The sequence below is a fragment of the Lytechinus pictus genome, chromosome 13, assembly GCF_037042905.1.
Source record: "Lytechinus pictus isolate F3 Inbred chromosome 13, Lp3.0, whole genome shotgun sequence".
Lineage (NCBI taxonomy): Eukaryota > Metazoa > Echinodermata > Echinoidea > Temnopleuroida > Toxopneustidae > Lytechinus > Lytechinus pictus.
This window is the reverse complement of record NC_087257.1, coordinates 7,532,376-7,592,886: the sequence shown is the minus strand read 5'-3', so window position 1 is coordinate 7,592,886 and position 60,511 is coordinate 7,532,376. Positions and strand designations below refer to the sequence as shown.

Sequence of the window (60,511 nt, the reverse complement as noted above, 5' to 3'; positions counted from 1 at the left end):
GTTAGTGCAGCTCGCCCAAAGTTTCCCGTGGCATGCAGTAGAGAGTACCGTTGGGCTGAGCAGCGCTCTGCTCGCATCGCGCCGCACAGCTCGCGAATCGAGTAAGGGGCGGGGTCAAAAAACGTATAGTTCACTTTTTCCCTAGGGAAAAAATGGACTATGCGTGACGTCAGCAAGGAAAATGAACTATTTCATGGCAAACGTTTTTCGTAGTAAAACTATTCTTTTTCTCCTTGTGTACACTCTCAATACAACAATCTTAAGTAAGGGATATAAAATTATATAATTATGATGGGATCAAATTCATCAACTGAAACAGTAAATTAGCCCTAATTATTCCGCTAGTCAAAAAATAGCTCCTAAGTCATTGATATATCTTCCCAATTCGATCTTTTTCAGTTTGATATTGCTGATTGACAAAAGTGTATGAGGAAGTTCAGTGAGTTACCATTTCTAGAATCAGTGTTAGATTTTTAATCATATTCATACACTTTTGTCAATCAGCAATATCAAACTGAAAAAAAAAATCGAATGGGTTGGGTCTAACCAATATCTTTAGCCTTCCTGTTGTAATTCGGCTCATGGCACCCGTAGTAGAAAGTAAAAAGTTTATATTGTCCAGTGTCTCTGTTCATGTGCCTGATTCTTCCCAATGTGAATGGCATCTCTAATCCTGTATTTATTGTCATCTCTAGCTAGGATCTGGCTCTTACCGCCCTTTTCACACGGTAACAACAAAAAATCGTAATTTGAAATATGATTCCAGTAAAAAAAATAGCCTAAGGCTATATGACGATTTTTAGCACGTATAATTATGAAACCAAACTTAAAATCAAGAACGCTAATCGCAATCACGAATTCAAATTCTACTCCGCATAGGTGAGTTCCATGCATGCAGTTCTTTTCACACGTGAATCTTGAATCATCATTGTATTGATGATTGCAATTCGTCTTTAGAATCATCGGACCTTTCACACGCTCACTCAAAAACTATGATTTGAATTTGAATTCACGAGCGAAAGTGGTGTGTCCTTGGTGGCTTGCCAATCAAAGCACTGCATCGATACGATGAGTGCATGACAATTGTATTATCTACGGAAGTACTTGAAAGGACACCTAAGCTCCGCCATCTCCCCTATAAAAGATGTATTAGAGGTCAAGCCTTTCACACGCACAATTCGGACCGTATAATTTGAGTGAAACTTAACTGGAATTCACCTCTGGAGTAGAATTTGAATTCGTTATTCTAGTTTGGTTTCACACGTTCTAAAAATTCGTCATTAGCCTTATTTTTCACTGGAATCATCATTCAAATTACGATATTTTTTTACTGTGTGAAAGGGCAGCCATTTAAGTTTCACTAAAATTACGGTTAGAATTTTCCGTGTGAAAGGTCCCATGATTCTAAAGCCGAATTGCAATCATCATTACAATGATGATTCAAGATTCACATGTGAAAAGGCCCATATTCAAATTTATCGACTGGTTCCTTTGGACTACATAACTAATAGCTGACTTAAAAAGGGTTGACCTAGCCTCCTTCTTTCTTGATCTTGCATAATTATGAAGACAATTGCAATAGGGTTAGTTCCATTTTTCATTAAATTTGATTTTCTTTTTCAATATACTATTAGACTTTTATAGCTCTATAAGATGATACCAAAGGAAAATTGAAATTCTCATTAAAAAGTGGACAAAAATGGCAAAAAAAAAAATCACTTTGTTTCCAAAAGGGGTTAGATTCAATTTTTGGAAAAGAATATTTAAAAAGATATGAAGCAGGCAGAATTCTCTTCTCACCAATTTTATGTTCACAAGGTAAGCTATCGTGACAAATCCGTTTCTTTCGCCTAAGAATATTGCAATAAAATGGGAGAATAAAAGAAAAAATGATTTTCTTGGAATAGTCTAAAGTGGAGCTGACTCTTCTGAAGAGCTCATTCGCAATAGGGGTTAGATCAATTTTTTCATATTTTTTTTGGTCTCAATGTATAGATTTTTAGTCGCTCTGATGATACCAACAAAAAGTTGAAAATCCCATTAAAATGTGAATAAAAATGGCAAAGAAGAATCACTGTTTTAATTTAAAAGGGGTTGGATCCATTTCAGTTTGTTTGCAAAAAGGGCTAGATCCACAAAGATTTTTTTTTTTCAAAGTGATATTTAAAAGATATGAAGACAGGTAGATTTCTTTTTTTACCCAATTTTACGTTCACAAGGTAGGGTAGTTTATATAAAAAGAATAAAAAAACATGATTTTCTCTGAATGGTCTAGAGTGGATCTAACCCCTGTTGCAAACAAAGTCTCTATATATTTTTTTGTTTTGAATATATATATATATTTTTTATTTTTTTTTCAAACAAGTGCACACCTATTTACCAATAATGCATATAGCATTTCCATTTATTTGAAAGCAGGATAAAAGAGCATTGTAGATTATATATATATATTTTTTTGTTCTGAATAATATATATCGCACTACCGCTACCAATACTACACCATCTACGTTGAGTCAGCGTCAGTCTGAAGAAGCAAGCAAAAAGCTCACAACAAATTTGATTGTGAAAAGAGGAAATATTAATATCAATATTGAAACTGGAAATTGATGATGTCATATTCCACTTTTGTATTCCATTACATGAAATTATGTTTAATATTATTTTTTTTCCTCCAAGAACAAAAAAAAATGGATTAACAACTTACTGAATCGATGCCTTAGATGTTCGTTGCATCCGTTGCTGCAACTTATTTTATTATAAGGGAGTCATTATCATTTACGCTTATACAGTGTACGAAAAATACGAAATGAATATTTATCAAGATGTATATCTGTTTTTACAAATATTGCTAAACTTTAAAATTCATTAACTTCGTTCAGCATTTCGCTAGGTGAATGAGGTCATTGATTAAAAACAGTTTTATGCTGATATTTTGTACTCGAATAAATATGTTCTACATAGGCGGATCCAGGGGGGGCGAGGGGCCCGGCCCCCCCCCCCCCCTATAGGCGGAGCAAAAAAAGAAAAAAAGGGGAAAAGAAAGGAAAAAAGAAAAAAAAATGGAAAAGAGAGGAGAAAAGAAGAAAGGCAAACATCAGAGGAGGAAGATGAGTGAATAAAGTAAGATGAGGGGAAGACTTGGAAAATATTTTTTTTTTAATCTTTCATGTCGGGATATAAAATTTTCGCTCGCGATCGGCGCGCTCGCATTGCCTTTTAGGTGATATACATATCTTGCTCATTATGCAGCTTAAAATATTTTAAATTTTGAAGTCAATATACAAAACATATTTCAGCTGGGAAAGTGAATTTTTTATTATTTTGTTTGATTTACAAATTGATTTTTAAACAGTGCTCTGTAAAAATTTCTGTTTTATGGTATGAATATTAACATTTTCTGCTTGCACTGCGCGCTCGCAAAATTTGATTTGTCAGGTACCTATTATTTTCCTGTATTCCATAAAGTTCTCAGAATATCCCTATTCAGGTCAGATTGTCAAAACGTATCAGCTAGCGCTGCACGCTCGCATTTTGATTAGTGAGTTATGTATATCTCAATATTAATTCTAAAACAAACTACTTAAAATCACCATTTGATGACAATTTATCAAAAATTTGATAGATATTAACTCATGCATCTTATGCATAATTACAAAAGTGCTTTAAATGTCCAGTTTTCAGGCCATAATATTAACAGATTTCGCGCTCTCATGCTTACGAAGAGAAATAGGAAGATAGTCATCATTTTCATGTGATGACATAATGTCCTTATAGAATTTCCCGGTCCTATGTCAAAACTCAAAGTTATAATAATGAAAAATATCAGATCTTTTTTAACTGTGATCCATATCCACTTCACAATTTTCCCACAAACTGCTTGCAATACAGAGCTTAAATTGACCCTTTTTCAGATCGGAATATCATATATTTTTAGCTCGCGCTTTGCGTTCACTTTATTGATTTTCATAATAAGAAAGGTATTTAGAATACCCAAATTCTAGGTCGAAATATGAAACACACATTTATTCAGACACGTAGCTTGTTCTCTATTTAAATCATTATCCAGTTTCAGATCACAATATCAAAAATTGTCTGCTCGCGTTTTGCGCTCGCATTATTAATGTATATATGAACATTTCCAATAACTTATCCTTTTCATGATTTACAAAACATGAATAGAGTGTCCAGAATTTTTCCACTCGCGCTTCGCGCTCGCATCAATAATGTTTAGTTTATATACTTATCCTTTCCACGATTACAAAAAGTGCTTAGAATTTCCATTATTCATTATCGCGCTCGCAATATTTGAATGTTGTAATATGTAACGTCTTCATGGCTAAGTGCAAGCAGTCCATAACAGGTACGTTTTCGATCTGTTCAACACGTATATAAAAATTTTCTGCTCGCGCTCTGCGCTCGCATTATTAATGTAAGGAAGATCCTCACCTACTCATCCTTTTCATGATTTACAAAACTTGAATAGAGTCTCGTTCATTAGGTCTAAATCTTGATTTTATTTGCTCACGCCTCGCGCTCCCATCAATTGTTTAGTTATATACCTATTATATATATATTATATATACCTATATTAAGTTACAAAGTGCTTAGAATTTCCATTCCTTAGGTGAAAATGTCAACAAATTTCAGCTCGCGCTTCGCGTTCGCACTTTTAAAAAATATGTAACGTCTTCATGGCTAACTGCAAGCAAGTCTTACAGTACCTTTTCCATCACTTCATCTCTGCTCGCACTTCACGTTCGTAGTAATTATTCACTTGCATATACACATGTTTTTTTCAGGATAACAAACATTGCCCAGAATGTTCAAAATCTTAGGAAAAAGTACATAACATTTCCAAAAAAATTTAGCACGCGCTTCACGCTCGCATTATATAGATACAGATTATGGTATCATATATTTATGTTTATTCATAAGAATAAAGCTAAGAAATGACTATATATTAGGACTACCCCTTCAAAGAAACCAAAAATCATATTCGAGCGGCCGATCGGGGAAAAAAATTCCGGCCCCCCCCCTATTGGCGAAGGCTGGATCCGCCCCTGTTCTAATAAATAAATAAAATTTTACACTATGGACCAAAATGGCTGTTAGACAAAATGTTGATGGAGGAAATGGCCCCAAATGGAACGTAGACCATGTGGCGACTGGCGAGTGTACGAGTTGGCAATAGACAGTTGGCAATTAAGTAGGCCTATACATCGGGCCTTCACAAGTGTTTTTCTCTTATTTTGTTCTCCCTGCTTTTGTCGTGACTGCCATGACTGTAGAGCCAACTTGTCGTCAGGCGGGTTAACTTCCCCTTTAAGTCAAACCATACCGAAATGTGAAGAGTGTTCGATATAAATAGGGCGTGGTTGCTAGTTTATGTGTGGTAGGCCCCTATGTTTTGTTTTGTTTGCGTGGTTGGATAGGGGATGGGGTAGCGGTAGCGGGAGCGGTATGTATTATCATTATTGCCATTTTTTATGTATTCATTTATTTTGTATTTATTCATTTATTTATTTCTTATTCATTTATCTATTTATTCATAAATGTATCATTCAACTCTGTTTAGTTTTATTCCATTCTATTGTCGTTCCCTGTCGATTACTTTATTTTCTTCTTTTAATGCTTTCCCCCTTTTCTTTGTCCCTTTTAAATTTCTGCTCTGCGTATGGGGGGGGGGGGGGGACATTTTACCCCGAGTTTTTGTTCACTTCTTGATGGTACTGGTGTCGTCCACTTCTTTCACTGCGATCCCAGGCATCAGCAATCAGCTGTTCAATGAATTCGGAGGGCATAAAAAATTAGTCTGGCTTTTAATTCAAAGAAACTTTCCTATCGTTAGCTAGTTTGATAGTTTCTCATCTGAATATGTATTATTCATATAAAAAGTGATTTATTGGATTTAGTAGTTCTACTTAGATTCGATCTTTAATTTTTCGACAATTTTCGACGGGATTAAGGCATAAAGTTTCCGAAAATTATCGATATCAATATTGCACATTGACAATAAGGGTCTTTTAATATGAGACTACATAAAACAGTACCTGGTGACTCCTAGGCTCAAACCAAGATGTAATAATAAAATTGGTATTGAAAATATGTAAATTAAAAGTTCAGTGAAAGCAAAAGTTCATTTTATTATAATTAAATTGATTTTGGTTAATTTTTTATATCATTTTGTATTCTGTTAATTTCGAATCGATTATACAAGCACGTATTAAAAGGCGCTTGTGATTTGTAATTAGACTAGGCGAAATAGCACATGTGGAAAACTACCGGCTCATTTCGATCACGTTTATTGTCAATGCTAGCGTTTTACGTCCGGTCCACACGTCAAAGTTACTCGGCAATTGTTTCTATCTTGCCCGATATTGCTACTCAACAAAGATGGCTTTTACCTTACAGAGAGTTTTAATAAGTGACAGTGTGTCACCAAAATGTACGGAAATCCTGAGGGAAAACGGAATCCAGGTTGACAACAAGACGAAATTGAGCAAAGAGGAGTTATTGGCGGAAATCCCGGTGAGTTTTCTGACGAGTGTTGGTCAGGGAGTGTCCCCGCAGAGACGGCGTGATCAGCTGGGCTGAGCTGCAGCTGTCTCAGTGTACACGTAAACGTATGCTCTCGCTGATCTGAGCTGTGCATGTGTTGATTCCGGACCCTTCCGAGACCAAGGCTATCTAACTCTAAGCATAAAACTGAAAAAGGCATCAGTGCATGCACATCCATGACATCCTGAGTGCATGCATGCAATTGCAAATGAGTCAGACCTTTATTTCTTTTCCATCGAGAAGTTAATTGTTTCTTGGTCGATGGTCCTTGGCTTGAGCATGTTGAGCATAAATGAAAAGCGCCAACCAACAACAGTCACGTTCATGTTGCCATTTTCACTAAAATTTCAGTTCATCATGGTAACACTAACAGGAATGTGAATGGCTGGCGCATTAGTAATAGTATGCTCAAGCTGCATAGAAACATGAACATGACGAAGAATGATCAATGAGGCTTGAGCGACATCAGCTCCTTGGAATGATTTAGGCCAAGTAAAAAAAGAAAGTAGTTGATCGTCCTCGCGCGCATCTATTTTGGCCGCCGCATGAAATTTTTTACTATTTACTATTTTCAAAAATTGGCTAAAAAAAAAAATTGTGATGTTTCTCGTCCGTGCCTGCTTCCCTTTTTGATTGCAGCATCAATTTTCTTGATATTATTAACTATTTTTATGGCTGCTGAATAGCGAAAAAATTCACAAGATTGGCGAGCGATTTGCTCTCATGTGCTCTGGGATCTCTCTCGCAACTTCAAAAACAATTGCAAAGTCCGATATCGCCGTAACTGCAAGAAAGAAAAAAATTCTGATTTGTTTTTTTATTGGAATTTTGAAGATACCATCAAAAATTAGCGAGAAAATAAAGTTTGCAAACTCGGAAAAGATCACGGATTTCTTCATTTTTAGTGCATTTTCGGGGCCCCGCTTCCTGAATCTGAACTAATCCGTCGGGTGCTTTGGAAATATGGCGCAGATAAATCAATTTTAATGACGTAATTTGTATTTCAGCGGGGGTTTTTGGTGAGTGATAGCGCCTGAACTTCGATGTGTGTTACGGTGATTGACTGTGCTTGTGACTGTGTTGGGTGAATGCATGTGTGCTGCATGGGATGATGTGATTGACTGCTGGCGCGACATGTTAATTTGTGAAATAAATTGAATTTTCTGGCGAGTTTTCTAACGTCAGCAGGCAATGCATTGAATATTCAAAAAATAATTTCAAGTGGGTTATTCACATAGAGATGTATACTAATAATTAGTGGAGATCCTCCCATTGGCAATGCGACCAAGATCTATGATGTCACAGATGAACAACTCTCCCCTTTTGGACACTGAATATATACCCCAAAACATCTCTTTTTGCTCATTCTAATCATATGACAAACGATTCATCAATGATATAATGTTGTGAAACTTATGTACTTGTCCTCTCATAAAGAGAACACCTCACCTTGTGATAGACTATAATAGTGAGAATATAAGTGAAATAAGTACTAAAGTAATGAGGGAGTTGTACGTGTGTGACATCACAGATCTTGGTCGCATTGCCAATGGGAGGATCTACATGGCATTAGTGATCTCAATATTCAAATGCTCATAACTTTCTTATTATTCATTCAATCTTCCTCAAACTTTCAACAATATGTTTCTTTGATGTTTTCTCTTTGATATGGATTCAGCTGGTTTCAAGGGTTTCATTCTCCTTTAATATAAAGCTAAATATATACTCTATCATGTCTGAAAAAATGAGTGCAATAGCAAGTAAATTTGTGACAACGCGACTGAATGAAAATGGCAAGCCGTGGTGGGGGGAGAGGTACAATCAAAATCCATGGGAGAGTCATGTTTTATATTCTAAACATGAATAACTTTGGTATACAGAGGGTTAGGGATTTAATTTTGGCCTCATTTTAAAGCTTGAAGTGAGTAGTATTATAATCCAACACTCTTTGCAAGAATTTTGATTAGTGATAATTATTTTCTTTTTAAGAAAAATTCCTCACATGATCCCAAAATACCAAAATTCTTGCATACATGTAATAACAATTTAAGATGTGATTTTTCAGCTGAATGAAGACGTATTATTATTAAATTCAAATAGGTGTCATTTGGAAGCTGCATTGGGTATATATCAAGGGTGTGAGAGTTCAGATTTTTATCTGATTTCAGATTTTTTTGTTTTGATTTTCAGCTTAATTTCAGCTTATTTTTGGCCTTCCTCTGTACAAAAAGTATGGGAGCTCTTTCTATTTCAAACTTTTTCAACACTCTTCAGCTTTTTTCAGATCTTTTTATTTGTGACCACTCACACCCCTGGTATATATGCATATCTATTTGAGTCATTTTGCTCAATAAAATGAATAAAACAAGGGGTGGTGGAAGTGGTACTCATTATATGCAACTCTATTGTTGGGTAACTTTGGTTTCTAAGGGGCAGGACGTTGATTTTGGTCTCATTTTACAGCTAAATATAACGGGAATAATAATCCACCTCTATACACATATTAATTGATTATGATTTATTAGAAATTTAAGGTATAAATGTTTGAAAATGTTGGTTTTCAATTTGAAATTAACATCAGAAAGTCCTTGAGGAAATTATTGAATTCCCTATAAAATATGCTCATTCCTACCAACAGTAAATCTTGTTATGGGCGACTTTTCACTGTATGCCTATAACAATGTGTAACTTAGAATGTATATCCTTTATTTTTAATTTCCTTTAGAATTATGACGGCCTCATTGTTCGATCAGCGACCAAGGTTACGGCTGATGTTATCCAAGCTGGCACCAACTTAAAGATCATTGGGAGGGCTGGTACAGGTGTTGATAACATTGATATCAAGGCTGCAACACGTCATGGTGTTGTCGTTATGAAGTAAGATGAGTCAGTGATATCAATTTCCTATAATTTTTTTTTTTCAATGTTACGTTAGTTGGTCAACCCAAAGAAAAAAAGGTTTCTAAATCCTGTATCCAGCAATGCAGATACTGCAATGTTGATACCATTTCCATTTTTCAACGCGTACAAAGTCTGTCATTCCAAAATAAAAGTAATTTAACAGCTTATCAAATGTGATGTAATGACATTATGTAATCATTGCCCTTAAAATCGCACGCTCAGGTCTTGTGACAATAGGTTAAAAGATGATTGTCACCTTTCAAGAATGAAAACTGATCGAATTTGTCAGATGATAAACCCTCTCCTGAAATTACCCACATTTCGGAAAGTCTTTTCTTTCATCATTTAGTGGATTAATCCAAATTTCTGTACAAGATTTCTATTTTTTCTGTAGCCAGCAATGGGGTCTGAAACAGAAAATAATGTCCTAAAACTTTCTAAAACTACTTCAAATGCAGTATTGTATATTGATTCAGAATAAAAGCCATTTAACTTTCCTCCCTTTCACACGGTAAAAGTATTGTGATTTAAGTGATGATTCCAGTGAAAAATATGGATAATGATGAATTTTCAGCACTTGTGAAACCAACCAGAAAATTATTAGAATCATGAACGCTAATCGCAATCACGAATTCAAATTCTACTCTGGAGGTGAATTCCAGTTAAGTTTCACTCAAATTACGGTACAAATTTTATGAAAGGCTTGACCTCCTAATCATCTTTTTGGGGGCAGATGCTTACGTGACCTTTTTCGCACTTCCGTACAATTGCCATGCACTCATTGTAGTTTGTATTTGCGATGCAGTGCCTTGATTGACAAGTCACCAAGGACACATACCGCCTTCGCTCAGGAATTCAAATTCAAATCAGTTTTCAAGTGAGTGTGTGAGGATTCTAAAGATGAATTGCAATCGTCATTATAATGATGATTCAAGATTCACATGTGAAAAGGTCCTTGGTCAAAGCTAATCATTTTCATTCAATAACATTTGTTTCTCGACCGTTCTTTTCTATGTTTAGTACACCCGGTGGGAACACCCTCAGTGCTGCTGAACACACTTGTGCCATGGTATGCTGCTTAGCAAGGTGAGATGAACTTAGCATTTAACCGGTGTGTTGGCTCAGTTGGTAGAGCGTCCGTCTCACAACCGGGAGGTCGGGGGTTCAAACCCCGGCCGAGTCAGACCAAAAGACATTAAAAGATGGGAGTTGCTGCTACCCTGTTTGGCGTTCAACAATTAAAGGGATAGAGCCTCGTTGATCTGGCGCTGCCCAGCGGCTGCCGGGCCCACGATCAATTGGGCAAAGCAAATTATTAAAGTATTTGATTTCATGTCTATTTCGAACAATAAAATATGGATTTTCATCATTTATATAGGGCATTGCAAGAAACTTGCGATCAATTGCAAATTTTTTTTGGTCCCTCAATCAATATGTCTCGCAACTATTGTAAATGTGCACGCAAATGTTTAAATCTGCTTGAACTTGAAAGTTGAAACTTGAAGTTCAAATGGAAAAACTGATCCATGAATTTGAATGGGAATTGAAATGCTATTGATTGCAAGATCTTCTTGCAACGCCCCTTTAGACATCAGCTTTCTTTAAAAGGATCATAATTTTGTTGTTTGGTTGTTAAATAACTCTTTCTGAGGAAAATAAGGTTGCTGAGCACTGAAAGTCATACAAACTAGATCCAACTCTAAAATCAAGCTTTTTCTGAGCTGACCTCAAAATTTCAAAATGTTTAAATACAAGATTTTAAAACCCAGCGATGATTTGCTAATTCAGGAAGAGATCACTAATGAGCATGATCGGTTAAGGGTTAGCATTGAGGTGAAATTTTTTTTTTTTGATATTTCTATCAAAATTGCTTTTAAGATAATCTTTGATATCTCAGGTTTCAAAGAACTCAGTTTCATGAAGATTGATAAATCAGAAATTCCTGGAATAGTCCATTTTATTCGTGGGGGTGCTATTACCTCTCATCACGGACGGACATTTTTACTCAAATTAAATTCTCTCTAGTTTTATTGTTTTTAAAGTTATTCCAATTTGGTTTAGTTGTTCTTGCACTCTGAACATTAATCTATTATCAAACATAAATTAGTAGGAATAAAATATTGGGAAGTAATTTTTTTTGGTAGGTGTGAACATTTCCATTTTGAAATTTCCGTCCGTGATGAAAAAAAATGTAAAAAGTTTTTTTATTTTTTATCAGAATAGAAATAAAAAATAAAAAGGTGTAGAGGTATCTCACTAAACACTGTACATCATTTTATTTGAACATAGCTGAAATCCATACATTTTATCCATATCATAAACTCAATCAAAAATGATCACGGACGGACATTAATTTCATCACGGACGGACAATGTAAATTCACTCAAATTCAATTCACTCTAGTTTATTGTTTTCAAAGTTACTCCAATTTGGTTTGGATTTTCTTATACTCTGAACATTTATCTATCATCAAACATAAATTAGTAGAAAAAATATGGGAAGTAAATTTTTCTGTTAGATGTTAACATTCCATTTTGAAATTTCCGTCCGTGATGAAATTAATGTCCATCCGTGATCATTTTTATTGAGTTTATGATAATATGTATGGATTCAGCTTTTTATTCTTTATCAGAATAGAAGCAAAAATATAAGTGTGTAGAAGCATCTCACTAGACACTGTAAATGTACATCATTTCATTTGAATATAGCTAAAATCTATACATTTTATCCATATCATAAATCAAAATAATCGCAGACGGACATTAATTTCATCACGGACAGACAATGAGCAAATACTGAGCAGATTATGAATTTAATTTTAGTTCCAATTTGCAGTGAAAAATGGTACTGAGAATTATTCAAAACTCAAATGGATGGAAACCTACAACTCTTCACAATTTTTTGTGAAATCTTTCTTTGGCTGTTATTGGGGCTTAATTGTTGTCAGGAATTTTTTTTAAACATAATTGGAATGCAGATAGAGTTGGAAGCTACATGTATGCCAAAAAGCAGGAAATGAAATAGAGCAAGAATAAGTCAAAAGCTGTATATTTCATCAATTGAAGCTTGCAGAAAGTGATGGAAAGGAAGAAAGTAGAATGCATATTCTGATAAGCAGAAAAAAAAAAATCCATGTACAAACCCATGGATTCACAATGCTTCTACTAAACAGAACGTCCTTGAGGCTTGTGAAAAGTACAAGAATTCTTTTTTTTTAAGTCCATTTTGGAGCTAATTTCGAGCAAATTGCTGATCTGGTAATCTGAAAATGCATACAATTCATATAAAGCTTGCACTGCAGTGTTTACAAGTTTAATTGGTATTTGATTTCAATTTTGGATTCGGTCAGGGCCTAAATACATGAGGGCTGTTGATGTGAAGGGGGTGTCTCCACTTTAATATGGACAAAAGATGAATTTGAAGAGAGCCTGGACAAGTGTTGTGGTCATACTTGATCCACCAAACAAGCATAATGATCAGCAACCTGTGAATCTTTTGGATTTACTTAATGGACATAAAAAAGATATGTGCTCTTTTAAAATTTATGCCTAAAAATGTATGAACATGTACATGTATCATGATGATATATCATATTAAGTATCAACATGATCATTGATCCACTGGATGTTGATTTGGTACCAACTATAGTATTCTCTAATACAGTGTTTACACTTAATCGGCATTTGAATGGGCTCGCGGTTCAGAACCGCGAGCCGATGCAGCATCGGCTTTTTCATAGCGTGTAAACGCGAGTAACTTGCATCGGCTCGCGGTTCAGAACCGGCAATTGCACCACCAAAGTAGTAGGTTCTGAACCGCGAGCAGATGCAGTATCGGCTTTTTTACTACGTGTAAACAGAAAGCCGATTCTGCATCAGCAATTTGTGCGCATTTCATTTACTTTACCATTGTGACGTAATTGTTAGCGCACTGATCCAGCGTTGTCTTTATTATGACGTATATTGTTGGTGTGCGTATCATTTCAGGTTTTTGTATCTGAACCGCGAGCTGTAACAACGTGTAAACGCAAACCAAAAGCCGATTCTGCATCGGCTTTTGGTTCTGAACCAAATGCCGATTAAGTGTAAACACGGTATAAATTGAAAAGAAGACAATGTGCATTAGGATGTTTGATTTGAAAAGAACTGTGTTTAAAAGCAATCATATGGCTAGATTATTTTGTGTGTCTAGCATAGAAATCATGTTGCTACAACTTAAATCAAGTTGTAGCAACTTGACTGAAGTTGTAGCAACTTGATTGTGCAACTAATGTTGTTTAATTATATTTAAAAATGTACAAATCATCAATATAATAGCATTTGTTCCCCCAAACAAGTAATAAGAACTTCTTACAAGGTACTTCCAATGTATTTTAATTGTGTCCGTCCGTGATGTCCGTCCGAGATGTCCGTCCGAGATGGAAAATATTTGCAATTCTCTCAGAAGTTTGATATTGGTTAAGAATTCAATATGCTGAACATAGAAGCTAACATACCTGAGTGTAAGTTGCATTAACAATTATTGGTCAAAGTTAAGCTATTTAGATAGAAACAATAAAAATGTTCAAAAATTCTGAAAACCACATTTCTATCATGTCCGTCCGTGATATGGCACATTTAGTGGCTACCTATGTTTGTAGGTAACCATGGCAACAAAATTTTTTCATCATTCAGCATACTTTGTCCTACCCTTCACTATAAAACACAAAGGAACCATGTTCATCTTATTCCTAATTTGTTACAAGCCTTCAAAGTTTTCAAAATCTATCAAATGTCCGTCCGTGATGAACCGATCACGCTCTAATATGGTAATCGGGTAACATTAAAGACAGCCGTTTCCCAGCAAAAGACATTTTTTTTCTCGGCTTTCAAGGGCATTTTGGGCAACAGTGGAAATCTTAAAACATCATAATTGTTTGTCAAACTCTTTCTTCCCTGAGCAAATAAGCACCTCAATTGTATAAAATCCCACAGGGAAGCTCCAATTTATTAGACCCAAGTCAGGGATTTCAGAACATTCAACATGCTAGATGGAAGGAAAGGAGGGGGGGGGGGGGCAATACTATTTCTGTGTCTCTGTTATGTCATATCTGTGGCCTCACTTTTGGGTGATTTTACATGCGTTACAACTCTATGCATTTCTGATTTCTCACGTAACAGTTGCTTCCTGTGACATGTGTATGCTGTTTAGTAGGCCTACAGACGTAGCAAAATACATCATTGTTAAACTGATTTTTTAATGATAATGTTTTAAGTATGAATAAATGAAATATAGGGTGTCAACCTAGATCACTATTAACTGTTTCCAAAAAGTGTACAGACTTTTGTCTTTAACAAGTTAAACAAAGATAATAATCCATTCGAACTGATAAGCAGGTTTAATTAGAGGGGTTAAAAGTTCAATTACGAGCTCAGCTTGGATTGTAAAATTGAAGGGGTTGTCACATAGTTCTCCAACTCTAATAGTTAACACACACACAATCATATAGTGAAGTCCATGTCTTTTCCTCATATGAATGTTGTTTGATGATTTTAATTGTGAATAATTCCAATGTTTTTGTTTATTTTATATGTAGCGCCTTGAGAAATGATTCATTAGAAAGTGTGCATTAGAAATACTTACTATTATTATATTACATCTGGTTTTATTCCATTGCTCTTTGAATGTCATTGTGTAAATCAATATATGTTAATCCTCAAAGTCATTACCCAATATCAAGATCATGCAGAAAACAAACATGGTTTCAGTTTGTTTGCTTAATATAATTGCTGTCGGGTAAATAGTCCTTATCTTGGTATTGCTGGTGAATGAACGCTACATGTATTAGAAGGTCAGGAAAGGGACAGAATTATTTGCACATATCTCTTTGTTTGGAAATCAGATTCTTTGAATGAAAAACCCTTGCTACTGAGGTAACAATTTGTTGCAGTCGGTGGGTTCCTGGGTGGGTGAAAGACAGCTACACTGTAACTTACAATAAGTGTGGTGTAGTTTAAAGGGATGGTCCAGGCTGGAGATATTTATATCTTAATAAATATCTAATAAAATTCACAGATCAAAATGCTGAAAATTTGATCAAAATCGGATAAGAAATAACAAAGTTACTGTATTGAATTTTAAAGATTTGCATTATTCTGGTGAAACAGTTCTAGGCATGTCTTCATGAATATTCATTAGGTGGGCTGATGATGTCATATCCCCACTTGTTCTTTTGTATTTTATTACATGAAATTAGGTTTATTCCAAAAAAATATATACCAAGAACTAAAACAATTGGATTGACAACTGATTAAGTGCATTTGTTATTTATTGCCACAACTTATTTCATCATAATGGAGACACATCATTTACACATGTATGAAATAATGAAACATTGTATGATTTCATGTAATAACACAAGTAAAGGGAAAGTGGGGATGTGACATCATCAGCCAACCTAATGAATATTCATGACAATGTGCATATAATTGTTTTCACAAAATCTTGATAAACTTTAAAATTCAATAACTTTGTTATTTGTTATCCGATTTTGATGATATTTTCAGCATTTTGCTCTGTGAAATTTACTCTTTTTATTTAGATATAAATATTTACAGCCCGGACCATCCCTTTAAGAATAAAATAGAATATACAGTTGAGTCTGCCCACAAACATCTTGGGACCACAGATGTCTGTTTGACTTAGGCAAAATATGAGTGAGAAGATGCAAAGAAGACATGTTTGCATTTTCTGGTCTGAAATGATGCTTTGAGTCCCTGACTCTGCTGTGCTGAGCCTTCAGTCATGTTAGTGGTCTGAATTCGCAGCCTATACTTACTGACATAGTGAAGGCTCTCTTTGCTCAGGAAAATAAAACATCCAGTTTTGTGTGAAGACCCACTGGTTGATCAAATTTTCATCAGGGTCTGTGCCTAAAGACTATGTACATGTAGAGTCTACTGTTATTTTACTATTTGCACTATAATTCATTTGATAATGTCTTAGTATCAGATTTTGCCCGTGTTCAGTTGCGGTTAATCACCATTCAATAACATGTTTCTCTTTGAGAGTATGACAAAATATATTTTTTTCATTGGTAAACAGGAGTTTACCTCAAGCCCATGCGACGCTCAAAGCCGGCAAGTGGGACAGGAAGGCGTTCATGGGATCAGAGCTGTATGGCAAGACCCTCGGCATTGTGGGATTGGGGAGGATCGGACGAGAAGTAGCTCAGCGTATGCAGTCCTTCGGGATGACGGTAATATAATTTGTTAAAGCATTTTGCATGCTGATTTTAAAACAAAAGGGGAAAGTAGTTATAAAATAAACAAAAAATTGGGGGGTAGTGATGAGGTTTGTCTTTGTACCAGGCTTTCCACAGAATGTTGGCTGCTTAAGTTTCTCCTTTAGCTTTTCTAATTTTAGAATTCATATGTTTTTTCCAAGGGGAGGGGGGGGGGGTTTTAAAAGGGCTTTTGGCTGTTTGGATAATGATGATAATAACAACGATGATATGATACTGATGATGATTATTAATTCATTTATCTATTTACCTATTGATTTGTCATTTAATTGAGTTTATTTTATAATTTATTGATTGATTGAACAAAACATTTAGTAAGTAAATGAGTTATTTGGTTATTAATGCTTTTTATTTTTGTTTTTTTATGGGGGTGGTATTTTCTTGGAACTTACCTTTCCATATTTACTTGCTGGGATATTACCTGTTACTATGACAATTAAGAAAACTTGTTATTTATTCAGGTAACTTTTATGACTCCCTGATTTCTTTTTCCTTTCTAGACAATTGGTTTTGACCCCATTGTTCCAGCTGAGGAGGCTGCCCAGTATAAGATTGAATGGATGTCATTAGAAGACATGTGGCCCAGGTGTGATTACATAACAGTGCACACACCTCTCATACCACAGACCAAAGGTTAGTATCATAAAGGGGTTTGAGTAAACTTGGTCTAATAGCAGATGGTCTTAATTCTCGGATGATTAAATACCATCCAGGCTAAAACCCACATGGTCTACGATTGAACTGTACTGGCAGCACAGAAACGTTGTTAGCTCAAACAATCCGTTAACAGAGGCCCTGTTACAACTGGTTACGTCGCAGCGATGCCTCATGTCGCAACAATGCGTTATTTGACTTCACACTCCGAGAGATGTGTCAGGGCCTACTGTTAGTGCTAACAACATTTCTTACTTGCCGGCTCAGGGGGCCGTTTCATAAAGCTGTTCGTAAGTTAAGAGCGACTTTAAGAACGACTGGCGATCCTCTCTTTCTTGCTAAATAATCACTAACATTATGATGGTGAACATTATTTACCACAAGAAAGGATCACCAGTCGTTCTTTTAGTCACTCTTAACTTACGAACAGCTTTATGAAACGGGCCCCAGGTCTAATGACCATTGAACCAACCATCATGTGGTCTAAAAGTCACTTGATCAAAATGTCACTAGGTCTAATGCCAACATGATCTAATTTCCACTTTGTTTTCATAATTATTTCACACTTAGTCAAATTAATATTTTGTTCATAAACAATTCAATCATGTGGACTCGGTGGAGTTAGCGCAAGTTGATATCAAACAAATTGCGTGTAGCCTTAGTGGAAATTAGACGAAATTGTGATTGAGCTACATGTAAATCACAATTAGATTGTTTGGTTAGTGAAGGAACTGATTGTAAAAGAAGTAGGGTGGATTAGACCAAGTGGGATGACACAAAAGTAGGAAATTAGACGGAGGAGGCGTAGACCAAGTGGTAATTTACAAAAATAGTTGTTCAGGGCCCCGTCTTACAAAGAGTTACGATTGATCCAATCAAACTTAATTATATGGAAATCCATCAATGTCCTAATTTTTTTCTACTGGAAATTTGCCAAATGTCCTTTGTTAAGAAAGAGAAGCATGCTGAATTATCGAGAAAACATTGAATAAATCATGTAGTAAACATTTGAACAAATATGCATTATAGATGTTGACGTTGCTGGCTTTCCATAATTGTGGTTGATCGGATCAATCGCATTTCATTGTAAGATGGAGTTCAGGTTTGTAATTATTGAAGATGAAGGGGGGGGGGGGGTAAGACAGCGCACTGTAGCAATGCATGCAGGGCCAACAGGCAGAGTTTGGTCACTTTGGCCGAAACTCAATACAATAAATGATAAACGGCCTTGGTTGATATCTCTTGTTCAACTCAAAATTTATTATAGCCAAGAAATCAATTGGGTTTAGGTTGATAGACAAGTGTGACAAAACTTGGATTTTGATTATCCTGACATGGTCCATACCATTTTGTATTTCATTTAAATATGGATTCGTGCAAAAACCAGGGCTGTTTTTCCTTCCAACATTGTCGAGTTGCCAACTCATTAAAGCTTTTCTTTTCTCAACAAGGCAAATTGCTCTTTTTTGTTGACCCCTCATTCAACATAAATTATTTTCTTTGTTGTTTTCTTATGTTATTTTTTCTATAACTATGTATTTATATGTTCACTATTTTTGTTACTTGTATGTATTGACATTATTTGTGTTTTTATGAAGAATGAAATGAAATAATATCAATCAAATCATACTAATAAAAATGTTAGCAAAATGTACTTATCAATATTACTATTTGAGGTCAAATCATTTGGACTTTATTCTACTAGATTTCACATTCTTGAAAAAAAAAAAATCAATGTTCCGAACTTTAGCATTGTTATGTATAATCAAGCAACTTCTGAAAACTTATTGATTACCACAGGCCTCCTTGGTGATGCATCGTTCAAGCTTTGTAAGAAGGGTGTGAAGGTCGTCAACGTTGCTCGTGGTGGTATCATCGACGAGGAAGGCCTATTAAGAGCGCTTGATGCAGGCCAGTGTGGTGGCGCTGCACTTGATGTCTTTGTCGAGGTAAGTGTGTCAAGGAAAGAGAAGCACATGGGGGAGGGGTCCTCTAGAAAATGTCCCCAAAAGCATCTCACTTTCTCAATGTATGTGATACTCAATACTTAAAGAATTCCATCCTTCCTTTTTCATTTGTCTATGCTCTATAGAAATGTGGATCTACCAAATAAACCAAAAAAGCTCTGACTGTTTTAATCAGATAATATTTTACCTTTTCTGGGGTTATGTCACAATTTGTTCTTCTTCATTAGAACCAAATTCCCCTTTAGATTTTGAACACTAATGAATTAAAAACTGGATCAGCTCTTGCAATAATTATCCTCTGTGATCATGAAGAGGATGTGCCCCAACTAGTGTCGCAACTTAAAGGTAAATTGTGTCATTGGTTTATTTCAAAACTTTCTTTTAAATTTCACTCTTTGCTTTCCACGATATTCATAAACAAGTTCTGAGTCCATACAATGTATTGCATTGGCCAGAAAGAACTGTTTTTATTCTCAAAAAAATATATAAAGATGAGAAGATTTGCCGAGTGAGCTTTTTTTTATTTATTTTTAAAACTAACATAAAAAATGAAGAGCGCCACCTTGAGACCAAATGACATCAATACCTGCTCATGAATATTCATATCTCTAGCTCTCGCCTCTGCGCGAGTCTCAATCAAGTGCTGATGGTACGGACGCATGGGCGGGTACGGAGTCTGTACACCGTGAATGCACGGGTTTCTTTCCCGGTTTCTATTGCATTTCGTAGAAAGCGTGTACATTGAAAACAAAGTCTGACGGCTTTTTCATTTGCTTCGTTGATCTGTATTGTTTCTCTATTTCTCCAGGGTACGGAGGGAGGGAGGGAGGGAGGGAGAAAGGTGCTTGTGAAAGCCAAGGGAGAGAAAGGGCTATATTCTTATTTATTATATTTTTTCTAGTTCTTTATATGTATTTTTGTTTTGTTTCCGATTCACTGAATTGTTATCATTTTCTTCAGGTTCTGTATTTTGATGTGTTCATTATTATCACGTGTAGTAATATACGTTGTAATTTCTTAATTGTTTAAATAATAGGCCTATGCTACATTTTTTTTAAAGGAAAAAATAGAAATCATTTTGTATTGAACTAGCTTGGCCGCCAATTTCGTTATTTGCTTTGTGTGTCCTATAGCTCTCCACCACTGAATTCGTCAATATACTGCCTCAACGTATTTATCAATTAAATTGGACAAATACCGCGTGGCCTAGTGTTTTTTTTACAATATCCAGGGGCGGATCCAGCTTTCACTATAATAAAGAGGGAGGGGGTTGAAAAATATTTTCCCCGATCGATCCGCAGCTCAAAGCTATTTTTTTGTATCTATATAGTCGTAACAGTTACTCATAAGCCCTATAAAACATGCGAGCGCGAGGTAAAATTTTCGGAAATCGTGTATTGTGTCCTGAAAATTGACGGATCCATGCAGCACGGGCCGGCTGTGCCCCCCCCCCCCCTTCAGAGGCACAATCAATATTTCTTATGTAAAAATATATCGATATAATCATTTTTTTTGCTTGTCAAATTTTCCTCGGGAAAATGTGCCCCCCCCCCTTTGAAAAATCCTAGATCTGCCTCTGAAGATTAATCATAATAAAACAAAATAATCATAACGGTACGTAGGGCCTATGGTGCACCGGGTAGCGACTTCAGTTCCGTAAACTGTTCTCCCAGCGGGCCATGCTAATACCCCGGCTTTAGCTGGGCTAACTGCGCTCAAGCATTTGAATTAGTAAATGGTAGTTCCCTTGTTTGTTTTACTAAGGACTGTTTTTGTTTATATCGATTAGCTGATATTTCTTTAATTTGATATGAATAATACCTTTTTATTGTAATCGCTATTTTACTATGTTTTATTATACAAGGACCAAGATGAAAAAAACAGTAATTACAACTCTGATCTTGTGAACCTTTTTAAATATGACTGAATGAATAAATAAATTAATTGGTATTGATAAATAGATATTCCATCGAACCTGAGGCAATGCGAACACGAAGCGCGGGCTAAATTGTTTTATGCAGTGACATGCCCCCCCCCCCAAGTCTGAATTACCCTTACCTTATTTTATTCATTCTTCCTCCTTATATTTTTTCTTCTCCCCCCACCCTCTGCTTTCCATTATATTACTTGTTTCCCTTTCTTTCCCCCTATTATGCACCGCCAATAGGGTGGGGGCGCCCCGTTGGCCTCCTGGATCCGCCTATGATACCGGTACATCAGGCCTGTATATTATAAGCAATTGATGTTTATGTAACATCGATTAACCCCCCCCCCCGAAAGTTTCTCTTTGTATTTTTCTTTTCAACTTGTTATGGTAGTATATACTAAACAAGTATCACGTTTGACTTTGTCCAACTTTGTGACCAAAACTTTAGTACGGTTTTCTCAGTGAAATTGATGATGACGTCTCCTGGGTGCCTCCCCCTTCACCCCACTCCTCCTTGGTCCTCTGGGCTTGGCGAATAAAATTGCATACATATCATGGAGAGATATATCGAGGACATACAGCTAGGCGGAATTATTTGGGGAAGGGGTCTTCCATTTCTTTGTTATTCCGAAGTTCCGATGATGGTTCAGCGAATGTGCTCTATGCAAAATCACGTTTTGGCACGACTTCTAAGCGCTGGGCATGTCAACGGACAATAACAAAATAAATGCAAACATGTCATGGATCGAAATGGTAAAAAATATATATTTTAAAGAAAACCATCGTTATCAAAATTTGATGCAGTCAAACCAACATGTTTTGTTAATACCAGTTTCAACTTACATTAAAAATTATAACCCGAGGCCATATTAGCACCGGGGGTGGGGGAGGGGGGGGGGCAGAGAGCACTTGCACCCCCCCCCCAAAAAAAAAAAAAAAAAAAAAAATCTCAGTAGGAAAAAAATCTTTTTTTTCAAAATGGAAAGTGCCCTTCTTTCAAAATGATGTGTGTCCCTTTTCAAAATAAAATACCTTTTCTTGAAGTCAAACAATACATTTTAGGTTAGAAAATCACAAAAATTTTGGATCGCGCTTCGCACTCACATCATTTTGAAAGAAGGGCACTTTCCATTTTTTCCCTACTGGGATTTTTTTTGGGAGAGGGGTGCAAGTGTTTTGGTTACAACTTCTGCTTACAATGTTCAATTTTCAAGTTTGAATATCACAAATTTTCAGCTCGCGCTTTCCGCTTGCATCAATTATTGTTTATTCTTGGTTTCAAAACTTAGAATGTCCATCAGGTTGAAATATCACAAATGTTCGGCTCGCGCTCGCATCAATGATTATTTATTGGTTTCAAAAAGTGCTTAGATTGTCCAGTTTTCAGGTTGGAATATCGCACTCGCGTCCATTATTCAGTTAGATACACATCTTTTTCATGACAACAAAAACAATAGCTCGGAATGCTTGATTTTCAGGTCTTATTAGTACATGCAATGTCCAAAATTTTGAGCCCGCGATTTGCGCTCACAACATCTCGCAAGGATGCTCTTTTAACAATAATTTGCGCGGTAATAATTGACAAAAAGCGAGTTTCACAACTTCAGATTTAAAAGTGTTTCCAAACCGCTTGCTTGCTACGCTCGCTCCCGGAAAAATAAAGCCTGATTACATATTTAATCAATCAGAAAAGACTTCAAAAAGGCTTTGCTCAACTTAATTAGTATAAAACGCACAACTACTTAACGCAGATGATAATCTCATGGTGAAAATTTCAATTGCATAAAAAATACATATTAATGCCCTCTTTTGCCCCCCAAATGAAAATACGTTCCGCCGCCCCTGATTATCATCCATCGCACTTGCTGGTATTTTTATTTATCGTCATTCCCCCCTCTCAAAGAAAAAACTTATACTTTTGCCCTTTATTTAGCCTGCGATGGAACTTGCAGGAAATTTTATTTAAACGCGAGCATATCAAACAGGATGCAAATGGAGGTCTATTCAGCCGGGCATTATTTATACGCTTTGGATTCTTGTTTGCCTAGAAAATGTGAATATTTCAAGAGTTCTTATATTTTCACTACATCTTTGTCCTTATTTCTCTATATCCGTAGCTCCACCATGCGCGTATTCGAGGGCCTTCGGGGCACGCCCCCCCCCCCCCCCCGGGTAGGCGAAAAAGGGGCGCCAAAAATAGGGAGAAAAGGGGAGGAAAAAATGAGGGAAAGAACAATAGAAAGATAAAAGGGGGAAAGAAAGAGTGGAGGAAAACAAAAGAGGGAAAGGGGAGCGCCGAATTGATGTTCGCCCTAGGGAGGGGGGCGCCCAATTGATAATCGACCTATAGGGGCGCCGAATTTAAGTCCAACATAGATAGGGGAGCCGAATTGATGTTTGACATTGGGGGCATCGACTTGATGTCCGAATTAGGGAGGCGCCGAATTGATGTTCGACCTTGGGGGTGCCAATTGATGTTCAGCCTAGGTGGGGGGGGGGGCGAATTAATGTTTTACCTCGGGGCGCCGTATAGATGTTCCACATAGGAGGGGCTGCATTGAAGTTCGGCATAGGGGCACCGAGGGGGCGCCGAATTGATGTTCAAACTAGGGGCTGGGGCGCCGAATCGATATTTTCCATAGTGTTGCCGAATTGATGTTTGACATAGGGGGGCGCCGAATTGATGTTCAACATAGGGGGTGGCAAATTGATGTTCAACCTAGGTGGAGGGGGGGGGGGGGGCGAATTAATGTTTTACCTCAGGGCGCCGTATAGATGTTCGACATAAGAGGGGGCCGCATTGAAGTTCGACATAGGGGCACCGAGGGGGCGCCGAATTGATGTTCAACCTAGTGGCTGGGGCGCCGAATTGATATTTTTCATAGGGTTGCCGAATCGATGTTTGACATAGGGGGTGCCGAATTGATGTTCAACCTAGGGGGTGCCTAATGGATGTTCACCACACGAGGGCGCCTATTTTATGTTTGTCCCGGTGCGCCAAATTCAGGTTCAATTAACCAAGGGAGAGGGGGGTGGGCGCCAAATTCATGTTTGCTCGCATCAAATACTCATCCTGTTCATGATTACCAAAAGTGCCTATAATTTTAGATCAGAATACAAAAAAAATCATCCTACTCTACGTTCTCGCATTAATTGTTTAGTAAGGTGACGATCCTGTTCATGGTTAGATAAGTGCTTAGAATGTCCGACTTTGGATCGAAATATTAAAAAAAATCAGCTCGCGCTTCACGCTCGCATAAACTGTTTTGTTAGTGCTCATCTTGTTCATGATAATCGAAAATGCTTACTCGAATGTCCAAATATTAGGTAAGAATATGAAAAATTTTCATCTCGCTCTTTGCGCTCGCATCAATATTGTTTAGTTAGATGACAATCCTGTTCATGATTACCGAAAGTGCTTAGTCGATGTCAAAATTTTAGGCCAGAATATCAATAACTTTTTAAGCTCGCGCTCCGCGCTCGCACAATTGTTTAAATAGATACCCATCCTTTCCATGGCTATAAAATATGCTTAGAATTTCCAGTTTTGGGTCAGAATACCAAAAATTTTACGCTCGCGCCTCCCGCTCGCATTAAATGATTTGTTAGATACCCATCCTTTTCATGATTACCCAATAATGCTTAGAATGTCCAAATTTTAGGTCAGAATATCAAAAAAATTTAACGCACGCTTCGCGCTCGCATTAATTATTTAGCTAGATACCTATCCTGTTCATGGTTATAAAAAGTGCTTATCATGTCCAGTGTTGGGTTGGAAATTCAAAAATTGTCAGCTCGCACTTCGCGATCGCATAAAATGTTGACAGATACCCACCCTGTTCTTGATTACCAAAAGTGCTCATAGATTTTTCAAAATTTTAGGTAAGAATATGAAAAATTCTCATCTCGCTCTTTGCGCTCGCATCAATATTGTTTAGTTAGATGACAATCCTGTTCATGATTACCAAAAGTGCTTAGTCAATGTCAAAATTTTAGTTCAGAATATCAATCACTTATAGGCTCGCGCCTCGCGCTCGCACAAACAATTGTTTAAATAGATACCCATCCTTTCCATGATTACAAATTAGAATGTCCAGTTTTGTGTTGGAATATCAAAAAAATTAAGCTCGCGCCTCGCGCTCGTATTAGATCATTTGTTAGATGCCCATCCTGTTCATGATTACCCAATAGTAATTTGAATGTCCAAATTTTATGTCAGAAAATCAAAAATTTTCAACTCGCGCTTCGCGCTCGCATTAATTATTTAGTTAGATACCCATCCTGTTCGTGATTATAAAACAAATGTAAAAAGTGCTTATAATGTCCAGTGTTGGGTTGGAAATTCAAAAATTGTCAGCTTCCACTTCGCGATCGCATAAAATGTTGATAGATACCCACCCTGTTCTTGATTACCAAAAGTGCTCATAGATTTTTCCAAATTCTAGGTAAGAATATGAACAATTTTCATATCGCTCTTTTCGCTCGCATCAATATTGTTTAGATAATACATATACCCATCATGTTCACGGTTGCAATAAAACTCAGAATGTTCGATCGGAAAAGAGATGAAAATATCCCCTCCCCTATTGGCGAAAGCTGGATCCGCCCCCGGTTAAGAAATTACAGCTCCCGCACATAATTTTAGCATGGTCTACCACTCTGATGAGAAGTTGAACTAAATTGAAACCCCAAAATGCTTAAAATTCTGTGCTTTCTGGTCGCATTTATTTTTTTCAAAAGGTGGTTAAAACATATTCATGGATGTTTTTTTTTCATGAACACATTAAAAAGTGGTCTTCGATGCATTTTTCACGTGATTATGAAATACGATAATTCAAACTGCATTTAAGGCACCTATGATTGCCGTGCTGGGCGGGTCGGGGTGCCATTTTCCGAAAAGTTCACAGGGGCGCCAAAATAGTCGGGCTCAATCATGGATCCTGGATACGCGCATGTCCGTTGGGCATCGTTTCCAACATTGTACCTCCTTATCTATACCGGCGTGATACTAGGCGCTAGTCCATGGATCGGATCGGTTTACTTCCATTTCGTCGTGATGCCAACTCGTCCAAATGCCAACTCGTCTACTATCATTATTTGGTCTACCATCAGTTCGTTCACTATCCACATGCATGCATTCCGTCTAATAACCATCTGATCCAATAGTCATTTAGTCCATATACAATTTGGTTATTGGACGTGTTATTGTGCAAAATGAATGAAAATGAATTGGATACTGGACTAACTGGACCAAATGGTTGTTCGATGAAATGTTGATGGACGGATTGGCATTGCATGGACTAAATGAAAGTAGACCATGTGGTGAATGGATGAGTTGGCAGTTGACGAATTGGCAATTTACCAATGGACCTACTAGTACTAGGCCACTGAATTGAACTTGTCATGTGCCATAACACCTAAACTGCTTCCTTATATCCGATACCCCCTCCATCCTAAAGGGAAGGAGGAGAGAGAAGAAAGGAAGAAAGAAATAGATTGTTGAAAGGGAATCAAAAGAACGATCAAAAGGGAATTTGAACGCAACATAATATTATACTCTGTTATTGTTTGAATCGTTTCTCTCTCATGAAATTTATATTTTGAATATATATCGTTTCAGTCATTCTCATTATTTTACTGCATAGCGAATTACAAAACGTCCTATCCTCGTTTCCGCTAACCACACATGACATTATTTATCATTTTATTATTATCATGCAATGAAATTCATACTGTTTTTACACGCTGCGTCGGCTGCCACTTGACTACCTTGTAAATATTTTTCTGATGATATTCAGTTTAAATCAGTGGCGTTCAAAATAAGGCTTGGTGCTGTATGGATTCCCAAATTTGTCACGGCCAAGAAAAAAAAGGAAAGAGAGAAGGGAAACTATTATCTGAATATCATGTCAAAATCTATCATAGATTACCAAAAAAAAAAAACAAGATTTGTGCCCTATATGTATATCTGGCCCCTTCATATTTGTTATGTTCATTATTTACGCCACTGGTTAAAATTAAATTCAACTTAAAACATTTTCCCTTTATCATTGCATTATACATTCATGAATAGTGAAAGCATGTTCATAACATCTTTCTGTATTTTTCGCTGTTTATACAATTCCTAACCTTAGGTTGTGTGTATTCCTTATGTTCGCATTCTCAATGTTATTTTCTCTTTATTTCAATATTATTCTCACAAACTTTATTATGGTATGCATATTCAAGAAAGTATTACTTGTTTGCTTGCCCCATGACAGCTTTGCCTTCACTTTTGCAGATCGGAGTGTCTCTCAGTCAGTATTCAGAGCTATTACTGTATTCTCCTTGACCCCCCCCCCCTGTGAGTTGTAAACAGTGGCGCAGCTACGGGGGGGCCTGGGGGGCACATGCCCCCCCCTGAGATTTGGTGTGCCCCCAGGTGCCCCCCCCTGAAAAAAATTGGCACAGTAAAAAAAAAAGGAGAAAGAAGAAAAAAAAGGAAAAGAAGAAGAAAGACAGAAGAAAAAAAGAAGAAGAAAATAAGAGGAGGAAGACGAGTGAATGAAATAATGTGAAGGGAAGACTTGCAAAAAAAAACAAATCTTTCATGTTACTATATAAAACTTTTGCTTGCGCTTCGCGCCAGAATTGCCTGTTCAATGAAATTCATATCTTGCTCAATAGGCTGATATGGAGAAAGTTTTGAAGTCAAAATACAAAATATATTTTAGCTCGGACATCGAGCTCTCACCAATTTTTTTTCATTAACAAATTTAAGTGTTCTAGCTGTAAAATGTCCCTTTTATAGTCTACATATCAGCATTTTTAAGCTCACGCTGCGTGGTCAAATTGTTTGATTTGCCAAGTTCTTATTGTCTACGTGTATTTCATAATGTTCCATTAAACAAATGTATTCAGACTGCCCAGATTCTAGGTCTAAATCTAAAACATGCGCGATAGCCTGCATGTTCTTTATATTAAATGTACTTAAATTATCCAGTTTCACATCAGAATATCAATAATTGTCTGCTCACGCTTCACGATCGCCAATTAACTATATCCTATTTATGATTTACAAAATATGAATAGAGTGTCCCGCTTTTAGGTCTAAAATCTCAATTTTCTTCCTCTCGCGCTTCGCGCTCGCATCAATTGTTCAGTTACATACCTATCCCATTTATTAATACAAAAAGTACTTAGAATGACAATTTTTTAGGTCGGAATGTCAAAAAAAAAAATTCTCGCGCTTCGCGCTCGCATTATTGAAATATATACCGTCTTCGTGGGTAACTGTTAATAGTCCTTAACAGGTCCCTTTTCGATAATGCTAGAACAGTTAATAAAAAATTCTGCTCGCGCTTGGCCTTCGCAGTAACCATCTAGTTACATACAAATCTTGTTTAGGATCACACATAACATTGCACAGAATATTACATTTTCAGGACAAAGTACATTAAAGTAACAAAAAAAAAAACGCTCGCGCTTCGCGCTCGCACTTTTTATAAGGCTTATGAGATTATTTCATGTTTATGTTGTCCTATAAGAATAAAACTAAGAAGTGACTGATCGGGGGAAATATTATAGGTGAAGATAATTTCGGGCCCCGTCCCATATTGGCGAAAGTCGGATCCGCCCTTGTGACACATACACACACAACGGAAAAAATGGTGCCCCCCCCCCCTGAAAAAGCAAGGACCCCCCAGTGCCCCCCAAGGAAAAAAATCCTAGCTACGCCACTGGTTGTAAAACACCCGGGTAAAACACCCATAAAGGCAAAATAATATATTTTTATCGGCAACATATTTGCATCACATCACCATAAATTAAATACATCAGAATAGGCGTATACCCATTGAACCTCGCCAGAATGGGCTTGCCCAAAAATTTCAAACACAAATTTCTTTTTTTCCCCGAAAGTCATCACCGCTTGGAAGTAGGCGACTTTCCCGCCCCAAAATATTCTTATTCCTACAATAGTGCAATCCGTCACGAACACCATGCACGATTGGCCTTTGATGATCTCCAAAATAGTTGAACCATATTCCAACACTTTCTACGATCAATACGATCGCCTTGACTGATCTGATACTTTCTGATACGATTAATTATTCCGCGATTATATGCCTCTTGGAAGCGGGGGGGGGGGAGCTGGGGATGCGGCATGTATTATTTTCCATGGGCAGCACCCCCTGGAATTCTGATAGGTGTCAAATTTGAGAAATGTATGGAATGACCAATGATTTTTTCTTTTGCTTTGTCAATTTTTTTTCTGCAGGTAACCCCACCAAAAAAAAAATCGTGACAGTGTGAACTGAGCACATTTTTTTTTCAATCATAAAAAATGATTATTATATTATTTTCCCCATGAGTTGTGAAATTTTGACACGCCGGGATCTCCTTGGTCCCAATCCCAATATGAAGAATACATTTCCTCGGCTATAAAACAACAGTTATCATTCGTTTTTCCTATATTTATAGCAGGAAAATGGGAGTCCCAATTCCCGGTTCCACTTTCATTGCTAAATAAGTCTACGTTATGCCAATCAAGATGTGAGTGATGTCTTTGTCCTGCTCACGTCGCCACGCACCATTCACATTTTTTCAACAGTTGAACTGCTCGTGCACACACTGTATGCGTGTATCCCGGAGGCCTATCTTCCTCTCATTTGTTGCAATAAAAGTTCATCTTTCCATCTATTTTTAATTGTTTATTGTTTATTTAATAAGGGGTAGCCCATTCAACAACAGCTCCCATGGGGCGCCCCTATCTATTATTCGTCATTGGTATCCATTTGTCTTTGTCCATCCATTCTTGGGGTTAGGCCTATACATTCATCGGATGATCCATTCATATATATGCCTATTCATCCATCTATTCATTATTTCAGTCATCCATCCATCCATCCACTGATGGATTGATTAGGCCTAAAGGCTACCCCCACCCTCCCCATACTGGAGAAATACTCTGCGACCCATTCTCTGGAAATCCTTATTGATACACGTTTCAAAGCAGACGTAAATCCCCTCGGACGTTGCTTCTCCAAGTTTGCTTAGTCTTCTTTCACGTACTTCGTTGCCCTGTTTCAAACGGCATGACTTGTAAAGTTCTGTTGTAAAACATGCCGGTCGGCCCCCGGGGTCGGCTCCGAAATTCACCCCTCTGCATACCTAGAGCGCAACGGTTCTACCATAGACCATAGCGCCGCGCAATATGGAATATACTCAACTTCTCATTACTCCACATCTAGCTACAAGCTTTCTTGTGTGGCTGCAAGAATAAGAGTTTTCTGAGAAATCTTGCCCCTTACGTCTACCCCCCCTAATTTTGTTTTGCTTTCGCTCATGACGCCTCTGCTCTAGATCTGCTTGTAAAGATTGACCAAATAAACACTGTATTCTAAATTTGCAATTTGATGCATTATGGTCGCATACACACACTGTCACGGTCTACACGATGTAGACTACGCTACATACTTCGCATCAACAGGTTTCTCAGCTCACCTTTTGACCTCGCAAGTTCAGTCTAAACAACGAAGAATAATCCTACTTTCATGTCAATACTGTGTGTCCTCCATGGTCCCATCAACTTTTATCTTCCTTTTATGTTTTACTATTTTGTATCCCGCCCTGGAAATAATCGTTTTTCTCTTCGCCCTTCCCTTTCTTCATACTCGGCCCTAGACAGAATGGGGATGGCCGTCTATATATACATGTATATACATATGAAAATTTTTCATCTCGCTCTTTGCGCTCGCTTCAATAATGTTTAGTTAAAAATTAGATGACAATCCTGTTTATGATTACCACATGTGCTTAGAATGTCAAAATTTTAGGTCAGAATATCAATCACTTGGGCTTAAAAAGTGATTGATATTCTGAACTAAAATTCTGACATTCTAAGCACTTTTGGTAATCATGAACAGGATTGTCATCATAGATGTCTCTGATTGTCATCTACCTAACAATATTGATGCGAGCGCAAAGAGCGAGGTGGCCGTCAAATCAAACTCGGCCCTTGCCCTTCTTTGGGATTCTCGTATCTCTTTTAGTCTTGGAGTACTTTCAGATTCATGACATTAGATTCCGAAAGTAAGCCGTATTGGGCAATCCTTCGCTTCGTCATTCACGTTCGATAATCCTTATTCACGTACGATACAATCATGGAGCTATAGCTCCATATAATATGCTTGTCCAGTGTGTGCTATCGCTAATAGTGGATTATGTTTAAGGTAAACGTGCATGCAGAGCGCAAGCATATCGCTAGCTAGTCCACCTCCTGGACTGTTGGTATTTTGTACGATACGACTACCAAACACAACACACTACATCCCCATAACACGCATACACACACCCCCTGAATAGTCACACGAAACTACATTCTTTTACGGGGAAAGTGAATCAGTGGGTTAGATGAATCACTGGGGGTAAGTGAATCAGTGGAGGGTGTGTGTGTGTTGGTTATGTGTGCGCGTGGGGGTACCGGTACGGTCCGATAAGGTTTGCCCCTGGTTTGCCCAATCAATAAAAATTGTCCAGGACGTGGACTAATCGCTAGCCGGCTAGCATCGGCTCATTGAGCTTGCACGCAACGTTCGGTGTTTGCTTCTACTCAGCTACTTCTGCACACAGCGCTGCACTTTGTTGATACGGGGATTTCTTGATACGGCGCATGCGCCATGACGTATTTCATCAATATGCATGAGGTTGTAATGAATATGCATGATTCGAACGGTGTTCTAATATCAATTTATTTGTTAACTCGAGAGGGCGGAAACAAAATATATCGGTTAAACGATATATTATAATATATATTTCACCCCTCAATATCATGAAAACAGAAGAGTTATACCAATTTCTTTTGAGTGATAAAGTAGAGCATTGATGTAGATATTTAATGAAAATAATATCTTTACAATTGATTCACTGACCTTGTCTGAGATCAACCAATCATACACTATACCTTTAAGAGCTTATGTAATGATCCCTTTCAGGAAAATTTAAGCTCTATACTGTTGAGACAATCCCTGTTAGGGGATAAGGAGCAATTTCCACTCATATCCCTATCCCTCTATTTGACAGAAACGTTGATTGGAAATTCTTTTTACCAACCATTCTGTTCATCATTTGTTAATGTTATGTAGTTTTAGTATTTGGCAAGTGTGTTATGTCATTTGCAGAAAGAGTTTAAATCAAACTCAACTCCAAAAATCAAAAGCATCTAATCAGTCAGTCCAGAAGCATGTATTTGCATACCTGCCAACACAGATCTTGTGTGAAAGAAACAGAGAGCCACTTCAGCCTTTGTAGCCATATTTAAAAGGCTAAAAAAAAAGAAGAAAGTATTACAAATAGAAAGCTGCAATGTCCCTCTTTTCAGCCTCTGTGTTCTTATTTGTCCCATTTAGTATTTATGGCTCTTTGAGTTACCCTTAAATGCAACTTTTTGTTGATGTAACTTCCGAAGGTTTTCATGGCGAAGAAAGAAAGTCTTTAGAGGTTTCACAGTACACCATGTATTCTTTTGTGGGCATGCATTGGTGTCGAAAAGGACCACCCAATTTTGACGTTACCACAAGTTTGTTCATATTGTCTTCTGGAGACGTTCTTCAGGGGTGTGAGAGTTAAGATTTTGGAGTTTTGATTTTCAGCTTTATTTTTGGCTTTCATCTGTACAAAAAGTATGGGAGCTCTTTCTATTTCAGACTTTTTCCAACGCTCGTCAGCTTTTTTCAGATATTTTTATTTGTGACCACTCACACCCCTGCATTGTCATCTTCCTGAAGATGAGAAGAGTGCACTTGTCGAAACTGAAGTCTTATCTTTTCTAACAGTATTAGTTATTGGCACTTTGACACTCATCCAAACTTTCTTTATTTCTTTTCTTGTGCGCCTCGGAATAGAATATTTCTAGATATATGGCGCTATATAAATGCCTATTATTATTATTATTATTATGTTTGGGTGGTCCTTTTCAGGACCAACCGATGCGCATTAACTAATACACGGATTACAATGAAGCTGCTACACTCTCTAACTTTTTGTTTTCATGATCAGTGTATTAATCTATATGTGTTTCTAACCCATATACCAGGAACCTCCCACAAACACTGCCCTGGTACAGCACCCTAAAGTGATAGTCACCCCTCATCTCGGGGCTAGCACAGTGGAAGCACAGGAGAGGGTAGCTTGTGAGATCGCTGAACAGTTTGTTGATGGTGTCAACGGAAAGTCACTGTTTGGAGCGGTAAGTAAAAGTTGCTGTGGTAGCAACATTTGTCGAAATGTCAACTTTCATTGGAAGAGCCAATCAGAAAGCAGAATTTTCACTGTTATAGTGGCCAACATTCTAGCAAGGTCAAGTTGTCATATCAACTTTTGATGAAATCGGGTCCAGGTCTTTGACAATACATGTATGTTAAAGGGGACCGCAAGTCCCGAACCATTGGAAATCAAATCATTTGCAATTTGCAAAAGACTTATTCGTTTGTAAACGCAAAATAATTTGTCGTTAATGCGAGACTGTTGGACTACTGGATTTAGAAGTGGAAAACAGGTATATGACATAACTCGGGATGGTCATTTACATTGGGTTTCCTTAATTCTCAACAATCCTCTTTAAGTTGGTATTTGGTACCCCATTAGTGTGTGGTCCTAGTTAGTCTAGGGTTAACTTTACAGTGATATAAGAATGCCAGCCTTCCTTTTTATGCAGTGATTTGGCCTGTTTCCATTTCAGATCAATGCCCGTGCTCTGTCCAACGCCCTATCACCTGAGACGAAACCAATGGTATCGTTAGGTCAAGGGTTGGCCGTCGTAGCTTCATCACTCGCCAAAGGACAGCTAAATGCCGCCACCTTCCAAGTCACTACATATGGTAAAGAAAAATAGATCTGGCTTTTTGTCTTACAAAGAGTTGTAATTGGTCCAATTAACCTCAACTTCATAGAAATCCAGCATTAGCATAATTTTTTTCTCACATAAATTTTCGCAAAATCCTTTTTATAATACTGAAATATTCTGGTTCAGGTTGGCAGCTCTGGTCATAGGTCATAGAGGACGATGCTTGTGTAGGATAAATAAATCAGAATCTAACTTGATTCATGTATACATGTTGGTGGGATGATCTAGTTGTTATTAGATAATGAAAGTTTTTGAAATTTTTGGAAGTGAAAAGTATGTAGTATAGATTATATCAGGTCCGGCAATGGTAGAGGCATACATTTTGACTATGCACAGTCTAGAATTTATCAAACTCTTTCGTTTGTAATCTTATATGATGCCATCATACAATGTAGTCTAATGTGATGAATGGTACAGGTTTAATTGAACAGAAGTACCCCCAAAATGATAATTTTGAGTTGAAATTGTTATTTGTAGGTGTAGGCAATTTCACGTAAGAGACATATAAACACGTTGGCAACTTGTCAAAAGTTTGTGCCATGTCTCTAAGCAGGAACCCCGCGATGGAGACACCTGTACCCCGTCTTACAAAGAAGTACGATTGATCCAATCAACCAGAACTATGGAAAGCCAGCAACATCAACATCTATACCTGTTTGTTCAACATATTTCCTGGATGTGATGTATATTTGTACATTCACTGTTTTCTTGGAAATTCAGTATGCTTCTCTTTGTTTTCAAAGCACATGGTGCAAATTTCCTGAAGAAAAAATTATGACATTGATGGATTTCGATAAAGTTAGGTTGATCGGATCAATCGTGAATCTTTGTAAGACGGAGGCCCACCAGGGTCCTGTAACACAAAGGTTAGCGATTTATCGTACGCTTGATCTTTACGATTGATTGTACATTGTAGTCTATTGAATTATTCGCAGAAAAATGTTCTACGGTCATTGTGTTTTGTGTTACGGGCTCCTGGTGTCTTTTCATTGTAGCTTTCCTGCAGTCCCCTTTGTGTTGTCTATGATGGAATGTGAGGATTGCTTTTAAATGAAAAGCTGCTTGCAGGATTCCTGCTGGAAAATGCGGCTCTGGGACAACCTTCTTCAACTGTCCAATCAACCTTTGTCAAATTCCTTGCGTTTGTTACTGAAGATGTTGGAGCTGTCTGAGTGACATTTCTACAATATATGGTATTGACTTAATACTAATGTTATCACTCCTTTTTTTTAGGTCCATCATTGGCGAAAGCTGGTTCGTATTTGAAGGCTGCCGTCTCTGCTGGGATACTTCGAGTGCAGACCGGGGGTAACAACGTCAATCTAGTCAATGCAGAGCCTCTCCTAGCTGAACTAGGAATAGAGGTTTGTTACCACTCTTTTCATTGTAGTACACCATTGGGCCATCATAGGTCTTACTGATCTCAAGTTTGGGTTGTTGAAAAATGGGTATGAAACAAGGAAGCGTTTCATCAACATTGATCTGTTTCTGTTTATGGTATCTCCCATAGGAACTCGGCAGGACAGCATTTTGCTGGTCAACGCCAAGCTGGTATACAACCAATTACCTAGGAAACATTTTATGTTTAGGTAAAGCGGTCATAATGGCTGACCTTGTACACAACAGATTACTCTCTGGCCTTTTTATCAAAGTGGAGACAATGGCAGAGTGGGGATTCAAATTCACAACCTTGCTTGCATTTATGAGTCCAATGTTCTAGCCAACTGGACTACACTACCCGTCTGACACTGACAAGCTTTCAGGGAATCTTTTCATGAGAGGACTTGTCCGATGTTTTATCCAACAAGTCTTGTTTTATCCGACAGTTACCACAGGCACTTTGCTTCTCAGCCAATCAATATCCAGGAAAGATGTCAGAACCGACTTGTCGACCAAAACATCGATGGAACGCTCTCCTGGGGAGCATTTTCACGAAAGGACTTGTCAGAAGTTTTATCCGACAAGTCCCATTTTATCTAACAGTTACCATAGGAACAGTGCCTCTCAGCCAATCAGAATAAAAAAAAGATGTCAGATCTGACAACTTGTAGGATGAAAATGTTGATGAAACACTCCCCTGATCATTTTTGTGCGACAGGTTGTCAGATCTGACAACTGTTTCATGTTGTGGTTGGGTTGTTAAGTGGTTTTACTTGACTCGAATATCAGAGAGTAGTTTTCTTACAGGTAGGAAGGGTACTGTATTACTAAGCATGAGTGTGCACTCTAACTGAATATATATTATAGGTTATCAGTTTTAACAAATCCCATAAACAGGATACTGTTACAACAACCTTCCTTGATTTTGATTGGCTTAGAGGCACTATTAATATGGGAACTGAGAAAGGATAAAGCAGGACTTGATGGATAAAACGTCGGTCAAGACCTTTCATGTAACACTCCCCAGATCTGACAATTTCCCTTGGTTTTGATTGGCAGAGAAGCACAATTCCTGTGGTAACTGTCTGAGAAAACATATTTTGTTGGTTAACTCTTAACATGCCATACACACTACTAACCCAACGCCACAGTGCTAATCCGATGCTAATCCCCTGTGCCAGCCACAAAACCCCCCTGTGCCACATTGATTTTGGGATCGCGAGTCGTATTCACTCCTTTCAATAGTCCTGATTACAATTGCTTGTACATGTAACTCTCTAACGATAAGTTTATCCACAAAATATTTTGTAGTAAAGTTGTAGGAAATTTCATACTCCTTATAATGGTGTCCTCATTATATGGATTGGTTATTATCTTTACCGCTAAAATATGAGTTGTATCAAGTAGTTCCATTTTGTGGAGTGTTTTGTATAGATAAAAAAACCCAGGTCTCTTCCCTCTCGGAGGCGGAGCCATATCTTGTAAAAAATGTAGAAATACTCGAAAAAGTTGAATGTAAACCGCATGAGTAAGTTGATCTGTCAGAAAGCAGAATTCGCACTGCACACAATAGTGCTAAGTACGGCGTGCATGCGATGCGCAATACAATGCAAAACGGCGTAACAATGATTGTAATTCCGAATGTGCGCAGTCATGCACGAAGCAGGCGAGGGTAGGAAACAATGCAAGCACAAAGCAATCAATAGTAGGCGTGCGAGCACGAGTGTGGCATGTTATAGTAGGATACGTAGCGTGCACGAAGCACTCAATGAGTTAAAACATCCAACAAATCTGTCACGAAATGCTCCCCCAGGTATTTATCCAAAATCTGACGATGATGCTTGGGCAAGCACAGTTAGCTCTTGAGAACTTGAAAGTTAGCACTTTCCAGGAAGCGAGCAATAAGTAGGGATAAGTTTGAAATTGTAGATATGTCACATACAAAATTAAAAACAAAAAATAGCGTAACCCATAATCTTACACTGTTGTCATCATTTCTATTATTTCATAACTATCATCATCGTCTTCATAATCATCACCACGACCAGCATTTTTATACGCACCATCTTCACTTTCATCATCACCAACCCCACTACAATCACTAACACTATCACTACCATCCCCGTCATCAAGATATGCCCCCTCTTCCTCCCTCCCCCTTCCTTTTGTCATCAGCATCATGTAGCGGTTCTGACTATTCGCCTTGTAATCTGAGGGTCACGTCTTCAAATCCCACCATGGCTTAGCGTCCTTTACAAATGCCTCAATCCATCCTTCGCTACTCTCACCCAGGTGCTAGTTGGGTAGCAGGAAACAACCGTCATTGTAGTTGGTTTAGGAAGTGTGCTCCTAACGGGCTGCTAAAAGCTATGAATCCAATGACCGGGTAATAATAATTGTCAAGTGCTTTGAGCTGTCATAGATTGATATCGCACTATATGAAAGCCAATTATTGTCATTGTTATTAATATTTTCAAAATTATTTTACATATTTTGCAAAAAAAAGCTCATCAACTTCATCATCACCATCCCCATCTCCATCCCCACTACCAGCACCACCACCACCATCGTTATCATTATCCTTATCAAGATTAACATATTCCCCCCCCCCGTAGCCCCTCCTCGCCCTCATCATCATCGTTGTGATAATACAAAATCTGTCTCCTGTACATTTTTCTGAAATTTAGTTATTAAGCAATGTATGCAATTCTTTCCCTCCAGATCATGGTGAACCATGAGGATGCAGCCCCGGCCAATAGCAAGGCTTCCGTTGCCGTCACCATCACCGTGGGCGGGAACCCCCACAGACTGGGCGGAGCCGTGTTTGGTACCAGCCCTCAGCTTGTTGAGATTGACAGTGCGACCTTTGACACCGGTTGCCCCCTGTCTGGTAACTGGTTGCTTTACAGGTCGCAGAATGCTGCTGCTTCGCTAGCCGCTATTGCAGGTATGGTCTTCATATTTTTATTTTATGAATTAAATTCCTCTCAAATTTGTTATCAGTAGTGATAATCAATGCTGCATAGGATTGGAATTTGGGTATACGTGTATCACCAGGGGGCCGTTTCATAAAGCTGTTCGTAAGTTAAGAGCGACTTTAAGAACGACTAGTAAACCTTACGCGCTAAACCATCGCCAATGGTGTATACCATTTACCAAAGAAAGGATCACTAGTCGTTCTTAAAGTCGCTCTTATCTTACGAACAGCTTTATGAAACACCCACCTGCTCTACTATCCCTAATGAATACATGTCAAACATTCACAAGTTATGCTCACATTTTTCATCAAGACTAGATGATCAAAAAAGATTTTAAAAATAGGGATTAAAGTTTTATTTAACTTTCCAGTCACCCTTGTCACTTTATTGTCTATGTTATGCATCATTTAATGGCAGACTTCTTGTCTTAAATGCATGCAAACTTCACTTCTTTACAATATTGTGAATCGGAATATATCATGGGCCCAATATCGTCTATTTACTAAACTTTCAATGCCAAAATAGCTTGACATTATCTTAGACTTCTGCCTCCCTATTACCAGTTCTTTTGCTTGATAGAGATTATTCAAATTTTTATAAAACCAGGTTTCATATTGATTTTTTCCTATTTTGATAGTGATTATTTAAAATATTATATTAATAAAGAATGAGCATAATTTTTTTCCTAACAAGATACATGCTCTGAACTTCACAGTGATTATGCCGAATTTGAAAGGGTGGTTTCAAAATTTGATAGCAATTCTTCAAGATTCTATTGCGGTAAATTGCCAATTCGTCTACTGCCAACTCGTCCACTCACCACATGGTCTACTTTCATTTCGTCTAATGCCATTCCCTCCATCAACATGTCGTCTAACAACCATTTGGTCCAATAACCACTTGGTCCAATCATCACTTTGTCTAATCACCATTTCGTCAATGACCATTTCGTCTCATAGCCAGTTAGTCTAATACCCAATCCTTTTTCATATACTTTTCACTATCAACAATTAGTCCAATTAAACCAACTGGTATATGGACTAAATTGCTATTGGACCAACTTGTTACTAGACAAAATGGTGAGTGGACGAATTGGCAATCAGACCATGTGGATAGTGGACGAACTGATGGTCACCCAAATGATAGTAGACGAGTTGGCATTTGGACGAATTGGCATTAGACGAATTTGAAATAAACCTCTATAGCAATAAGACGTCAAAACACCACACTGCTGTATCAGGTTGTCATTCCCGCTGTAATCTCTCTTTGAAACTAAAGTACCTTTGAATCTCTTTCTATTCATCATTTTGACCCACAATCTTTCTCTATTTTGCTGGATCCAGGTGCCCTTGGAGAAAAGAACCAGCTCCTTTCCTTCTCGTCCAGTGCCCCGACCAACGGCGAATCTTGGAGTGTCCTCAAGCTGGCCTCGCCACAGCCAGGAGTCGAAGGTCTAAATGGAGCCGTGTCCAGTGCCGTCTCTTTTACCATCTAGAACAAAAGAATTTCCCAGAATACCTCACAATCTGCTGCATCCCACCATCCGTATCCAAGTCACATCAGACGATGACCATCAACTTGGCAACCACATAGAACTTCAAATTGGCAACACACAACACAAAGGAAGTGATTCCTCGTTGTTGTTTTATTCTGATATCATAGAGTTGTTCATTTCTGCCCTTTCCCCCTTCTCACCAAATCATCCAAATATAACATTCACCACTATGAGAAGTTTATAGTCTTTTAGGAAAAAGTACTCTTATGCAGAACTTTTGGTTAATGCCTGTTCCAGTTAGAGTTATCTTATCAGTTATATAGTCTTAATTTATTCCTCTGCTGAAAGCTTTAGTTGGTGCTCTATGTAGTTAACTTAGACGTATTTGAAATATTTCCCTTTTTATTCTAGTCTGGGTGTAGACGTGGGGGCATCGTGGTCTGTTGGTTACGACTCTTGTCTTTCAATCAGAGGGACATGGGTCCTTTAATTCAAGAGTTGAAGGTGAAACGTCATGCTGCGAAAGAAAAAAAAATAAAATCAATATCAGTGTGATTGTACCGTAGACGCTTTTCAATATTCTTTCCTTAAAGCAGGATTTTAGGTATGAAAACTTCAAATCAGCAGAAACAAAAATTTAGAAGCCAACAATAGTACCTGATTGTCATTGCTTGATTGTTTTGGTTTCAGGACATGTTGCCAATTTGATAGATAAAATACTCCTCTGGTTCGTTATTCATTCCATACTGCATAGTGATTAGACTGAAATAGTGATTTGACAAAGAACAAACAAATTATTATTCTCTTTTTTAAATCTAGAAGAAATTTGAGGGTCTAATGACTGTCAGAACAATTTACATGCATTATCATGTATAAATATGTAAATTTCATCATGTACAATGTTTGGAATTTGAAAAGGTGATTTCAAATTTCATTTTGTAATTTTATCAACAATAGCAGTATTCAGGAATGTCATTAAATTGGCAGATGATCATTATGTGTATTTACTTGTGCCACTTAAGAATATGATCATCGTTATTATGTGTGCGTACTTGTACTTGTAATCATAAATGATAGCTGTGATACCAAACAAATTGATTTGTGCAAATAGTTTTATTACGCATCATTGACTAGCCTCCTATCATTTTGGAAAATATTTCTTGTCTTGTGTTCTATCCAAGGTGAGATTTGTATCTATTTGTTTTGTTTTTCTTTTGATTTTGAAACTGAGGGGATAGGTAGGTCTTTGAAGATCAAGATCTGAGTTATTACAGTAGTGAATGCAATGATGATTTAAAGACAATAATTGATTCCATCCAATCGAAGCCATTGATTTATTTTCTTTGTTTTCACCAGTCATGCATTAATAGAAGCCTGATGTGTGAATATAATTTTGAATTCATTCGACTTCTCAGCGATTGTTAGGACAGAGTTTGTTTTAACACATTGTGAACTTTTTATATGATCAACTATACTACACACTCCAGTGAGACGTGCCACTTCTTTTCTATTTTTAGGCAAAATCAGTCCTTTTCTTCATTTGAAAATGTTGTGAGGTGTGATTTGTTCACTAAAGTCACCCAACTCCGCCATCATTCTCATTACCATCTCCGGCATTAGCAGATCAAGGAATTCCACAATGAAGGAGATTATTTCTAGAAATGGTTCACTCTTGAACAATTTTCCACTCTCTGCCATGTTTTTATGCACCACCTCTTATCTGCCAAAAAGTTGAATATGTTGCAACAATTTTACAGATATGTTCCTGTTGATGGTGTGTACTAACAGGGGTCAATGTGTTTTCTAGTGTTTTGTCCTTCCTCCTTTGTGTGGACAGAAAACCACAATACTACTTTGGTAGTAAATTTGTATCGGAGTACTTCAAGCTAATCACGAGGACAAGACTTTCATGAAAGTTCTACTTCGTCAGTTTTCTCAATTGACTCGCAATTGAAATTATGCATAAAGGATTGTATACGATAGTAGATTGCCACAATATCTGAACTTGCTTCTATGTGAGAAGTCAAGTTTTCTTGGTTACTTTTAAAGTTCATGATTATACATTTGTGCATATTATTACATTGCAGTGCAGCTGTGTTATAATTTCCAGTGCATTCATAAGTGGTCTGTACAATGAAACGTTACCAAATGCCTATTAAAGTATGGTTTGGCTCAAAGTCTCTCATTATAAAAATACTTGCAGTGTGTACGTTTACTTTTATACAAAATTTGTTTTGAATTATTTTTTTTGTAAGATTCATTTTGATAATTTATTAGATAAGATGCAGTGGAAAAGAGACCAGTAGTCGATCTATTATATGCATGTACATGTACATGTACATAAGATGGAAAGAGATGCAGGAGAAACTAAGTATAAGGGGGTGGGGTGTGCAGAGAGATAGAAGAGAGAGGGAGTGAGATCGAGTGATGATTTGTGGAGAGGGGAGCAGGGGAAGACACCGGAGGGGGGGGGGGGAAGGGGTAGAAGCCGAGAAAGAGAAGGGGGCACTGAGAGAGAGGAAGATGGTTAGACACCGAGAAAGAGCGGGGGGAAGGGGGACACCGAGAGTGAGAGAAAAAGCAGGAGAGATGCAAGAAGACGACTAAAGGCGGTGAGGGGGAGGAGAGTCAGGAGAGAGAGGGAGTGAGATAGAAAGAATGATGATTTATGGAGAGGGGGCAGATTCCGAGAGAGAGAGAAAAAAAGGAGCAGGGGAAGACACCGGAAAGATGGGGAGGGGGTGGGTAGACGGTGACAAATAAAAAGACAGAGCGGGAGACAGAGAGAGAGATGAAGATGGGGCAGACACCGAGATTGAAAGAAAGAGCAGGGGGGTGATGGGAAATGCCAAAGACAGAGGGCGAAGTCACTGATCGAGGGGGTAGGAGAGGAGATAAATGTAAACTACAGTGAGGAAGGCACTGAGAAGGATGGGGGTGGTATTCAACTACCAAGTTTTCCTTGAATGAGTTGCCTTGGTGAGTGTAATTAACTTAATATATGCTATATACAATTGTAAGTCAATTTTTATTTGGCACCTCACCCATGCACTTTTACCTAGTTAAATGGTCATCCTCATAAAACGGAAAATTTGTAAAGTACCAAATGTTTCCCTTTCATTGAACGAAACAGAACTCCAACTCTCGTGATAAATGTGAATCTAGCACCTTTGCTTGCCATTAAAACGTCCAATTGAAGTGGTTTATTGATCAGTTCAAGCTTACCAAGCACAAAACGTGCTATCGATTAAGTGCTAACTTTCAATCGATATTTGACACCTGAAGCTCAAGGTCACGTGACTGAAACGTAAATAGAGCGAGGAAATTGTTAAGAGAATGGTTAAGGTAGTAGAGTGAGAGGCAATTAATATAGGAAAAGAGAGCTAGTGTGAGAAAATAAGGAAAAAGAAGATAGTTGTTTTGTGGACCCTGTTCTGATGATTGTTAGTTAGAAATTACCCATTTGTTTTAAGCGATATTTAAAGACCTAGCCCTATAGAAAAAAGAAAAAACGAAATCACACAATAGCTAAGTAGTCATGCTCATTTCTGTTCTGATTGACACATAGTATTATTTTGAAGAATAGGCCTGCCTTAATGTTTAATATCACTCGAAGAAAAACTGTGATAACCACTGTTAAAGGGGGAGTTCACCGATACAAATATATATAAAAACAGCAGGAAAATAATAAAATAATATTGGTAAATGTTTTGGGGAAAATCCATCAATGAATTAAAAATTTATTATATTTTTTTCATTTGTGACGTCATAACTATGCAAGCAGTTTCCCATGCATCGTGAATTTAAGAATCAATGAAATATCTTTTTCTCAGAAAAGTGAAAATAGGTTTTATTCTACCTTCAGTATATCAACAGACAAATTATTTCACTCTCTCTCCAGAAAGTCGAATTTTTAAGTTATCATGAACCATTAGAAAATTAAATTTATGAATTGTATAAGCCTAAAGTAATGTAATTCGGAACTTAATATGTAAATGTGTTTATTAATTTATCTTTGTATATATGTTTAATCGTTTTATGATTTCTGTATACAGTGTATACTGAATCATTTATTTTTATTATTATTTATTTATTTTTATTTCTTTATTTTTTTTTATTCATTATAGATATATATATTGTTTATTTCTTTATTTTATCTTATTTTTTATTCATAAAATTTACTTATAAAAGGGGGCCTTCACCCTACAAGCTCTGCTTTTTAGTTGGTCTCCTTCCCTTTCGATTTCATGGTATTATTGTATTATAAAAAATGATTTAAATGTTATATTTTGTAAATATGTATATTGAACTATCATTGTAAATGTAAAAAGATTGAAAGAGAAAATAAATGAATTGAATTGAATTGAAGCCTAATCACATAACATAATCATACGGGGCAGCTGCTTGTATAATGACGTCACAAAAAAAAAACGTATCATTCAAATAACTTTCTTAATCTTTAATGGAGCTTCCTCACACCTTCACGATTATTTATTAAAATAATAATTTATTGTATTTTTAGAGCAAACTCTTCGTCAAGGTGAACTTCAAATTTACGCGAAGAAAATATCCGTTGGTGGTCATATTGAAATGCAAGGATCGATATAGCATATGTATAATCATAGGCGGCGGAAGCGGGGGGGACGGCCCCTCCCCCTATTTATTTTAGGTTGATAACCTTTTTTTTTTTTTTTTGCTTAAAAAAAAATTGTGGTCCCCCCTAAATTTTTTGGCTTCCGCCGCCAATGTGTATAATGTACGAATGTGTATCTTGCTGATTCTCATTTTTTATGACTTACTTTTCTGGATTATGTTCTTCCTGTTTTGTGTAGGCCCTACATAGAATTTCATATTTCTTAAGCATGACATTTTACGCACTCGACGGAACTAAAATGTAACTAAAATCGTGCTGGGAAATTAGATATCTACGCAATTACCATCCTAAGCCGTTATCATCCCCAGAAAATTGCTTTTGATGACTGTATAAACTTTGATAAGTTTGGCGGGAATTTGGCGCGGCGGCGATACACGATATTGAGAATAATGTTCGTGCAAAACGCGTCAAATGGTGATGACTTTCCTCACAGGGGGAAAATTCCTTAATTTGTCAAGGTAACATTAATGCGTATCTTCATTTTTGCGCTAAGTTTGGCTAGTGGATGTAAATATTATACCATTAGGTGTGCTTACATTAGCTGTTTCGGTGCCTGTACTGCAACCTACATCTAGTTCTTTAGGTAATCGAGCCAAATTAAGTATTGAAATCCACCGTGGCCTTAACCGCGGTGATGTCTCTATTAGTATGTTTGATTCAGGTATACAATATACCTTTTTTGAAATAGGAAGACTCTTTTCTGATCAAACATATGTTTAAAGTAAATGCAGAAGGAGGTCGGTGAGTGAGAAACCACAGACAGTGCGCCATTAAACATGAGCAAATAGCCTAAATATCCTCTCCCCGATGCTCTTTCTGTTTAATCTGGTAATAAATTTTTACGAATTTTGTTGTCATTTTTCCTTGTTCCATGCTGTCCCTCGATGTTGGATTTTTCTTTCTTTAAGAGCACACGATTTCTTGAAGAAGAGCTTTCCAAACTTGCTTTTCAACATCGATGGATCCACTCTCTAATTGCAAAAGCTAATCTATAGTCCCTCATTACATTCCTCTTGCATGGAGCGATACTAGGGACCAATCCCTTTACATCCTTTTAGAGTGCATTATGACTCCTTTTGGAATGAACTGCATGCGCCTCTTCTCTAAAAGGAGTAACAATGCACTTTAAAAGGATGAACAGTTCACTCCAAAGGGATTAATCCTTAGTATCACTCCAAGAGGAGTGTGATTAGGGATGAGATTAGTTCTTTTGTTTGTTTTATTTTTATTTCTGCGTTCACAATGCATTATCAAAAATATTTACATTGTTTGCAATATACAAAATAATCCATAATGTATACAATATAAACATCATACATAATCAGAAAAAAATGGTGTGGGCATATACTTCACATTTTAATCGTAATAAAAAGCAACATTAACAAATGAACGCAGGAGACCGCCATCGTGAGCGGTTGATGGCGGCCTCATAAAAAGGGTTCGTGACTAATATTGGTAATTACTGAACAAGTGGGTGCAATGCAGGTGCGGGTGCTGTATATACAGTAGTAGAATTTATTATTATCACTTTCTTAATCTACAGTGGTTAATGAGAATTAATTTGAAGTATGGGATGAAATTAAAGATTGAATGATATTTCTTTTAAGAGTTGATTTTAAGGAGTATAAAGTGCAAAAGATTTAATACTGTCTGCAAGATTATTCCAAATGTCTGGACCATGATGTCGAATTGATTTAGAGGTAATTAACATTCTGGGGTTTGTGAGATAAACGTTTCCAGATGTACGAGTTGGGTAGGTATGGACAGAACTATTGAACTTAACATGTCATTTAGAGAGCAGGAGGGGCTTGATGATTTGCCAATTTAGGTCTAATAACTAAAGAGAAATCACCATCTGGATCCGTGATGACAATTCAATTTTTTATGCATGCCAGATTTTAGTTTGGAAGGGATAAGCTCTTATTTTTAGTGGCGTCACCCCTAGATGAACGCCCCACCCCACCCCCTCCATTTTATTAGGACCCCATGACCCTACACCATTATTTATGAAATGCTGGATCCCCCCATAATTCGTTATGGCCACCAAGGCACAAACACACCATGGCAGGAAAGTACATAATTAGCCATCGGCCGGTCATGCCGGGCCGCGATTTTGTTTCCATCAGTACATGTGCACCCGACCCGGGACACCCGACGTGAGAGGGCATGTGGGAATGACGATATAATGGTGTTTTGGGGGCTCTGAATTCCATTGCAAACCTTGGAATTTTATTTTTTTCAGAGTTCTGCCTCAATAAAAAAAAATATATATATACAGTGCGTCCAAAAAAAAACTATACACTTTTGAAATGGCTGCCAAATAAAAAATATATCATTTTGGGGGAAAACACTTACATATATGGAAGCCAATATAGTCAACTTTAAAATGACACCAAAAAGTTGGAAAACTATTCCTGCTTGAGCGAGCACTGCCCACTGAAACAAAGGGTACGGAAATTAGGGTGGGCAGGAATTAGCTTTCCAATTTCTTTCAGTTTTTAAAAAATGCAAGTCCCTTGGAACTTGCAAAGTTGAGGGTGTTTTGATAAATCAATGATCAAGCATTATTAAATTAGGTTTTTATAGCAAATTTCAAGAATTATTAAATTGAAATTTAATGCATGAGTGAACATGAAATACAATTTTTCACTTTTTCAAGTGGATCTCAGCATTGTGTTCATGGAAGTCACAATAGGGAAAGGACTTAGGTGGGGAAAGTAGGTTGACGGGATATGGGTCAACAGAACACTTACACCCCCCCCCCTCTCTCTCTCTCTCTCTCTCTCTCTACCCCTTTCACCCCTCCTGAGAGACTAGCCTTTGCTAGGGTGAGCAGGAATTAGCCTTCCAGGTTTTTTTAGAGGTGAGTCCTTTGGAACTTGCAAAGTTAAGGGTGTTATGCTAAATTACTGATGAATTGAGAACAGTTTTGGTTTCTTAAGCAAATTTCATGAGTTACTTAATTGAAATGTAATGCATGAGTAAACAGGAATTTTAATTATAGTGTAGCATTTTTAGTTTATTATGTGGATCTTAGCAAGTGTGCTATTTTAAGAATTTATAATCAAATTGACAGTCCGCTCTGCACTTAATGCGTACATGTAATAGTAATCAGTCTGAATCTCAACCGGAGGGGGGAGGGAGGCTAAACGTTCTGTTGACCCTTCTCACATCAGCTTACTTCACCCACTGAAGCCGTTTCTTACCTCCATTCTCCTGACTCCAATGAACACACTGCTGAGACCCACATTGTAAAGTTAAAATGCTGACTAAATATTGCAATTCACGCTCACTCATGCATGGAATTTCAATTTGATAGTTCATGAAATTTGCTCTAACAATTCAAATTGATAATGAATGACCATTAATTCATCACAACACCCACAAGTTTGCAAGTTCTAAGGGACTCGCTCACCTCTCAAAACCTGAAAGAAACCGAAAGGCTAATTCCTGCCCACCCTAATTTTCATACCCTTTGTTTAAGTGGGTAGTGCTCACTCAAACAGGAATAGTTTTCCAATGTTTTGGTGTCATTTGATAGATGACTTTATTGGCTTTCCATATATATAAGTCTTTTCCCCCAAAGTGATATACTTTTTTATTTGGCAGTCATTTCAAAAGTGTATAGTTTTTTGGGGACGCACTGTATATATTAGAAAAATCGTTCTAGAGGCGAGACTCGAACTTGAGTCCATGAACTCGACTGCCGGATTGGCCGGTTGCTCTCTGAGCAACACAAATCAAGCTGGTTTAGAAATTACGATATATCCTAACTATCGTGTTCCATGAATGTTCATGAGGCGTGGTCTGACGAAAATAAGCCTTATCGTATCGTCATGTGCACTGGCCTCTCGCGTCGGATGCACAAGTACTGACGACCAAACAAAAATCGCTGCCGGGCCAGAGCAATAATTGTTGAAAGTACTTAAGATCATGAGCATGGTGAGGATTGGCGGTTATGTGTGCGGCATTGAATATCATCATAGTTATTTTAAAGCAATACATACGTTTTGTTCTAAAAATACTTTGCAAACAAATATTAATTCAGTAGTCTCAGCTGTAGAAACGAGCCTTCCTATTTGTAGATTGTTGTTGTCATGGAAACCACAATCGTCCAATTTGTCGCCTGCATGATTATTGTTGAGCTGATGGAAAGCGCAAGTGATCGAGTTACGCGCGAAGAAATACCGCCAACTGATTACATTTCACGATCATGTTAAGAGCCTAATCAATATAAAAGGATACACGATCTCCAAACTGTTTAAATATTTATCTTATTTTTTTGTGGTTACCGTTTTTCTTCTTCTGTATTTTGGCTGTTTAAAGGTGTATTCCTCCTGAAATAAATATTATTTGAATTTATGTATAGGGTAGAAATAAAGTAGAAACCACAGAAGAAAAAATCATTACATTTATATTTGAAATAACTAGATTACGGTCAGGCGCGGTTCCAGTGACCTACATGGGGGTGGGGGGTGGGGGGGGGGTGAGTGGGTTGTACTCTCAAGCTCTCTTTTGCATGCCAAACACTTTTGGAGTTTTTAGTTGCTTCTCGCTTTCCGGTCAATTCTAAACTCATTGTTTTAGTCTTATTTCAAGACAATTTGCAATTGTATACGATTACTCATAATCTTTTTTTTTTGAAATATTCTCAATTCGATACCTATGTGGACATTTGGAAAATATCATTTCTTTTGTTCTTTTTCTAAATGTCAAGAATACGAAAGAGAGGGGGGGAGAGAGAGAGAGAGGAGAGAGAAAATGGGAACAAAGTAAGGGGGAGAGAGAGAGAGAAGGGATGGGGGGGGGGGTAAACGTGTTGACGTGTTGAAAACGAATTAACTTTTTGTTGGTTATAGTCTCTCTCGGGTAACGAACGTCGGTGAATTGACACCCCCACTCAATTGGCTAAATTTGCGGCCTTCAAAAAAAGGGGGCAGAAGGGGAAGGAATAAGAGCGGTGGAAACGGTATATATACAAACAAGGAGACGCAAATGATAGAAAACTAAAACAAGAAAGTCGAAAGGAACGGAAAGGAAAGTAAGGAGAGAAGAACATTTCTGTTTGCTTATCTTTCCTCTCATTTTAGTTATTTCAAACAATGTCAAAATACCTTCCTTTTGAAAGTTCAATATCTTCATTTTCTTAAAGTTTGTTCCCCACACTACTTTATTTCCCAACGGCAGTTGCAAATTTGTCGAGAGAAATTAGATTAAAGGAAAAAAAAACTCTTCCCATCGGTCGCTGGCTTCGATCTCTTGGGTCATGGAGGAAGCAATCTTTCTTTATTGGAAAAGGGAAGGGGAAAGGGGACTTCAGCTCCAACTTTATGATAGAAGTGTACAAAACGTAAACATAACAAACTGACTGTGTTTTCTTTTTACATTGCCAGCCTCTCTTTTAGAACCACCAAATCATACAATGAAGCAAATTTGAATGCGTTAATGGCTTTGTGGATTTGATAAATTTATTTAGCAAATTTAAACATATAACAGTTATGAATCAGATATAATACATTTATTTTACAGCAGCATCTGAATTTGGTATGATCTGTGAATACAATGCAAATAAGAAATACGTAATGTAACTAAATGGGAATGATGGATTTGCTTGTCAGTTTGTATCTACCTGTGTGTGTGGGTGTGTGCGTGGGGGTGTTGACGATGAAGGTTTAGGGCCGTGGGAACGATTTTTTGACTGGGGGTACTGATGTAAAATTGGACAAGCCCCCCCCCCCCACCCCCCTCCCCCCAAAAAGAGGATTTCTGTAAAAAATATGGGATATTTTTGCTACATTTCTCCATTTTGCCACACCTTCCAGAATTCCTGGGGTTGCTGCCTATAGAAAATAATACACGCAGCATGCACCCCCAAGGAAAATATTGGGGTGCTTCAGCACCCCTGCTTCCCATGGCCATGCGAAAGTTGTGAGGGGGTTTAGATGAGAGGGAGGGGTGGGTGGTGGTATCGTTGATGCTGCTGCTGCTGATGATGATAATGATGATGTTGATAATAATAATAATATAGGGTATTTATATTGCGCACATATCCACCTTGTTAGGTGCTCAAGGCGCTCCTATATTACCCGGCTAAGCTAGGCGTTCATAGCGCACACAGCTTTTTAAGGAATTGATAATAAATGTTGTTGTTGTTGTTGATGATGATGATGTTAATAATGAATGTTGTTGATGATGATGATGATGATGGTGATGATGATGATGACATTTGAAGAAAAAGAATGATGGTACGTATCTTGTATAACAGAAGTGAGCTCTACATGAATAAAAAAATAAAACAAAAGCATAAAAAAAATGAAATAAAATGTAGCAATACTTTTCTTTGCCCACCGACATCCTGTCTCGATTTTAGCATTGATCAAAATTCTGTAAAATGCCCTAAATGGGTTAAGTTATGTTTTCTTCCGAACCTGATGTCGATTAATAATAATAAAAAAATTGCCAATTAAATTCCTCCTAAAAATCAAAATCACTACGTTCAATATTACCATGACAGACAACATCTCTGCACTGTTAAAAAAAAACTAATTTTACAGAAAAAAATAAGATTTTGCAGAAAGCAATCACAGAATCATTATGTAAATTCATAAAACAGGATATTTTCTGCAATTTAACAGAACAGGTCTGTTTAAAAAGGGGGAAGGGTGTTTTATTAAAGGAAATTTGTAAGGTTCCATACACCAAATACCAATTTCCTGTAATTTTACATGATATAATGTAAGATTGCGCAATCTGGTAAGATTATAGGTGTTCTCGAGACTCAGCTGCAGGAACTTCTTTTATTCTAAGGATAGATTTTCTAACAGTGCATCACCACCATCACCATCGTTATCATCATCGTCCTCATCACTATTATCATCATAATCATAATCATAATCATAATCATCATCATCATTATCATCATCATCATCATAATCATCGTCATCAACATTCATCATCATTGTTATCATCATTGTCATCATCATCACCATCATTATCATCGACATCATCATCAACCACCAAGACGACCTATACCCATACCCATTAACGTCACAATTATCATTGTCATACTCATGGTGATGATAGTCACAAAATACTAGCTTTATATTCAAATCATCACTAAAGACATTGAAATACAACCTCGAAAGTTGAAGCATTTTAGGGCGCTGCAGCACATCCATTTTATAAATTATTCACGATGACAAAATGCGACGTTCAAAATCACAAAAGATGGAAATTAATTTAAAAAGACAATAAAACGGCCGGATTTTTTTCTTCTTCATTTTATCGTTAAGATACTGCATTAAGTCGCCGTCCAGTTAAAAACAACTCAAAAAATCAATAAAACTCGCTTTTCAACCAATCAGATGCCCACATTTGGAGCGTTAGTTTGATTTTTTTAAACAGATCCATTCCAAAGGTCATTTGATATAGCGCCTTTTCCTTTCGGTAACAAAGCTCTGCGCACACACTACTCCATGTTTGGGCCAATAAAACATGATAAAACAATAATTAAACTCCTCAGAATGGTCAGCTTAATCCATGCAATTCATTGTCCTCTTCAGCAAAATAGATGATATGAAAAAATATATAAATGATCCATCTGCGTAAAAAGCGCCGTATAACGTTAAGGGATATTTTCACTGGATTTATTGCGAAACTTTCTCCAAGCAGATAACAAACAGACAAATAATTGAAAATCCACAAATTTTGAATGATCGGAATGTACTGGTATACTAGCACGTCTTTGTGAGGTTTGTTCGTAAAAGGTGGTCAGTTGATAGAATTTACAAATATATATATATATAATAACAAATGAAGAGCTAACATGCAAAAGGGACTAAATCCATTTTTTATCATTTGGCATATTCTTGCATGCTTAATTGGACATTCACTATGTGCATCAAACTGACTATAGCCAAACCCCAAAAATTTTCAAGAAGTTTATTAAAAATGGACATGAAATTTAAGTTTTCATGCAAAAGGGACTAAATCCACCTTCGCTGAATCTTCATAAATCAATATTTTTTTTATTTCACCTAAATCAATGTTTCCATTCAGGAAGTTTTGTTCCTTTGCTTAAAAATCATAAATGTACGTTATAAAAATGACAGTTACAAAATCCTGCAGATTTCTTTTTTTATATGATTGTTTACATATCTTTGGATTTATTCCCTTTTGCACGAAGAGTCTATAGGGGTAATAGATCTACAGAAGGTTAAACATGACAAAAATCCTGTATGTAATGTATTCTGTTTTAAAAATCCTGTATATAATGTATTCTGTTTTTACTTTATTATATGTTACATAAATTGAATTGCTATCATGTTGAGTTATTTGTTAAACTGCAGGGCGCCTTTGGAAAGCAGTTTTGCATAACTGAACAGGCCTACCCTGCAGTATAAAATAAAGAAAACCAATGAATAAATAAATGAATAAATAATAAAATTGATAAAATAGTTCATCTCTCTTCCCCTACCCTTCCTATTGTCAGCTTAGATGTTGAAAGGATTTACTGCTCTGTTTACTACTTGCATGTATAAGTTTTGCCGGACATAGCAACAACTTGACATTAGTTTTCATGCAAAAGGGAATAAATCCATACAAAATATGAATATAAAAGAATCGTATAAAATAACAGACATCTCCAGGATTTTTTTAATTGTCATTTTTTTACCTATATATTGATGACTCTTGAACAGAGTGTAAGAACTTCCTGAAAGGAAACATAGATTTGGGTGAAAAAAAATATGTTGATTTATGAAAAATGGACAAAAGTGGATTTAGTCCATTTTGCATGTAAAGTCTACAAATGTTGATAACAATTCTAGAGCAATGTTATATTGTTAATCGGCATTTTGATGTAAAATGATACAAATTAATATTTCGTTTCATTTACAACACGGGCTAATCGTGTTTTTTCCGTATGATTATTGATTCTCACTGTAATTATAATTTTGTTTTGATAACATTGTACAAGGCAGTATCAGATGTAGGCATATTCGTTCTTGGTGTACTGGTCTATACTGATCTACTCTTCTTTTTTTAGCATATTGCTGCCCATCAATAATTGTGCGACATGTACATCGCCAATATTATCTACAAAATCCTTCTGGCACAGGTTTCTTCAGCCTTTTAAATACACGAATAAACACATGCTTAAAAATAAATCCATTCACTTTTATTTTCAAAGGCATCATTTTCAGCCCATCTGTCCTCCTTGTTTCGCCAGGGTATCGGCCATCGTTTCCTCCTTTCCTCCTGCAATGGTGTTAATACTGTGGACCTTGTTTTTCTTTCCTTTGGTGAACAGCTCTCGCAGGGCCCGCCTGAAGTTCGCATTTCTGGAGGCATAAATGAACGGATTCATGCAGCAATTGGCAAAGGCCAATACCAAAAAGGTAGTATAGAGAGAGCCTGTGAGAAAAGACGCATCGAATATATTCATCATGTAGCAGAAGTAGGCTATCTGATCAGGTGACCAACAGATGATGAACGTGATGACGACCATGAAGAGCATTTCGATGACCCGACGTCTTGCTTGCAGAAGCGACAGCGCAGGCCCGTTACTCTCTTTGCGATCCGACGTCAGCGAACGAGCCTGCGCGCGCAGGGACATGACCGTGCGCGTTTGCGTAAACAGCATGATAACCATGGGAAGGAAATACTCAATGAGGAAGAAAGTCACTCCGATAAACTTCTGAAAATGGAGGCTTGGGTATTTCACATAGCAAGTATGGCTGTCCTTGTTTAGAAAATTGATGTAGAAACTTTGAGTGTTCAGTGTTATCGACGCAGCCCAGCAGGCGAGGAGAACGTACCGAGGACGCTTCTTCGAAAATATGGTGCGGTAATGAACCGCGTACACAACGGCCACGTAGCGTTCACAAGCGATCATGGTAAGTGTGAATACAGACGCAATGATTGATATCCACATGGTGACATTGGATCCTACGAATAGTATCCTGCAGTAGAGTTCTCCAAGGAAACCCGAAGGCACAGACACTTCCTTCGGCCTCGGGAACTGATGAAAAGACGTGATTAGATCCGCAAAAGCTAGTCCAACGATGAACGTATTGGTGCAACTGTTCATTCGCTTCCGGTTCATGTAGACGAAGATAACGAGAGTGTTTCCGAGAGTCCCAAGGATAGCAAGGATCGTTCGGATTATCGTTTGCGAGTTCCACTCAATTGGAAGAAACACCCATTTGTCATCGTTGTCATCACCATAGATAGTCGTGTTGTTTGTAGTAAACTCCATGATCTTAGTGTACATTGATGTCGACGAGATCTGAAAGGAGAAGAAATAATGTTGACTTTAGACCTCAGTCACAATATTTGTATATATATATAAATATATTGTTGTCGACATTTTGACTTAAGATCTCAAGACCTGTTAATTCGGAGGCAGCCGACTTCCTCGTGACTGTCTAACCATTTATAATGATAAAAAATGCATACACTCACACCCTTGCAATGTTGAATATATACATTACATCGTCCACATCACATACCGAATACACATTCAGGAGAAAACGGGCGCACGCACTACCTTCTCCCCCCCCCCCCCCAAAAAAAAAAAACATAGCACACCATCGCTATTTTATACACACACTTCGTCCTCATTCCAGATATTTAAAAAAAATGAGAAAAACAAGCGCACGCACCCCCCCCCCAAAAAAAAGGGATACACAACTCCACACCCTAGCCATTGCATATACACACATCGTCCACATACCAGATAAAAAAGAAGGATATTTAGGAAAAAGACAAGCGCACACTTTCACACCCACACACATCTGCACTCACCCACACGCACATATTTACGGACAAAAGTTGAGTATGATTTCAATATCCGAACAGCTCCTTCATATCGCACCAGCTTTATCACTACAAGTTTTAATATATCCACAAATTCTCTATATAGCGTACACCGTGTCGAGTCTAATTAATTGGGAAAGAAATCCTTCTAGATATTGCATATCTTCACATTCTGTTATTGATATTACTCCTTAGGCCCGTTGTTCAAAGAGATGCTATCAAATGCAACCCTAAAAATCATACGCAACCTGATTTTCAACCAATTAAAATCGAGCATTCAGGAACCTACATTGGATTTCTTGACTTGCGTTTAAACTTTTTTTTTTTGCAACGGATACAAATATTTATGTTTATATATGGTATACAATTAGTTTTTGTTTAATGGAAGTGAAATAAATAAATTTGAGTTTGAATTTGAATTTGAACTTTCTGCAACGAGGTCCTGTCTTACTATGCTTGCTATGCCACCCTGAGGAGATGAAATCATCAAACGTCGTGGACAATAATATAATTAACACCCTATTCTCCGTATTATTATGGTGGAGAGAATACAACAAATATATACACAGCTGTGACACAATAGATAAAAAGTTAAAAAGCTGAAAAAGAAGCAATTTAATACGATATGAAATAAAGAGGAAGAAAAGGAAACAGATTCAAGGAGAGGAAACGGTGAAAGGAAAGGCTATATTGGTTGTTCTTTGCGTTCTGAAAGTCATCTTGTCGGAGAAGTGACCTCGATGCAAGGCCTATGCGAACGAAACACAATCATTGCAAAACACAAGAATTTAGTTGCATAAAAACTTGAGATTAGTACTCTGCTCACGTTGCATACCGCAGTGGCATAGAGAGGACCCTCCTTTCTCTGCAAAGGAAACAGTTTGATTGACACAATGTAATTTTCTAAAAACGAAGATAACATATCTTAAAATCATCACATGGTGTGCACATGGGCATTGCTGCAATGGATATGAAGGAAGAAACATGAACAAGCGCCGTTTCTTTCATCCTTAATATTTTAGCCCACTTCTGAACATAAAATAAGATTCTAAAGGCCTCTATCGTTCGACATTCAGGTTTGTAGTAGTGCTTCTCCTCTCAACCTGCTGTGTGTTCTTTTTTTCGTTTTTTAAAGAGAAGATAGTACTTTGGGTTCCCTGCCAGTAAGGAAAGCGATCGATATTATTGAACCTTCATCAAGAGCCTCGATAAGAAAGTCTACGATCAAATGGACAGGCGATTCGAGAAAAAAACAGGTTGGTAAAAACACACACACAAAAAAGATTATCGGAAGTGTCTTCTGGATTTCTGCTGAATGAAAAATACATTTAGTCTGTTAGTGCCAATAGCCTCGAAGGGGGTTTTAGCGCTGCGACGCAGAACCCGTTCAAGAACATAGAAAATGTATTGCCAAATGAACTTCAGGACAAACAGCAACAAAGAACTCTTTGTCGGAAAGTGGGAATCAAAGCAGCAGTTTCCACCAGGACTCTGAAAAGCGACAAAGATAGGACGAATCTGCTTTCGACAAAGACCTTCAAGTCAGGCATTGTCATTTGATTGGTATTTTCAATACATTTACTGTGTTCTTGTATTCGATCTACGCCGAAGTGCTAATACTCCCTTATGTGTACAGTATTACAACACAGGGTCGTCATTTTCATTATGAAAAATGAAAAAAAAATATGAAAATCCATATTTCATTGTTCGAAATAGACATGAAATTAAATTCTCCGAAAATTTGCTTTACCCAATTAATCGTGGGCCCGGCAGCCGCTGTGCAGCGCCAGATCGACGAGGCTCTATCCCTTTAATCGTTGAACGCCAAACAGGGTAGCAACTCCCATCTTTAAACGTCTTTTGGTCTGACGCGGCCGGGGTTTGAAACCCCGACCTCCCGGTAGTGAGACAGACGCTCTACGAACTGAGGCAACACATTGGTATTATCATAAATGATGGCCATTTTACCTACAAAATCGAATTAATGCAATGAAAATAGAATGTATTGAAATTTCTTCTTGCCTAAAATCGATAGTTCACAGATAAGAGCGCGATTGCGATCAATACCATCGCAAAAAGAGCATTTTTCTTTTTTTTCAATGATCTTTGTTAAAAGAAGCAAGCTAACGCTAGGCGACTCCTTTTGACAATAGCGGAAAGGTTAAGTAAGGGGAAAAGAAAGACGGAATTTAAGTTGGCAAAATAGAGAAATTGCGGCCATGCTTTCAGAAAGCTATGAGTAAAAATATTTCCATTCCTTTTTAGATGACTTGGAAGAGAATGAAAGAGTGATACAAACAAGACTCTCAGCAACACTATACACTTTCAATAAAATACACAAAATATCTACCATCGAAGTCGTCATTAGTTGGTCATCGACGAAGCTTCTTGATTTTCCGATCAATTCCAGAATGACCACTCAAATCATGAGGCATTTTATGCTCCTCCATCAGAAATAGATGATGACATCTTATGAGGTCAAGGCCAATCGTTATCTAACTACTAGCAATCTGAAAATAAATCAAGATCTCAATACCACATGACATCCAGATCAGTCTTATGCATTCCTTCCCTTTCTTACAACGTTAATGGCATTTCGTTTTGCAGCATTACCGAAAAAGAAGAAAATTCGGGAAATGATGTCATCCGCATCAAAGTCATTATTGCGTGGGAGAACCAAAATCGTTATCTCCACAGAAAACGAAATAAATCAATCATTTACATCAGATTGCACACAGTATCGCTTTATTTTATTACTTTTGTTTTCGTTTTACATAAGCCTCCTGGTACATTATTCATATTAAGGGCACGGAGTGTTGTGGAGAAACAGAAAAAGTGAGGCAGAAAAAATACAAGATAAGCATTAAATCAATCATTTACATCAGATTGCACACAGTTTCGCTTTATTTTATTCCCTTTTTTCGTTTTACATAAGCCTCCTGGTATATTATTCATATTAAGGGCAAGGAGTGTTAAGGAGAAACTGAAAAAGTGAGGCAGAAAAATACAAGAAACGTAAGACATGGAAGCTGTTTTCCTTTTTGAAAGGTGTTTGGGGGAGATAAATGTAACATACAGGCCCGTTCTCCGAAAGAAGGCCAGTAATTGATAGCGATAGATGCAAAAAGCGGCCAAGGAGTTGGAAATCGAGATATTAATATCATACTTCAAACAAATTGAGGCAAATGAAAGATTTGATTACAGGTTGAAACAAACTAGGGTAGAAAGGAAAAAAAAATGGAAAAACGAATGGAAAGAAGAAATATGAATGAGAAAGGAGAAAGTGTAAACGGCAAAAACATGTACCTATATCTTAATTCATATCACCTGCAGACCCATATATTGAGATCCTTTCAGATCCTATCATTTCATAAAAGGTTGGGGTTAGGGTTAGGGTTAATAGTAATTATAAAAACATCAATGGGACTGTTTGACACCCGTACGTCATATTTATGATCAGTCCTCGTCAACTTTCATTTGATATATAATCTCCAGCTAAACTCGACCACAATGTCACCATATGCTCCTTGGGGTTTCTTCCAAAATTCCAAACAAGGACGTGAAAAGGGGCAAAGAATCATTCCTCTGTCTGACAGTCTCGCTCAACAAATTCCCGTTCATTCCGATTTAATCTCACAAGTAAACATAATTTACGTGTGTATACACCCTTCACGCAATCTCTCAGGAGTTCCCCCGTTTCCACTCTAAGTTGTTTTTTTTCTTTATAACTATATATTTTTCCAGTTACGGTTTATGAGCCACATTAGCAAATCTTTGTATTGATGTGAATATTACGAATAAAGGAGTTTTTGGGTCAGTCATGATTCAGGAGAAAATCTCAAATACGTTAAATGTATTCGAGAGTTCGTAGATAAATTCAGCACGATGTTAAAACATACTGTATACAGAGCTGGTGACAAGGAAGATCGTGGATACGAGTGTGCGAATTTAGGTGTGGGTGTGAGGGTGAACATGTCTTGTGTGTGAGGGTGTGTGTGTATGTGAGGGTGTGTGTGTGTGTGTTAGTAGGTGTGAACTTCTGAGACAAGACTAATTTTACAAGGATGGCATCGAGAACGGGAATAACTATAATGATGATTACACTTAGAATACGTTAATATCTAACGTAGATCTATATTGAAATCGTAAAGTTAAATAAAGTAAGATTTGCAGTTTAGGTAGATAGAATTGAATTGAATTGAATTTTATTCAAACCAGTCAAAAGGAGAGCAAAGTACAAACAAAATAAATGGTTACATTATAAAGAACTGAAAAATGACCCCAAAGAAGCACAGCTTGTAATCAGGGGTCCCTGCATTTGATATTTTACTCAAACATGGAATAACTATGAGAAAAAATAATACAAGGTATTCAAAGATCTCAACAGAAACATTACCCACACGCAAAATACGCACACTCACACACACAAACACACACATTCTCACTCTAAACATGTCACACCCAGGTGCAACTAGCAACTGGTCTTAAATTTATCAAGATTATTAAGAAATGCCCATCCACATTTAACCCTGCACACAAATACAAACCCACACAATAAAAAAATATTCAACAGAGTTCGGAGCAGGCCCTGCGGTAAATGAATATATGTATATACATATATATAAATATATTTATATATATACATGTATATATATATATATATATATATATGTATATATATATATATATATATATATATATATATATATATATATATATATATATATGTATATATATATATATATATATATATATATATATATATATATATATATATATATATATATATATATATATATATATATATAAATATCCCGTCTCACCTATCCTAACTGACCTAATATCTTTGTACAGATCTGCATCTTCGCGATGAATCGATCGTGCGAAAAAAAAAGAGTGTTTCTGCACAGATAATAGCCGCATCACTCGGTAACCCAGTACGAAAGATGGATCAAAATTTCAGCAAATCGATCAAACTGCAGTAACAAGAGTACACTAAACTTCAGACGAACAA

The 60,511-nt window shown here is 37.2% G+C and overlaps 3 protein-coding genes across 3 annotated transcripts; 2 read left to right on the top strand and 1 right to left on the bottom strand.

Moving 5' to 3' along the window:
• Positions 1-6,288: 6,288 nt before the first annotated feature.
• Positions 6,289-20,091, top strand: LOC129273941 (D-3-phosphoglycerate dehydrogenase-like). Its single transcript, XM_064108917.1, has 7 exons — positions 6,289-6,528; positions 9,284-9,435; positions 10,480-10,545; positions 16,543-16,696; positions 17,242-17,374; positions 19,196-19,344; positions 19,975-20,091. The coding sequence occupies exons 1-7, from the start codon at positions 6,394-6,396 to the stop codon at positions 20,089-20,091; spliced, it is 906 nt and encodes a 301-aa protein (XP_063964987.1). The 5' UTR covers positions 6,289-6,393.
• An 11,095-nt stretch (positions 20,092-31,186) lies between these two features.
• Positions 31,187-42,221, top strand: LOC129273939 (D-3-phosphoglycerate dehydrogenase-like). The gene is made up of 6 exons (XM_064108916.1): positions 31,187-31,327; positions 33,363-33,515; positions 34,008-34,146; positions 35,406-35,536; positions 38,274-38,499; positions 39,874-42,221. The coding sequence occupies exons 1-6, from the start codon at positions 31,187-31,189 to the stop codon at positions 40,023-40,025; spliced, it is 942 nt and encodes a 313-aa protein (XP_063964986.1). The 3' UTR covers positions 40,026-42,221.
• Positions 42,222-52,824: 10,603 nt separating this feature from the next.
• On the bottom strand, positions 52,825-54,966 carry LOC129274465 (galanin receptor 2a-like). Its single transcript, XM_054911273.2, has one exon. It carries the CDS (start codon positions 54,950-54,952, stop codon positions 53,879-53,881), a length of 1,074 nt encoding a protein of 357 aa, XP_054767248.1. The 5' UTR covers positions 54,953-54,966; the 3' UTR covers positions 52,825-53,878.
• Between the last annotated feature and the right edge of the window lie 5,545 nt (positions 54,967-60,511).

Coding starts and splice junctions, on each gene's coding strand:
- LOC129273941 (XM_064108917.1), top strand. CDS start 6,394: ATGGCTTTTACCTTACAGAGAGTTTTAATAAGTGACAGTGTGTCACCA. Junction 6,529..9,283: donor AGTTATTGGCGGAAATCCCG/GTGAGTTTTCTG, acceptor AATTTCCTTTAG/AATTATGACGGCCTCATTGT. Junction 9,436..10,479: donor CATGGTGTTGTCGTTATGAA/GTAAGATGAGTC, acceptor TTCTATGTTTAG/TACACCCGGTGGGAACACCC.
- LOC129273939 (XM_064108916.1), top strand. CDS start 31,187: ATGAACAGGATTGTCATCATAGATGTCTCTGATTGTCATCTACCTAAC. Junction 33,516..34,007: donor GAAAGTCACTGTTTGGAGCG/GTAAGTAAAAGT, acceptor TTTCCATTTCAG/ATCAATGCCCGTGCTCTGTC. Junction 38,500..39,873: donor TTCGCTAGCCGCTATTGCAG/GTATGGTCTTCA, acceptor TGCTGGATCCAG/GTGCCCTTGGAGAAAAGAAC.
- LOC129274465 (XM_054911273.2), bottom strand. CDS start 54,952: ATGTACACTAAGATCATGGAGTTTACTACAAACAACACGACTATCTAT.